At 38.9% G+C, this 72,089-nt stretch overlaps 2 protein-coding genes and 1 pseudogene across 2 annotated transcripts; all 3 read right to left on the minus strand.

The window, feature by feature from the left end:
- Positions 1-2,013: 2,013 nt before the first annotated feature.
- Positions 2,014-57,827, minus strand: UBXN7 (UBX domain protein 7). The gene is made up of 11 exons (XM_021692303.2): positions 57,701-57,827; positions 39,127-39,274; positions 35,954-36,021; positions 26,918-26,983; positions 23,841-23,953; positions 15,829-15,975; positions 14,520-14,610; positions 13,736-13,863; positions 5,630-6,023; positions 5,421-5,500; positions 2,014-3,920 (listed from the first exon to the last, which is right to left on the minus strand). Exons 1-11 carry the CDS (start codon positions 57,771-57,773, stop codon positions 3,759-3,761), a joined length of 1,470 nt encoding a protein of 489 aa, XP_021547978.2. The 5' UTR covers positions 57,774-57,827; the 3' UTR covers positions 2,014-3,758.
- Positions 17,433-17,591, minus strand: LOC123326891 (annotated as a pseudogene).
- LOC110582597 (mitochondrial pyruvate carrier 2-like) lies at positions 26,097-26,486 on the minus strand. The gene has a single exon (XM_044918836.1). The coding sequence runs from the start codon at positions 26,484-26,486 to the stop codon at positions 26,097-26,099; it is 390 nt and encodes a 129-aa protein (XP_044774771.1).
- Positions 57,828-72,089: the final 14,262 nt, after the last annotated feature.

The following is a 72,089-nucleotide window of genomic DNA, read 5'->3' on the forward strand; positions in this document are numbered from 1 at the left end:
TGAGTCAAAAACTGTGAGCTACAGTGTTTGCCACTTTTCGGTTTTATTTATTTATTTATTTTTTTGTGGACTTTCCTAATGAAAGCCTAAGTCTTTCCCCTTTCTAAACTTTTACTGTAATTATTGTTCAGCACCAGAAAGGTAAGCATTTACATGTTCTTCAATTATCTCATGTGTAGTGTATCTTTCCAACTGGATAAAACAGAAGAAACCAGGTATTAGACTTCAAGATATTTCCAACTTTGATTAAGGACTCAGTAAATACTTGTTGACTTTTAGAGTCAAGGAAGTAGAATGTTATAGGAGATTTAAAAACATACACATAGAGAGTTCAATAATCTGGTATGGGTGGGACAAAGAAAAGATAACTCTATCTTTTCCCCAAAATGGTTAAAAAAAGATAAAATTATTTTTTACCCTTTCCATTTATTCTTGGCAAATAATGCCACATATTTTCCTTTCACATTTTCATCAGTGCATCATTTTTTTAAAAAGCAATCATCAGTCCCTCAAAACAGTGATGTAAGTAAGAATTTATAGGCATAGTGCAAATCCCACAAGCTTTAAGGAAACAAAGCCAAATGATAATTTACAGAGCCAAACAACAGGAAGATAACCTTTTGGGTAAACTGATTCCCCTGTTGTAGGAGACAACAGCAAGGGAGTGAAAAAAGCATGGACTCTGGATGCCAATTTTGATTTTGCCAATTACTAGCTCTGACATCCTGAACATATTCTCTAAACTTCAATTGTGTCCTATCTACAAAATGGGGAGAATATACACTTTGTAGAGTTCTTAGGAAGATTAAAGGAGAAAATGCACAGGAAGTACCTAGCACATGCTAGTTACTCAAAATTAGTTTCCCATTCTTCCCTCATTTGGCTGTTCTCTCTCTTCTCTGGTTCCTTTCTAAATTAAAATCAAAAGGTGTTTCCTGTCACTTTCTTCCCCCACTAGTTTTCATTCCATCTCCCTGTATTTGTTTCTTGTCACTCTCAAAGTCTCTCTTGTCCTTTTCCAACCCCCCTGTTCTTTCGAGCTGTTTCCAACACCTACAAGGAACGGCTATTTTTAACTAATCTTACTAGCTTCATTTAATCTATTCAATAAAATCTCTCCTCCACAGAGCAAAGGAATTTGCAGAGGAAATAAGACAAACTGGAGGAAGCTTACTCCTTTAGTGAATTAAGTTCATGAGCGAAGCGATACTCCTTATTTACTCTCCCCATGGGCCTCTGTATCAAACCCGGGATAATTACACTTCTGCCTCACAATAAAAGAAAATCCTCAATATCTTGTACTCTAGACACACCCGCTGTACCTAAGTTGGATCAGTATCTCATGCCCTCAGTCTTTGATATGCTTACTTGAATCATTTTATACATACTCGGGTCATCTCACAGTAAAATCCATGTTGAAAAGTCCCTTTGGTTTCTCATAAATGGATATGCCACGGCTGACCTCATCAAAAAGGCAGAACTACATCCTAGCATTAATGAACATGCCTCAGGTTCTTGAGACGTTTTGTAAAGAGAAGTTAGTAAGCAAAAGGATGAAAGAGTCCCACAGGGAAAATTCTTGACTTCACATTTTTGACAGATTTGGGCTTCAGCTGTGACTGCAGAGAGCGGGGTGCTGCCATCACAGCACCAAAGCTGGGCATGCCCGCAGTTCTCACCCTGTGCCTCCCTGAATTTTTGCATTTCTGACCTTGTCTACTCAACATGTTTTTAACCCTCTACTGCATCTTTGCTACTATAGAGCTCTATTCCTCAGATAGCAAGTACCTTATCCAAGTTGAGAGATACAACTGAGGAACTAACATGAAAACCACGTTTCCTCAGTAAATCAGAAGCTGCTAGTTACTCGAGAGCCTATGAAAAAACACCGAAATGGTATTACTCAGTCACCAATCTAAAGAGAGAACTTTGACTCAAGGTATAAATGAAATTGTAATTATATAAATATATTTATAAATATTTATACAATTATATACTTATACATAAGCACTTACACAGACTTAGAAAAAAATGTAAGAACATTAATTCAAAAGGACTCACTGAAGAATAAACAGAATTTTCCATGATTTCCTTGAGGAGATACATAACTCATTCTTTAGGAAGGATCCCTCTAAATCCAACCATTAGAAACCATATTCTCTAATTGTGTACTAGCAACACATGAGCATCTTTTTTTTTTAATCCCCTAGTTGCCAAGAGAGTGATCTTAAAGTAGATGGGAACCTAAAGGTCTCTGAGCAATAGCAATTTATGTTCCTCAAGTAGAAGAATCGATCGATCCAAATCCCCAATTGACAAAATAGGCCCATTCTATATAACAAGGTTAAAATTCTGATTTTGCCACCAGAATCATTACTACCCCTTCAGAGGACCCTAAAGCTCAAAATAAGAATTGAGCATACAGTGAAGGTGCTAAGTCAAACAGTATTACATAGATTCAAGATGGCCTCTTCTAAGTAATACGGAAAAAAGCTTTCACCAACTACATTTTGAATGTGGCTTTTGTTGGCAGAAAAACCCCACAACATCTGAAGACTGCTGATAATCTTCTCCACCTCCCTTACTAAATGTTGTCTTATAAATTGAATTTAAAGGTCTTCCCCTTACAGAGGCTTTCAGTTTTGATACCTTTTGCAAGAAAACAGTAGAGGAATTTAAGCTCATTCAGTCACCAGAGCCTTTTAGAAACTATTCCAACCGGGGGTAAAAAAAAAATGAATCATTCTAACCACAGGAACATGGTTAGCAACTCTCAGCTGCATCATCTTCTTTTTCCCCCCAGGACATACATAAGTATGCCTTAAAGCCCATAGGACGATCAATAACCATAGTGGTTACAACTACAAGCCACTGGACTGCATGATTATTGAACAGCTGCCTTCCCATTGATCACTTGTGGACCCAAACAATGGAAGGGCCAAGGGAACTAGTATGCTGTACTGGCAAAAACAGCAAGCACCTTCCTATTCTAATCACCACAAGAGCCTCACTAAATGTCCCTTTCAGGACTAGCAGGATCAATACAGTTTATAAAGTAATAATGAAGAAAGCTGTTTCAGGCTAGGATATTGAAAGCCACCCCATGCTACTCACCCTACATTTAACACTCATTCTGCCAATAACACATACCATGGAAATAATTCTAGCTGGGAACATGGGAATCCGTTGAAAAAAATTTTAAATATGATGAGCAATAATTATAAGGGATGCTTTTTCCATGTAAACGGAAGCCTGGATATTTTGTCACGTGATATTTCTTACATGAACAACAAAACAAAACATGTGTTATAGAGTTTCTTTTCCCTACCAAAAATGGGGCTTACAAAAAAAGGAGGTTGTTCTTATTCTGAATCTAGCCATTCCTTTACCAAAGGATCTGAGGAGTAACATTATCATTTGATCCCAAAAAAGTGCCGTGCAAGAGACCACTTATTGGAACACACATTTCCTGCTGCCAGTACTAGGAGGTCTAATCCTTACACTTCCATTTGGTCACCAGATTAGGTAAGAAAGAAAGAATAGTAGGAAAAAGAAGAAAATAGAAGAGGACTGAAAAGGTGGGGGGAGGGGGAAAATAGACTGAATATAGGAGAGAGCGAGAAATAAAAGAGAAGGCAGGTGACTTGCTTGCCCAACTTTGGCTCTATGGTCCTATGAGCCAAAATGCATACTTAGTGACATGGTATCTCACAGGAAAGGGAAAAAAGGGGTAAACTGAGAGAGGTCAGGCCATGATGTTAATTTCTTTCCTGTACAAAGACAGTCTCTTGAGGACAAAGGCCTGCCTCCTGTAATGTAATGTCATAGTCCAGATGAGAGAGTTTCCTTCGAGGGAAGTTGGTGAGAAGTTCAAAACGTTCATTTGGATATCCTTTAGACTGGACGTGCTTCACCAAAGCCTATGAAAAATAAGAGAAAGACAAAGCTGTTAGATGGAAATACAAAGAAAGAATATATTAAAGAATTAAATATCTTAAATTCATTTCTATCATATCAGATAAGATATGAAGTTATTCTTTTTTTTTTAAAGATTTTATTTATTTGAGAGAGAGAGTGAGTGGGAGAGACAGCATCAGCTGGGGGAGGGGCAGAGCAGGGAGCCCGATGTGGGGCTCAATCCCAGGACCCTGGGAACATGACCTGAGCCGAAGGCAGACGCTTAACCGACTGAGCCACCAAGGCACCCCAATTTTAGTTACGCTTTCACACAACCAAAGCTTACCCTGTGGAAGGGCCAATATAACTCTTTGGATGGGACGATAATAAACCTGCACCCAGTAATTTAGGGCCATTAAGTGATACTGAAATATACAGGATTATGTTTGTCTCCCAAATACACAAACTCAATTTCTATCTGTAAAATTATCATCCTCTTTTTAAACATTTTACCATTTTTCCTTTTTATCAACAATCTGTCCTTCAGTCCACCTGCAGACATCCGTGCCACCTGCACACTGAATCCCTTCTTCCTTCTCCAAAACTGCACCACTATGATATCCCCTTTTATAGGTACCTTCAACATCTCACTCTCTACAGATGATTCCCCTCAGACTTAAAGATGCTCACTCTCTCCTTCAGTCATTTTTCTCCTCTGATTATTGCCCATTCGCTCCCTCTAGCTTCACAACCAAACTTCTCAAAGAAGTGATCTATACTTGTTCTATCCACAATCTCATCTCCCATTCCCATCCAAATACTAGACCAGGAAGATAGTTCTGGGTATCAGAACCTTCTTGCACTTCAGTCATCCAGTCTTAAAGAATCAGATTAATTATCTCCAGCCACAGCAAGTGGCTAGGTGTGGACAACTGACCCAAGGGGGATTCACTCATAGGCTAAGCTAAGCTAGTCAGACCCATTCTCTTTTCCAGGAGTCAGAAACAGAGGGAAGCCCATTAGCTGTGGACTTTAGACGAAAAGGCCCTCAGCATCACTATGATGAACCATGTACAAGTTGAGAGGTAAACAAAACCCACCAGTATACAGAGAGAAGAATGGTATGAAGCAGAAAATCACAAAAGGGAAACAAAACAGGCCCCATGAGAAAAACACACAGAAAAATACTTTCGGTTTTCAACCACTTTGCAGGGTCAGCTACTAGGACACCCAGGAGCCCCAAGGATACTATAAATAACTCCACTCCCCTTTTCCAGGTAATAATTTCAGTTGGGTTTCTATACCATGCAGCCATGGAATAGAAAATCTTGACTAGACAAACCCTATGTGACTTGCCTAAGATAATCTGACAAGGAAATAAAGTAATCCAAAGATGCACCACAGGTAAGTTTCCAGTTAGAGGCCAGACTGAATACCATCTATTTCAAAGATTCACAAAGCCAATTATGCCAATTAATTAGTTTCTCTGCTTCTAGTAAACACCTCCAATCAGATATACTTACCAACAGTTTAGCTTGCTCTGGAAGAGTGATCTGTTCCCTTTTTCCATCTGGATACCGCAACATCAGCTGTGCTTTTGGTCCTAAAGGAAGGGTTAAAAAAAAAAGAAAAAAAGATAAGAGCTTAAGACATGAGACTAACTTAAACAAATAAACAAACCCCTTCAGTAACATTCAAGTTTTAAGTAAAGCAGGTCTAGAATGTAACTCACCATTTACATCTATGCCCTCCACTATTCCATCTGATTTTTCAGGTGACATCTCCAATATTTCTGAATCCACGGCTGGCAATCCTTGGTGGTTTGTGGCTGCTCCAGGCTCAGTTCTGGCTGGGGGTTCAGTTAGTGGCCTTCTGTTCTCCTCTTTTCTATGCCCCAAATCTTTGTGGGGAGATTTTCTGGACTTGGCAAGATTCTCTATCTCCTCTTCTTCATCAGAGCCACAAACGGATATGAACTCCTCACTGCCAGAAAAAAGTTCAGATTCAGATTCTTCATCTGAGCGGCTATCCTGTTTTGTCTGTGTTGAATCAAAGTGTGTCTCTTGCAAGGAGGCTCTGATGGCAGCTTCTAGCTGGCTGTCTTCACTTGCATCTATAAGGCTCTCCTGCGAGATGCAGTCATAAAACGTGGGTGGAAAGAAAAAGAAAACAGTTAAACCAAAAAATAGATAAAGTCAAACAGGACATAAGAAATTTAACACTCAAGACGCCTAGGTGGCTCAGTCGGGTAAGCGTCTGCCTTTGGCTCAGGTCATGATCCCAGGGTCCTGGGATCGAGTCCCACACGTCGGGCTCCCTGCTCAGTGGGGAGCCTGCTTCTCTCTCTCCCCACTCATCCTCTCTCTCTCAAATAAATAAATAAAGTCTTAAAAAAAAAAGAAATATAACAGTCAGCTTGCCAATATTACTTCCCGCAGAATGTATCTCTTTACTAAAGTTTAAGCTATTTGAGTGCAACAACTTTGTCTTACACAGCCAAGTTGGAATGTATATTTTAAAAACAAAAACTACCACCTGGCATAATGGTGTTGCAAGCGCAGGTTTCCTTTATAGCAAAATGAATAGAATCAAGAAAACAGTTTATTCCCGGCCCAGAAAAATACAAGAATTAAGGTTTTAAATATAAAGCCAAAACATTAGTTTTTAAAATGACTCAACACAGAAAAGGATGTCTACCTCACTCATCACTATATTCTTCAACTAGCGCTGCTTTGACACAGAGGAGGATATCAATAAACTCAGTAATCATCATTTTGCAAAAAACGTAACAGATCTCTAACATTTGTTTTTTGTTGTTGTTTTGTTTTTTAAAGATTTTATTTATTTGACAGAGAGAGTGAGAGAGTACAGCCGGGGGAAGAGCAGAGGGAGAGCAAGAGAGCAGGCTCCCTGCTCAGCAGGGAGCCCAATGCAGGACTCGATCCCAGGACCCTGGGATCATGACCTGAGCCGAAGGCAGCCACTTAACTGAGCCACCCAGGCGCCCCTAACATTTGAACCAAAACAAAACAGCATATAATGAATAGGAAAAACCAACAACTATGTTTCCCCAAACTTAATTACAATGAAGGGTTTCACTGTGATCATGAGAAATGCAAATTTCAACAGTTTTCCCCCAGGTAAAGTTCTGTCACAAATATTGCTAAACTGATTGAGTTGCAAAATATGGGTTGTCTGAGTGGAACTTATTTCGATCTAACTCAAATTATTAAAAAAAAAAAACTTTGTAAGGTAATCAAAAGTTGAATACTAGACATCTCATGATACTAGGAATTGCTGTTAATTTTTTAAAGGGTGTATCACTGGTATTGTGATTGTGTTTTAAAAAAATAGTCTATCTTTTTTTTAAAAAGGTTTTATTCATTTATTTGACAGAGAGAGAGAGGGAGAGAAAGAACATAAGCAGGGGGGAGCGGCAGGCGGAGGGAAAGGGGGAAGCAGACTCCCCATCAAGCAGGGAGCCCGACGTGGGGCTTGATCCCAGGACCCTGAGACCACTACCTGAGCTGAAGGGAGACGCTTAACCGACTGAGCCACCCAGGTGCCCCAAGAGTCTTTATCTTTTAAAGATACATGCCAAAGTATTAATGAATGAAAAAATGAATTCTGAGATTTGTTTCAAAATAATGTGACTAAGATGAGGTATGAATGAAACAAGACTGGCCACCTGCAATGATTACCGAAACTAGTTAATGGATACATAGAGGCTCAATAAATTCCTTCTACTTTTGAATATGCTGAAAATTTTCCACAATAAAAAGGTAAAAAGTATGGGTCGCTAACAAAAAACTAAAGGAACCTCATTTCAACTTTTACTATGTGCTAATCATAAAACAAAAAATTTAAGAAAAAAATGTTGAATAAACCTAAGGCTAATCTACCACCAAAAAAGGGCAAGTAAAGTGCCCACATGACCTGCAATGGCTTTTAGGTGGACTGTAGGTTTACAATAATGACATTGCACAGTATGTAACTTGATTTTAAAGACTGTCTCTGTGGCAGACACTACTGGCTTCCTATCCAATATCCATTCTCCTCTGATTTCTTACTTACAGAATCCTAATCATGTCTATAAAAGAAAACCTGTCCAGCCAAAAAATTCCATTTATCAGTTTCCCTTGCAGCTAAAAAAAAATGTGCTATGGAGCTAAGGAAGCACTTACAAAGAAATTATAGAACTTAACACATGTAATAGAAAAGTCTGAAATTAATGACTAAATTTCCATCTTAAATAAAAAAGTACCCACACAGAAAAAGAAAATTAAATTAAACCCAAACTACACAGAAGGAAAAAGAGGAAGGACAGAAATCAATGACCTAGAAAACAGAAGAAAAATCATTAAAACCAAAAGCTGGTTGTTTAAAATCAATAAACCTGATATGCTTCTAGCCAAACTGTCAGGGAAAAAAGAAGCTACAAATTACCAATAACAGGATTAATAGGACTATTAAGGATTAATAACAATCACTACAAATACTACAGTCGTTGAAGGACTAACAAAGAAATATAATGAACAACCTTATGTCAATATAGTCAACCCCTAAGGTAAAAGGGACAAATCCCTAGAAAGACAAAACCTACTAAAGCTCATTAAAGAATAAATGGGAGCGCTTGGGTGGTGCAGTCAGCTGAGTGTCTGACTCTTGGTCTTGGCTTGGGTCATGATCTCAGAGTCATGGGATCAAGCCCCTCATCAGGCTCTGCCCTCAATACAGTCTGCTTGAAACTCCCTCTTCCTCTCCCCTCGACGAATCCCCCTGCCCCCACATTCTCGTGCTCTCAAATAAATAAATCTTAAAAAAAAGAAACGGATAATTTAATCTTAAATGGTTCAGACCTGCTTTGTGCCATAATAGCATTTTTCAGTAATTCTGAGACTGTTTTAAAATTTTAAACAATACTTTAATCTGCTAAAGACCTTCAATGTCACAAGAACATCAAAACTAGTGACCATTTCTGAAGAAAATGAAATACTGAAATATATATTATCACTGTTACAAAAATTTATTTCCATGAAATAAAGATGTGATAAATATTTTATAGCAAATTATTGTATCCTACCAACTTCGTGTAGTAATCAAACTTTTTATTATTTAAAAAAAAAAAGAAGAAATAGATACTTGAGTAGTCCTTTATCCATTAATTAAATTGAATCTGTAGTTTAAAACTTCCCACAAAGAAAGCTCTAGGTCCAGGTAGCTTCATTGGTGAATATCATCAAACATTAAGGAAGAAAAATACCAATTTTAGGGCTCCTGGGTGGCTCAGTTGGTTAAGCCTCTGCCTTCAGCTCAGGTCATGATCCCAGGGTCCTGGGATCGAGTCCCACATCAGGCTCCCTGGTCAGCAGGGAGTCTGCTTCTCCCTCTACCCTTCCCCCTTGCTCGTGATCTCTCTCTCTCTCAAATAAATGAAATCTTAAAAAAAAAAAAGTAATACCAATTTTATACAAACTCTTCCTGAGGGGCGCCTGGGTGGCTCAGTCAGTTAAGCAGCTGCCTTCGGCTCAGGTCATGATCCCAGGGTCCTGGGATTGAGTCCCGCATTGGGCTCCTTGCTCAGCAGGGAGCCTGCTTCTCCCTCTCCCTCTGCCTACCACTCCCCCTGCTTGTTCTCTCTTTCTCCCTGTCAAATAAATGAATAAAATCTTAAAAAACAAAACAAAACAACTCTTCCTGAAAACGGAAGCGAAAGAAACACTTCCCAATTCATTGTGAGGCCAGCATTAACCTTATACCAAAACCAGTCAAAGACATTATGAGGAAGACAAAAGACAAACTACAAACCAATATCCCTCATGAACACAGACCCAAGAATTCTTGACAAAATTTTAGCAAATCAAACCCAACAATACATAAAATGCACTGATAATAACCCAAGTAAGTTTTAGCCCAGGAATGCAAGGTTGGTTTAACATTAAAAAGCCAACCAATATAATTCAATAAAAAAGAAAACCAATGTTCATCTGAACAGATGTAGAAAATCTGACAAAATTCCCTCATGATAAAAACTCAGCAAACCAGGAATAGAAGGAAACTTCCCTCAACCTGATAAACTATATCTATAACAAACATAGCTAACATCAAAGTTAATGGTGAAAGAGTGAATACTTTCATCCCACCACCAGAAGCAAGTCAAGGATGTCTAATCTCACTACCTCTATTTAACTTTATAATGGAGGTCCTACCTAAGAAAAAGGTATAGAGACTGGAAAGGAAGAAATAAACTAAGTCTTTATATGCTAACAACACGACCATCTACATAGAAAATTCTGAGGGATCTACAAAAAAACTAATAGAACTAATTAAATTTAACAAGGCTGCAGGCTACAAGGGCAATATACAAAAACTGTAAAACACTGCGGAAAGAAATTTAAGACAAATAGATCGTGGATTTGAATACTCAATACTGTTAGGATGTCAATTTTCTCCAAAATGATCCATAAAGCCAACGCAAATCCAATTAAAATCCCAGCAGCTTTCCTCACGGAAAGTGACAAACTGATTCTAAAACTTATATGGATCTTGGGGCGCTTTGTCAGAAAAGCATGCCACTCAGGGTTGTGAGTTTTAGCCCCACATTGGGTGTAGAGATTACTAAAATAAATAATAAACTCGGGGCGCCTGGGTGGCTCAGTTGGTTAAGCGACTGCCTTCGGCTCAGGTCATGATCCTGGAGTCCCGGGATCGAGTCCCGCATCGGGCTCCCTGCTCGGCAGGGAGTCTGCTTCTCCCTCTGACCCTCCTCCCTCTCATGCTCTCTGTCTCTCATTCTCTCTCTCTCAAATAAATAAATAAAATCTTTAAAATAAATAATAAACTTAAAAATAAGTAAATAAATAAACAAAGCTTATGTGGATCTCTCTGCCATAGATCCTTCCCACGTTAAAAATTAAAAAACAAAAACAAAACAAACGTGTGGAAACACAAAGGACCTGAAATAACCAAGCAACTATAAAGAACAGAGTTTAAGAATTTATACCATGCAATTTCAAGACTTACAAAGCTATAGTAATCATTAAGACAAAATATTAGTGTAAAGAAAGACATATTAATCGAAAAGAGTCCATAAACCCACACATATATCCGATCATTTTTTGACAAAGATGAGAAGGGCAATTCAGTGGGGGAAAGGACAGTGTTTTTTAACAAAAGGTGCTAGAATAAGTGTATAGCCATATGCAGACAAACAAAAAAACCCAACTGAACCCTATATTGATACCGTATACAAAAATTAATTCAAAATGGATCACTGACTTAAGAACTAAAATATTAAAAAAATGGGATAAAATCTTGAGTTAGGCTAAGATTTCTTGGATATGAGACAAAAAGCACAAAGTATAAAAGTTTATAAATTGGACTTCATGAAAATTTTAGAATTTGCTCTTCAAAAGACTATTATGAAATGAGTAAATAAGCAACAGACTAGGAGAAAATATATGCAGACCATATACCTAACAAAGGCTTATTATCTAAGGAACTCTTACAACCCAGTAAGAGACATACAACTCAATAAAAAAATGAGCTGGAGATCTGAGTAAACACTTTAACAAAAGAGATAGTATAAAAGCACGTGAAAAGATGCTCAAATCAAAAACCATAACTTGTAAGTTTTAAACATGCTATTTACTGCACATTAACTATACTTCACAAAGCTATAACTTTTTTTTTTAAGATTTCATTTTATTTCAGACAGAGAGACAGCGCCGGAGAGAGCCCACGGGGGGAGGAGCAGAGGGGGAGGGAAAAAAGAAGGGAGAAAGAATCCCAAGCAAATTCTGTGCTAAGCAGGAAGCCCGATACAGGGCTCGATCTCAGGATCCCAAGATCATGACCTGAGCCGAAACCAAGAGTCAAACGCTTAACCGACTGAGCCACCCAGGTGCCCCTATAACTTTTTTTAAATAAAATAAACTTACGGCTAACTTATCACACACACAAAAGCAAACAGATGTGCCCATACGACATGTAATGGCTTAGACTGACTACAGATAGTAACACTGTGTACCATGAAGGTTGATTTTAAAGAATGACACTATTATGGACACTACTAATTTCCTATATCACATTCAGTCTTCTTTGCCTCCTTAACAGAACCTCAACTGTATTTGTCCAAGGACATGTGTCCAGCTAAAGTAAGCAGAATTCTTATCTGTAGCTGTTTACTTTTGTATAGAGGCACTACCCCCTTCTTCCTTGTCCATGCTTGGATATAATGCCTGGGAGCATAGCATCTATACTGTGAACATGAGAACAAAAAGCCAATACTAAGGATAAAGGAGGGGGTGGGGGCAAGAGGAGGAATCTGGTTCCTTGATGACATCCACAGGAGTCATGTCCTAGACTGCCTATGTCAACTTCTTGTTGAGAAAAGAGATGTCTTCCTTGTTTAAGTCATTATTTGTGGGTGTTTCTCTTGCACACAGTTGATCCATATTTGTAACATTCAGAGAATTTAGTATCAGAAGTGGGGTCTGAGGTACTAGTTACCCCAATCACCTCTATGTATTTGTCCAATGTTATGGTCCCACTCTCCCACTAAAAGCCTTACTTTTGTAAAAGACCTGGTGAAGTTGTAAACTCAGTTTATGTTGTTGTAATTCAGCAACTCAAAAGCCCAGTCTCTGGTTTTTGAGAGTAACAGCCTTATGACTACAAAGGATAAGAAACTCTCTGGGTTTTTTATGCCTTAAAAAAGAATTCTACTTAAGTAAAACTTCTCTGGGTAATGAGAAAAGCAAACCAAAACAAAACAAAATACAAAACAAAAAGCCCCGAAATACTGTGTCTATAGATAAAGATGAAACAATGTTTTTGTTCTGCAGTACTATGTCTACCTAAATAAAACTGCTCTAAGGGGGGGGAAAAAAAGAATTCTATACCACTCCTTGGCAAGCATCCATAGTATTTTGTGCCTGTGGGTACTTTATTCTAGGTGATAACTTAAGGAACTGTGTTTCACAGATGCATGATATGGACTGCTCAAGTCATATCCTCTGAAATGAATTTTTTTTTTTAAATGTTTTATTTATTTATTCATAGAGTCAGAGAGAGAGAGAGAGAGAGGCAGAGGCAGAGGGAGAAGCAGGCTCCCCGCCTAGCAAGGAGCCCGATGCGGGACTCGATCCCAGGGCCCTGGGATCATGACCTGAGCCGAAGGCAGACGCTTAACCATCTGAGCCACCCAGGCGCCCTCTGAAACAAATTTTATTTTCACTGCCATCAAACCCAAATAGCTCCTACAACCAAATGTGAGATTCCCATACCTTTGAAGCTCTCTTACATGCCACTAATCTTGATTCCAATTATCAAACAGGTCTGCCTCATAATAGCATATTATAGAAATTACATATAGAAATAATCTGAGTGGGCCAGAGAGCCAAGCCCCAAAGCTATATAACCAATAATAATGCCCAGCTATACCACCATGAAAGCTGTCTGGGAAAAATACCATTTCCACTGGCAGTGCTGCCCCTGAAGGAGTGGATTCCTCTGTCCCTGGGCTTGCCACAGCAGTCGTCCTGTCCACTGCTACATATTCACATTGTTTACTTCTAAATCCGGGTCTCAGGTCACATGCCTGTACCCTAACTGCAAGGGAGACTGGGGGGAATACGAATCTTGTAATTTCACTGAGAAGACTGAACCCTAATGTGGGAAATTATCCAAATATAAGGAGGGTGTCTAAGGTGCTGTGAAACTGTAACTGTCCAAAACTTATGTTATTATATTTACTCAGAACATTTTACACAAGACATTCATATACAATTATACAATTACACTTAACTGCCCATCACCACTTCTCAGTCATACTTACTGAACGGGCACATTTTTTGGGGGGACTGCTAGAAAGTCCATCCAGTTGGCCATGTTCACCCAGAAATCCTGTCACTTGATCCAAGAAAGAAGATACATCTAATTGGTGCCACTCTACTAGCTTCTGACCTAAAAATTAAAAACGAGGATATATAATAAAATTAATTCTGAATATTCTCATTAAATATTTCTTTGGCACATGCATAATTAAAATTTGTATGGGAACATACACGCCACCCTTCAGCATAAGTTACATACTGTCTTCATAAACTAGAGGATACGTTAATTATAACCAACCTAAGAGACTCCGAGCCGTCATGACAGGGGCAGCTACTTTATCTGCTGGTATCGCTTATTGCCATTTAAGAAAAAGAGATTCAGACAAAGCAGTATCTATATGAAGCTCAATTAAAATAATAAAACTAGCTCTATCCCCTGCTTCTCTGGTGGGATTACAACCAGTAATTGAACAATCAATATTTTAATGATAGAAAACCTAAGGGGATCCCTTACAAAAGGACAAGAAAGATAAACAACTATTCTTTGAAAGGACAGAACTGTACAAAAATATAAAATACTACCATCTCCCAAAGTTACCAGAAACAGACTCCTAAATACATACTTCACAGATATTTAAACATTTCAAGGGCATGAACAAAAACCCTTTATCTAAATTATTACAAATAATTCTAAAACTGGATCCAAGTCCAATAGTAAAGATCAATTATTGAGAAAACTGAAAGATAAATGAGAGGTTAAAGACTGTAAGCTGACATAAATCTTACCTGTCCGTGGATCCAGGATGGAAACATAGGGGAAATCCCCCAGCTTATAAAACTGTATGTATCTCTGACCTTCCTCACTGTCATGATAAACCTGTTAAATCATTGATATTATAAAAAAGGTCAGCTTCTAACCTTTGGTATATATAAGAATCTTATTCCTACATTAAATAGAAAATGAAAGTTATCTGGTGTGAATTTCCTCAACTTCCTGCCCTCAATCCCTCTGGAAACTTACAGAAACATAAAATCTGTTCTTCCTCCCTTCCCAGTCTATTGCCCTTCCTGCTTATCTGTCCATCTGTCATTCCTCTCAAACATATACATCTTAATAAATCACAATATATTAAGATTATATGGCTCGAGTGCCTAGCATAGTGCTAGACAAAGAGATAACCAATCAACAGGTGCTGAATAAAAGAGTACCATTCAGAAAAATCATACTGAATTTAGGGGCCTGCAAAACATGAAAAGGCAAATTAATAACATTAACAGCATAACTTGCATTGGGAAAATAATTAAGTTCATTCAGAAGTTTTTATTTTCAGTTAATTTTTCATAAAATAAAAAATCAGAGCAAGGTCATCTAACTTTAGCTTGATAATTTATATAAAAAGTAATTACAGCCAGCAAGACCCTAAGTGACAAGTCTAAGGACATACAGATGGGAGTATCAAACTCAAGCTAAAATCCAGGCCTTAGGCAAATGTTTTTCCATTACTCCAAAAACTTCTACATCTGCACTGTCAATTACAGTAGCCACCAGAACATGTATCATATTGAAGTACCTGAAATGTGGCTAGTCTGATACTGCTAAGTATAAAATACACACCAAATCTTAAAGACTTAACACCAACAAAAACCCTTGATATTTTAATACTAATTTTATATATATATTTATATTTATAGAGTGAATTTTAAAAATATATTAAAATTAATTCCACTTATTTCTTTTGACCTTTTTAAATGTGGCTACTAGAAAACTCTAAATTACTTATGTGGCTCATGTTATATTTCTCCTGAACAGTGTAGTTGTACATTCTATCAAAACATATAAACTCTTCTGAGATATGAGTATTATATGCTTTACATGGCATGGTTCTTTCTTCCTCCTTCCCCTAAGAGTTCTTCATTGCTGCCCTTATTTTCACTTGTCCTTACTATTTTAGCCATTAGGTGGTTTTATTTTTTCATATGTCACAATTTAACTGTTATTAATTTTTCCCCATTTTATAACCTAATGCTTCCTCACCAACATCCCATACTACAAAAGTAAAATACCACAAAAATTTTGATTAACTCTCCATCTCACCTGCCAGAAAATGAAATGTTCCCGGATAATATTCTTCACAGCTTCATTGCTCCATACATCACGGTTGAGGCACTGGCATGCAAAGTCTTGTACATTTTGAATGTTTATCATTAGCCACTTATTTTGCATCTGGCCGCACTCTTTGGCCTGCAAGAGTAAAGTAACATAACATTTGTCAGAATCACTTTCTACTTGTAACTGATGTTTCAGAATTCAGAAGCTGTCTTCATATAAATACTAAGCTTTTTCCTCAAGTACAACATCTAGAGTTTTCAGTATCTATACAGCATTTACATTAATTTGCATATTTGTATATAATTATACTGTCCATTTTCAAGCGTTCTTCAAATTTAAATTATCTGCTTTTCATTTATACACTGTTACTTATTTAATGGCTAAATTTCTACTGTACAATTAAACATCTTGACCTAAAAAAGACTCCACAAACAAGGTCAACAAGTCATATAATTATATCATATTGTCTCTTCTGATCCCTATCCATAAATATCTCCCCTTTTAAACAGATATAAGCAGTATGTATTACTTTGTTGTTTTCTTCTCAATATTTCCATACATGCATATACATACTTCAAAATGTGTTTCCAATACACAGTTCCAAATACCATTTTCATCCCAATTATCAGGCACGTGCTATTTTACGGAATCACCCTAAACACTTCAGTAAGAGCTGCCGAGGGTGTCTTCTCTTAAGGTTGTTACTCCTAAGGGTGGATTTCGAAACCTGAGATCACAGGATCACAGAATATTTCAGAATGATCTCCAAGACTCCCCAGTGTATGGTACAAATATCAATCATGAGTGTGCACTTTTTGTTTCACAGTTCCTCATCACCACAAAGACCTAAGAAATAATGCCAAATAGGAAAAGAATAGCAGGAAGGCAAATAAGCAAATGCTACCTCAAAGCTCTACATGAGAACTGAAATGAAAGGCATAGTTTTGAATAATTTTGCCCTGGAATAATATTCTTTTCCTATCAGTTTGACATGGGAAAATCTTAACGATCAATTAACTTAGATTAATAACATCTGAAGAACATAAACATTTCAAAAGTATTATAAGATATAAAACTAAGAATATCTTCTCTTTTAAGGCTTACACAATCTTGCAAATACTGTTATCCTATTTTTTTGTATAAATCCCCCAGAGAAAATAATTTTCTAATATTCGCTACTGATTCCACAAGTGAAAACCCAAGTTCTAAAAAGAAGTATCCATGTATTGAGCCAGGAAGCTGTATTTAACTGGTCAAAGCCTTATTTTAAAGTATAGTATAATAAAGAATCTTATTATACAAATATAATAAAATACCTCCTTGCACCTAGAAAGTAAGAGTGCTCCACTTAACTTCCTTACCTATAGCATTCACATAGATTTAATAAATGGGTGGTAAGTAATTATACTGTCTTAACTGAAGAAAAGTATTTGAGGGATACCTGGGTGGGTTAAGCACCCAACTCAGTAGGTTAAGCACCCAACTGTTGATTTCTGGCTCAGGTCATGATCTCAGGGCCGTGAGATTGAGCCCCGCATTGGGCTCCATGCTGAGTGTGAAGCCTGCTTAAGATTCTCTCTCCCTCTTCCCCCCCCATGTGCTCTCTCTCTCCCTCTCTAAAAAGAAAAAAAAGGAAAGAAAAGAGAAGAAAAGTAAAGTATTTAAGAATAAAGGAAAAAATTTTCAATTAGCAATAATTGCACCTCGGATAAACCTCACTGGCTACGATACTGCCACTGCGCAAAGCTTGAGAATAAAGGAAAAAATTAACACACATTCTAGAAAGACAGATTGGAGAGAACATATCCCTTTAATAGGATAAATTTACATGTCTGCCTCAAATACAAAGACTAAGGAAATAGGAACAAGGAAAACAAGGAAAAAAATGTGTAGCACCAAAAATAATAAAAGTTCAGAGCTTAGGGGTGCCTGGGGTCATTCAGTTGGCTAAGCGGCTGACTCTTGATTTTGGCCCAGGTCATGATCTCAAGGTCATGAGGTCAACCCCCCCCCTTCCGCCCGCCAGTGGGCTCCACGCTCAGCAGGGAGTCTGCTAGTCCCTCTCTCTCCCTTCTGCCCCTCCCCCACTCTATCTCTGTAAAATAAATACATAAAATCTTTTAAAAAATAAAGTCCAAAGTTCAAAAATGATGCAGAATCATTTGTTTTCTGTGTTTAAAAAATTCGTTTATTAGCATTCATGCTTTCATTAATTCAGATTCATTTATTCAACAGACACTTACTGAGAACCTACAATGTTTCAGGTACAGCTACAGATGCTGGCTTATAGCAATTAGCAAAACACAAAAATCCCTGCCTTCATGAAGCTTACATTGGGGGGCAAAACCTTATACCAGCAAAAACACCTGAAGATCTGGGACACCTGGGTCACTCAGTTAAGTGTCTGCCTTTGGCTCAGGTCATGATCCCAGGGTCCCGGAATCAAGGTCTTCATCAGGCTCCCCGCTCAGTGGGGAGCCTGCTTCTCCCTCTGCCACTCTCTTGCTTTCTCTCTCCCTCTCTCTCTGACAAATAAATAAATAAAATATTTTTTAAAAACCAAAAAAACCACCTGAAGATCTATTAAGAAATTATTGCTAGAAGGAAGGAGCCAAAGAAGATACAAATTTCATGCAAAGAACAATGTCTGGACAAGAGGTAAGAGTCTTAACACAATCTCACTAAGTATACAAATTATATGAGTCAAGGACTAGAGGTGAGAGTGGACCATGGGACAATAATGAATCTTCCCTCTTGGAATCTATTAGGCTGTTCTGAGTCAATATTCCAAAGCCATTACAGGGAGACCCAAGGGCAAGTGTGGCTACACCAAACAGAGAGGTATGTGATGGGATTTATCATGACAAGCGGTAACAGTAAAGACTAACCGCTCTCTCAGTCCCAGACAGGTCAGGAAAGTACAAAAAGTAAGGACATAGAAGAAAAATAATTTGTTTCAATAACAAATATATAGCCACAAAGCTAAAAGGGAAATATTAAAATATGCACAGTACTTTCTTATGGAAATGTTAATTACTTTCACCCACATTTATAGCAAGTACTTTTGAAATTAATAAAGTACTCTTAGTGATTAGGACTAGGTGCATGTGTAACTGAACAATTTTAACAAATAAATATGAATTTATTAAAATAAAGAATATCAAGAAAATTGTTTGGATTCTTTCTATACAATATACTCCAGATTATGCCATTCATTCAATCATTTAATGAAAATTTAATGAGTGCCAGAAACTCTTCCAGGCACTGTGGAACGGTAAATAAAACAAAGTCCCAGGGTGCCTGAGTGGCTCAGTGGTTAAGCGTCTGCCTTCGGCTCAGGTCATGATCCCAGGGTCCTGGGATTGAGTCCCACATCAGGCTCCCTGCTCAGTGGGAACCCTGCTTCTCCCTCTCCCACTCCCCCTCCTTGTGTTCCCTCTCTCCCTGTGTCTCTTTCTGTCAAATAAATAAATAAAATCTTAAAAAAAAAGAATAAATAAAACAAAGTCCCTGTGTTCACGGAACTTAAGGGCTAAATGGAGAAATAAGAAAACCTAAGGGGCGCCTATGTGGGTGGCTCAGTTGGTTGAGCATCCGACTCTTGATCTCAGCTCAGATCTTGATCTCAGGGTTGTGAGTTCAAGACCTGCAATGGGCTCCACGCTGGATGTGGAGCCTACTTTAAGAAAAAAAAAAAAAAAGAAAAGAAAACCTAAGAAATGTTCCACTGCCCAGGTCAGATCATTCATCCTAAGTGCTTTGCTCACTCAGCTCCAACCACATTGGTTTTCTTGGCTGTATCCGAACTAGGCCTAGGTCTTTCCCGTACCAGTTCCTTTACATTTAACTGTTTTGTCTACTCTTCCCCTGGACCTTTATGATTCACACTCCCTCATTCCATTCAGGTTTCTATCAAATCTCATCCTTTCTTAATCTACCCTCATCTTCCTATCTAAAATAGTTCTGGGGCACCTGGGTGGCTCAGTCGGTTAAGTGTCTGCCTTCAGCTCAGGTCATGATACCAAAGTCCCAGGCTCGAGTCCCACATCAGGCTCCCTGCTCAGTGGGGCATCTGCTTCTCCTTCTGACCCTCCCGCCCCCCCCACCCCCAGCCTCGTGTGTGCTCTCTCAAATAAATAAAATCTTTAAAAATAAAATAAAATAGTTCTGTCCCCTCACAATTATAAACATATGTGATATTTATGAGATCAACCTTGCTTTCAATTTACTGGTAAGAACACTTGTGCTTAATGGCCCCAAACAAACAAAAAATAACCCTCTATCTCCTTCCCTTATTCTATTTTACTCTTTCTCCCAGCAGCTACTGTAACCTGAAATTTCTCCTCTCTCTCCCTCTCCTTCCCACTCTCTCTCTATATACATATCAAACATGCATATAAAATACATGCATGTTATATATTGCTTGTTTCTTATTTGTTTATTGTATGTTTCTCCCTCTAGATTATAAACTCTTTGACAGCAAGAACTTTGTGTAGTTTGTTATCCGCTTATAAGTACCAAATACCCATTTTCCCCTTCTCCCTCTTAGTAACAGAGCCTCCAACTTTTTGCTAAGCATCTGGATTTCCTAGTGTCTCTTGCAGCTAGGTTTGGCCATGTTGTCAAGTTCTGGTTAATGGGATATGAGCAGAAGTGATGATGAACAACTTTTAGGTCATGCCTTTCTTTTTTTTTTAAAGATTTTATTTACTTTTGAGAGAGACAGAGAGAGAGTGAGCATGAGCGGGGGAGAGGGGCAGAGGGAGAAGCAGACTCCCTACTGAGCAGGGAGCCCGATGCCACACTCGATCCCAGAACCCTGGGATCATGACCTAAGCTGAAGGCAGTTTAACTGACTGAGCCACAGGAGGCACCCTAAGTTGTGCCTTTAAAGGGAAAAAGTGTGCCCTTCTCAACCCCTTCCCTCCATGCTGGTTGGAAAGCAACCATAGTGGTAAGCCATCTTGACTCATATGAAGAGAAGCAAGCAAGACCTAGGGAACAGCAGTGCAAGACAGAAAAAACCACACTTCTAATAACTTTATGTAGCAGAACCACTCTAACAGTCTGGACTTCTACCTTATTTAAGCTACTGTCTGCTTTATTCCTAGTGTCTCTCTCATATGCAGTCAAATCTTTAGCCCAACAAATATAATCCCCATTACCTAGCATAAGGCCTTGTAATTCAAGGCTTCAATAGTTACTGAGTAAACAAGTGAATTAATCAGTCTCTCATGTGGTTAGCATGAACCACAACACTTGAACATACTCTACTTCTAGTTACACTTGTCCAGTTTCTAAACCTGTCAAACTGTGGCTCAAATCTATATCTAAGATGGTGCCCAAACCTATGGGCCCTGCCTGAGCACCAGAGTGTTCCTCTAATTTTCAATATTCACTTTCCTAATCTTCAATGACTTAATTCTGCATATTACCTCCCTAATTTTTTTTTTTTTTTTTTTTTTTTAAAGATTTTATTTATTTATTTGAGAGAGAGAGAATGAGATACAGAGAGCATGAGAGGGAGGAGAGTCAGAGGGAGAAGCAGACTCCCTGCCGAGCAGGGAGCCCGATGCGGGACTCGATCCCGGGACTCCAGGATCATGACCTGAGCCGAAGGCAGTTGCTTAACCAACTGAGCCACCCAGGCGCCCAACCTCCCTAATTTTTATAAAACTAATATACATCCTTAGTCATAATTAAATGCCTACCTTTTAAGTATTTGTCATTTGTAGATTTATAAACAATGAAGTTTGAAGTTTAGTATTATCAGTGAATAAATGGATTGCTGTGAATAATACAGGTCATGAAATACAAAGAATATAACTTAACAAAATAAATCAAAAAAGATTCACATTTTCCCTCAAAGAACAAGCAGCAGAGTAACTGCTTTTATGAACCCAAAGTGATCAAATTAAATCAAGGTCAGTTACTTCATTAAGCCCTAGAGCAACTCAGAAGCTACTAAAAAATGGAAAACCTGGCAAAACAAACACAGAACCTTTTTGTCTTTCATACTGCTGCTATTCTCTCTCAATGGCTAAAGTATCACCAAAACAGCAGAAAGGATAGGCAACTGCCATATTTAGATCACCAGGCCAAGAAAAAGAAAACATCTTTGAGCTGACTAATGAATATCAAAGACTCTCAACTCTAGTCTCGTTTACATGACAAAAAGAAATGCTTGGGGCTTCTGGGTGGCTCAGTGGGTTAAGTGTCTGCCTTAGGCTCAGGTCGTGGTCTGGGGTCCTAGGGTGGAGCCTTGCCCTGCCAGGGGCTCCTCGCTCAGTGAGGAGCCTGCTTCTCCCTCTGCCTGCCCTTCCCCCTGCTTGTGCTGTCTCTACCTCAAATAGGTGAATAAAATCTTAAAAATAAAAAAAAAAAGGAAGAAAGAAAAGAGAAGAGAAGCTAAGCTAAGCTAAGTTTGTTTGGTCAAATCATTATCATCTGGATTTTCTGTTACATGTTGCCAAACACTTTCAGGTTTTACAATTCAGAAAATTAAAACTGAAGAACAGACTTAGTTAAATTTTTAATCCTCAGTATTTCATTTAGGCTACTCTAAGAGTATGTCAAAGTACAAAATCTTTTAAAAAACAATCATAATTCACTTCCAAATATGCAGCTACAAACATCATTTTTCTGAGTATTGTTTGGCCTACTTTATGCTAACAGGTAAGACCTGAAATTTAAGTAATTTACATCTATGGAAATGCTATTCTGACTCAAAAGAGCATTAACATGCTAGTTAACACACAAAAGCAACTGTTTTAACACTTCAACAGAATATTTAAAATCCTAACCAAACTCATTCATTTAACAGATACTATGCTTCTGTAAAATACTAGAAACTGGGGGCACCTGGGTGGGTCAGTCGGTTAGGTGTCTGCCTTCGGCTCAAGGGGCAGGGAGTGTCCCTGTTCAGCCAGAGTCTGCTTTTGCTCTCCCTCTGCCCCTCCCCCCCAGCTCCTACTTTCTTTCTAATAAATAAAATCTTTAAAAAAAAAATCCCAGAAACTGGGTCCCAAGGATTACCAAAATAAAGAAACATGTTACCCCTGCCCTCATTACACTTAAAATTTAGCAATCAAGTAAACCTGCTCTGGAAAGCTTTTCTTTGGCTTTAGCCAAATTAAAACCAAAAAACTGAAGGAGAATATCTTCTGCAACTACATAGATACTCTTTTTTTTTTTTTTTAAAGATTTTATTTATTTATTCATGAGAGACACAGAGAGAGAGAGAGAGAGAGAGAGAGAGGCAGAGGGAGAAGCAGGCTCCCAAGGAGCAGGAAGCCCGATGCGGGACTCAATCCCAGGACCCTGAGATCATGACCTGAGCTGAAGGCAGATGCTTAACCATCTGAGCCACCCAGGCGCCCCATAGATATTCTTTTAAAATACAACAGGATCCCCATAAAAATATGGGCAAAAGATACCTACAATTCACAAATCGCCAATAAACACAGGCACACTCTTCTCAGTAGTAATCAAAGAAACACAAACTGAAAAAATTAAGATTTTTTTTTCAAAAACTACCAAATGGCAAAGATTCTTTTTTTTTTTTTTTTTAAAGATTTATTTATTTGACAGAGAGAGACACAGCAAGAGAGGGAACACAAGCAGGGGGAGTGGGAGAGGGAGAAGCAGGCTTCCCGCTGAGCAGGGAGCCCGATGCGGGGCTCGATCCCAGGACTCTGGGATCACGACCCGAGCCGAAGGCAGATGCCCAACGACTGAGCCACCAGGCGCCCCCCAAATGGCAAAGATTCTAAAGTGATACCACACAAGGATAATGAAAGGATTTTATGAAACAATCTCATATACTGCTGGTAGAAATATAAATCAATGCAACCTTTTAGGTATTTCATACTTGTGTCATACTTACTAAGATGCCAATTCTCTATATTCTGGAAACTTTTTTGTTCTTAGAAAGAAAAAAATGGCATTGAAAATGCAAAAGGATTCATAGCTAAGGCTTACAATTTCCAGCAACTTACTGTTTCAAAGCTGCCTTTATGCATCAAATCAATGGGTGGCCGGAAGAGATCTGCAAGGGTAGTTAGTTTCTTATCTATTGCTCCTCCATTTCTTAATTCCTGTTCTTGCCGAACTGCAACACAGGAGGATAGGAAAGTTTCAGTTAGCCAGAAAATAAAAGCCATGAATCTCAAAATATAAACATGCATCAAATGCAAGAATTACTGAACAATGTGCCTGACCTCATGCAAATGCAAATATCTAATGCTGATTCTGAAAAACATACAAAGCATGGTGGGGAGGGAGTCTTAAGACTTAGTGGTGCTCTCAATCCAAATGTTAGGACAAAAGCTGAAAATTACAGTAGAGTCACCTAATCAAAATATTTCCTTCTCATATTCCAAGCGAACCTGAGCACAGGAGAAAAGTTCCATCTCCATTTACCCAGTTCTGAAAGTAAGCCTAATATATCTGTTGTTTCTACCTACACTGCCAATCTTTAAAGATTCTGGCAGTGAAAGAGAAGGACCACTTGTTGTCACCTTCTCCTGGAAGGGTACAGACTTCCCTGGATGACCTGAATCAGTTTGGGTTCCCCTCTTCAACTCTCTCCAAAGTTACAAGACCTACCTGTGCTGCAATGAGCTCATTATAAATCAACCACAAAATCAAGCATGGTCCAACAGTTTTCCATATATTCTCTAAACAACTTTCCTTTTTTTAAAGATTCCATTGCTAAATCACTACTAAAGCCTCTAAAAGTATAAGGCCAAGAATCTCATTCTAGCTTATTCCACAGAAAGATATATATCTATTCCAAACAACTATAGCCAAAATGTTAAGAGTGGCTGCTTTGGGTGGTGTGGCTTTTTCCTCTTCTATTTTTCAATCCCCTACAATAACCATTTTCATTGCGGTCATTCCTTTAAACTGACAGATACCAAGATTTCCTTTTTTCCACCAATTATTCATTTATTGTTTTAAAGTACAGTTGACATACAATATTCTTTTAGTTTCAGGTGTACAACATAGTGATTCAATAATTATATGCATTACAAAATGCTCACCATTAAATGTAGTTACCCTTTGTCACCATACAAGTTATTACAGTATTAAGTGACTATATTCCCAATGTTGTAGCTTTCATCACTGTGACTTATTTTATAACTGGAAGTTTATACCTCTTAATCCCCTTCATCTATTTCCCTTATCCTCCCACTCCCCTCTGGCAACGACCAATTTATTCTCTGTATTTAGGAATCTCTTTTTCACTTGTTTGTTCATTTGTTTTGTTTTTTAGATTCCACATATACATGCAATCATATGGTATTTTATTTGTCTTTGTCTTTGATTTATTTCACTTAGCATAATAACCTCAAGGACCATAATGTTGCTATGAATGGCAAGGTTTCATTCTTTTTTGTGACTGAGTTAATATTCCACTGTGTACATAATACCACATCTTCTCTATCCATTCATCTATTGCTGGGCACTTAGGCTGCTTCCATAACTTGGCTACTGAAAATAATGTTGCAATAAACAAAGGGGTGCATATTTGTTTTCTTAGGATAAATACCCAAAATTATAATTATTGGGTCATATGGTATTGCTAGTTTTAATTTTAGAGGGAACCTCCATATTGTTTTCCATAGTGGTTGCAATCCCATCAACAGTGCACAAGAGTTCCCTATTCTCTACATCTTTGCCAACACTTCTTATTTCTTGTCTATTTCATACTAGCCATTCTGACTGATGTGAGGTGAGATGTCAGGATCTTGAGGGAAACCATCTTTTTCTTTTATTATAGTCAGCATTTAAGTGCTCATTCAAAAGCTAATTAACTTTGTAAATTACCAGATTTCTTACATTTCTCCATCACCCATTTTTTTTTTTTTTTAATTAAAAGTTTGCTTTGGGGGCACCTGGGTGGCTCAGTCATTGAGCGTCTGCCTCTGGCTCGGGTTGTGATCCCAGGGTCCTGGGATCGAGCCCCGCACAGGTCTCCCTGCTCAGCAGGAAGCCTGCTTCTCCCTCTCCCACTCCCCCTGCTTGTGTTCCCTCTCTCACTGTGTCTCTCTCGGTCAAAATAAATAAATAAAATCTTTAAAAAAAAAAAAAGTTTGCTTTATTTTTCTGTTGAATCAAGTATTAGCCCCCAGTTTACAGTTTTTTTATGCCTTCCAAACAGTAGCACAGTTAATATCACCTTATCAACAGCCAAATAATAAATCAAATTAGTCCCAGTGGGTATATCCACATCTAGATTGTTCGGGTGGTCAGGAACTCTTGTTTGCTTTAGCTTTTAGTTCTTGGTTATATCTCCAAATACGAAAGAGCTGAGAAGCTTCTGCTACCCCCACAAAGAAATTAACAGCAAAGAGACTCCAGTTTTTTGGGATAATTACAAGTGAGTATCTAGACCAAATAAACCCTGTGGCCATCAAAACAGCAGACTGAGCTGTGCGGAGTTTCTCTGCAGGTCTGGCCAGGTCAGTCAATCCAGCAAACACCAACCCCCATTTCATAACTGGAGCCCCCCAAAAAACTGTTTTGGGACCTGCCGGGTGGTTGTACAACAGCCTCAATTTCTCCAGCAGCAGGAGCTCCACTTTACTGAGGACCCAGTGGTAGGTGGCCCGAAGGCCCCGGGCACCAGCGGCTGACATCTCTGCGGACGAGTTTGTTGTGGGCGGTCGAGTGGGAGAGTGCCTGCGTGCTCCTCCCACCAGGTAAGCGGGAGCCCAGAAAAGATTGAGGGGGCGGAGGCTCTGTGACCTCCATCACTCTTAATATTCTTCTATCACCAGTTAGGTTAGCATTTGGAACAATTTAGCATAAGGGGAAGTTAGTAACACTCACAGACTGAATTCATAATTTCCTTTTACAATAAGGTGACTCCTCAAAGTAATGAGGCCTGATATTAATCATCTTTTTCTTTTAAGAAAAACTATATAAAACAAACCAGGATCCTGATCTCTAGGGGAGCGGTTGGGTGCTTTTCCATTTTGTGGTTTTCTATGTGGGAGGAAGAGAGGGGAGGAGAAAATGGAGAAGGAAGAAGCGAGAGAGATAAAATAAACTGGTACAAGATACTTACTAGTTTCAGTCTGGAAATCTCGGAAACCATCAAATATTGAACGTGCAGGCCGTCGTCTTTTAGGAGCTTTAGGGGAAAAAAATAGAAATGATACAAAAATTTAAACCTTAATTTTGAAATGGTTCTAAAAACTTACCTATCTGTAAGTATTTCTTGTTTTAAAACAAGAAACAAGGGAACACTCATAGATTTATAAAGGTGTCCTTCAAAAAATAAAATATTTAAACCATGAGAGACGATGGACTCTGAAAAACAAACAGGGTTCTAGAGGGGAGGGGGGTGGGAGGATGGGTTAGCCTGGTGGTGGGTATTGAGGAGGGCACATTCTGCATGGAGCACTGGGTGTTATGCACAAACAATGAATCATGGAACACTTCATCTAAAACTAATGATGTAATGTATGGGGATTAACATAATAAAAAAATGAAAAAAAAATATTTAAAAACCTTCAAGTCATTCATATAAAATTAAAGTCAACCATCTTCAGCCCAACCATTCTGTTTTACAAATAAGAAAATTAAGGCCCAGTTAAGAGACTTAACCAAACTTGTGTAAAAGATAAGAACAAAGAAGATTTTAAGGATGACTCCCCATGGTGATGCATGCTGCAAATATCTAATTCAGGTTAGCCTAACGGATCTGACTATCTTTTGGTGTAACACCTGAGTGAGTACCTACCTTCTAAACCATATTTACGAAAACTTCTTAGTCAATGGATACACATGTAGAATTATAAACACCAAAAACATTTTTAATTTTGCAAGAAAAATTTTTCCACAGTTACACAATGGGTTAGTGAGAGAAAAGTACACAGAACCAAGATCTTCTGATACCCAGTATAGTATCTATTACACAATCCTTAAGTATTTTATAAAGTCTAGAAAGCAATAATAAAAATGTTATCTTCCTATATGTATATGTTCAGATCATTTGCCAGATCATTTATATACATTACAATAAACAAGGACATTTAACAATTCCCTCAATATGGGTAACAGTTATTAAATTGGCTTATGGCATGCCTGGCCAGCATGTAAACAGAAGAATGCTTCATGTTAATAAATGATGAATAGCAGTAAGATTAGGAAGTATCAAGTCCCCACCCCATGTCAAAGCATCTTTCCCAAAAGTCTGTGTATGCCATTATATAAGATAATTCTTTCTATCCAAGAACAATTAAGTAAAAAGCAAAACAAAATGCAGAACCATATATTTAAAAAATCTCATTTTTGTTTGAAGTATTATCTGTATATAATTTATGCACATTTGTGTATTTATATTAAAGAATCACAATATTATCTCAAGGAAAAGAGATTTGATTTAAAAGGAAAAAGAAACTTCCATGTTTTAGTTCTATATTGAATTTTATTTATATTTATTTAAACTGAAAAATTTTAAATTTAAATATTTCATTATTTTCTCCTCCCTTCCTCTTTCTCTCCTTTCTTTTATAAAGCAGCAGCAAGGAATGTTATTCTTTCCAGTCTTGTAACTATTTTTAATCAAGAGTTCCTATTTCAAATGTATAGGTTTCTAGTAGGAACAATATGGCCTCTCAAATAATGCCTTCTTAAAACTCTTTAGCAGATACTTTTAACCATAACAATTAAGAAAGTAAGGATATCTGATGATAAGGCACAGAATGGCTGCCTAAACAGAGTATATGATTATTGGGGAGGTAGTACACAAAAGGTAACTTTCTTCTACTCTGAAATTGCCAAAGGCAGGCCACTCAATATTCTACATTATTTCACACACACCACCCACTTTGTTCCCACTTTAGCCCTTCTATATCAGGCATCTGATCTCCTGGGAGCCTCCTACTTCCTCTTTTGCTAGCTTTGGATTCAACCCCTTTTACTTCTTGGGCTCATAACCTGCTCCCATTTATTTCCTCCTTATTTATGCTAAGTCTAACCAAGAACCTCTCCTCAGGCCACACACAACATCTCTAGTCCTAGGACCATTATTATAGGCATACCCTCAGAGATAATGTATTGTTTGGTTCCAGACTACCACAATAAAGCAAATATCATATTAAGACGAGTCAAATGAATTTCTGAGTTTCCCAGTGCATATAAAAGTTATGTTTACACAAAGTTTACCACTGAATAATACAGATTTGAACTGCACGGGTCTACTTATATGTGGGAATTTTTCAATAAATACAGTACAGTACTGCAAATGTGTTTTCTCTTCCTTATGATTTTAATAACAGTTTTTTCCAACTTACTTTATTGTTAAGAATACAGAATATGAATTAAGAATATGTTATATTATACATATAATATACAAAATATGCGTTCATCGACTGTTTACATTATGGTAAGGCTTCCAGTCAACTGCAGATTACTAGTTAAGTTTTGGAGCAGGCGGGGGGGGGACGGGGGGGGGGGGTCAAAAATTATATGCAGATTTCAACGGCTTGGGGGTCAGCTCCCCTAACCCCTGAGTTGTTCAAGGGACAACTGTATACTGTAGTCCATTATGTGTGCAATAGTACTATGTCTAAAAAAATGTACACATTTGGGGCACCTGGGTGGCTCAGTCGTTAAGTGTCTGCCTTCAGGTCAGGTCATGATCCCAGAGTCCTGGGAGCGAGCCCCGCATCGGGCTCCCTCCTTGGCGGGAAGCCTGCTTCTCCCTCTCCCACTCCCTCTTTGTGTTCCCTCTCTCGCTGTATCTCTCTCTGTCAAATAAATAAATAAAATCTTAAAAAAAAAAGTACACATTAATTAAAAATATTTTATTGCTAAAAAATGCTAACCATCACTGGAGTTTTCAGCAAGTTGTAATCTTTTTGCTGGTGGAGGGCCTTGCCTCTATGTTGATGGCTGCTGACTGATCGTGGTGGTAGTTGCTGAAGTTGGAGTGGCTGTGGCAACTTCTTAAGATAATGAAGTTGGCTGCATTAATTGACTCTTCTTTTCACAAATGATTTCTCTGTAGCATACAATGTTGTTTAATAGCATTCTACCCACAGTAGAACTTCTTTCAAAATTGGAGTCAACCAAGTGGCACCTGGGCTGGCTCAGTTGGTGGAGCATGTGACTCTTAATCTTGGGGTTTTGAGTTAGAGCCCCACAGTGGGTGCAGAAATTATTTTAAAAATAAATAAATATTAAAAAAAAAACTGGAGTCAATCCTCTCAAACCTTGCTGCTGCTTTATCAACTAAGTTTATGTAATATTGTAAATCCTTTGTTGTCATTTCAACAATCTTCACAGCATTTTTACCAAGAGTAGATTCCATCTCAAGAAACCATTTTCTTTGCTCATCCATAAGAAGCGACTCCGCATCCATTTAAATTTTATCAAGAGACTGCAGTAATTCAGTTACATCTTCAGGCTCTACTTATAATTCTAGTTCTCTTGCTATTTCTACCCACATCTGCACTCACTTCCTCCACTGAAGTCTTGAACCCTCAAAGTCATCCATGAGGGTTGGAATCAACTTCTTCCACACTCCTGTTAATGATGTTATTTTGAGGGGCGCCTGGGTGCCTCAGTCAGTTAAGCAGCTGCCTTCGGCTCAGGTCATGATCCCAGCGTCCTGGGATCGAGCCCCGCATTGGGCTCCTTGCTCAGCGGGGAGCCTGCTTCTCCCTCTCCCTCTGCCTGCCTGCCATTCCCCCTGTTTGTGCTCTCTCTCTCTCTCTGTCAAATAAATAAATAAAAAGTCTTAAAAAAAAAAAAAAAAAAAGGGCGCCTGGGTGGCTCAGTTGGTTAAGCGACTGCCTTCGGCTCAGGTCATGATCCTGGAGTCCCTGGATCGAGTCCCGCATCGGGCTCCCTGCTCTGCGGGGGGTCTGCTTCTCCCTCCGACCCTCCCCCCTCTCATGTGTTCTCTCTCATTCTCTCTCTCTCAAATAAATAAATAAAATCTTAAAAAAAAAAAAAAAGATTTTAACCCCTTCCCATGAATTGTGAATGTTCTTAATGGCATCTAGAATGGTGAATCCTTTCTAGGAGGTTTTCAATTTACACTGCCCAGATCCATCAAAAGAATCACTATCTATGGTAACTATTGCTTAACAAGATGTATTTCTTTAATAATAAGACTTGAAAATAAAAATTTCTCTTTAATCCATGGGCTACAGAATGGATGCTGTGTTAGCAGACATGAAAACAACATTAATCTTGTTGGACAATAACATCAGAGCTCTTAGATAACCAGGTATGTTGTCACTGAACAGTCCTATTTTGAAAAGAATCTTTTTTTCTAAGCAGTAGGCTTCCACAGTTGGCTTAAAATATTCAGTAAACCATGTTGTAAACAGATGTGCTGCCATCCAGGTTTTGTTGTTTCATTTATAGGACTCAGGCAGGGCAGATTTAGCATAATGCTTAAGGGCTCTAGGATTTTCAGAATGGTAAATGAGCATCAGCTTCAACTTCAAGTCACCAGCTGCATTAGCCCCTAACAAGAGAGCCAGCCTGTCCTTTGAAGATTTGAAGCATTGACTTCTCCTCTCTAGCTTTGGAAGTCCAAGACAGCATCTTCTTCCAATAGAAGGTTGTTTTGTCTACATTGAAAAATCTGAGCTAGATCTTCCGGATAACTTGCTGCAGTTTCTATATCATCAGCACTTGCTATTTCACTTTGCACTTTTATGTTATAGAGACAGCTTCTTTCCTTAAACTTCATGAACGAACCAACCTCTGCTGGCTTCAAATTTTTCTTCTATAGCTTCCTCATCTCTCTCAGCCTTCAAAGAATTGAAGAGAGTTAGAGTCTTGCTCTGGATTAGATTTTGGCTTAAGGGAATGTTGTGGTTGGTTTGATCCTCGATCCTGACACTAGAACTTTCTTCTTATCAGCAAGCAACAGGTTGTTTCACTTTCTCATCATTCATGTGTTCAATGGAGTAGCACTTCTCATTTGTTTCAAAAATTTTTCCTTTGCATTCATAACTTGGCTAACTGGCACAGGAGGCTTAGCTTTTGGCCTATCTCAGCTTTCAATATGCCTTCCTCACTAAGCTTAATCATTTCTAGTTTTTTATTTAAAGTGAGACACGTGCAACTCTTCCTTTCACTTGGACACTTAAAGGACACTGTAGGGTTACTGACTGGCCTAATTTCAATATTGCTGTGTTTCAGGGAATAGAGAGGCCCAAGAAGGAGGTGAGAGAGGGAATGGCTGGCTGGTAAACCAGTCATATCAATTAAGTACACCATCTTATACGAGTGTGGTTTGTGATGCCCAGAAACAATTATAATAGTACAATCAAAGATCATGGATTATAGATCACCGTAACAAATACAGTAATAATGAAAACATTTGAAATATTGCAAGAATTACCAATATGTAACAAAGAGACATGAAGTGAGCAAATGCTGCTGGTAAAATGGCGCTGAAAGACTTGTTCAACACAGGGTAGCCACAGCCATTCATTTGTAAAAAGCACAATATTTGTGAAGCACAATAAAACAAGGAATGCCTGTACTCCAACCTGCCTCTTCAATATGTGTTTCCTGACTCTTCAAGCAATCTGCTATACAGCAAACATCAGTCCTTTGTATTCTCACTCTATTGCCATGTAACAGAAATGCTGGTCACTGAGGTCTAAGAGGCTAAGCTACAAAATGCTAATAAAAGATTCAAAATGAGATTCATAGAATAGGGGAGTGGGACAGGTGGAGAATAAAAATTTAGTTAGAAGAGTGGCACTGATCACATTTTCACAACTCCCTGTTAATAATTGGCTTAAGAGAAGACATCTGGATTTTCAGATCTGCTTCTGCAATCCGTTGTTATTCCCATAGCTCAAGTAAATGAAGGAAATTAAAAGTCAACCTAACACAGATACATAGTTGTAAAGGGGAGCAGTATTTTAATAGTGTTTTGAGATCACTGTGAATATTCTCCTTTGATACTGTACCAAAACTCAACCAGTAGTAGTTTCTTAAAGGTTAACTGCAGCATGGAATCTAAAATCTTATCAATGAACTTTTCATTATCTGTTCCATTAAAATCCATTGGTCTATGTGGTAGGCAGTCTGCAGGATGGCCTCCAATTATCCCAATTTCTCAATATTCATAACCTGTGTGTGAATATCTTGAATATGGGCAGGATCAAATGGAATGTGGCAGAGGTGAGGTGATGGGTTGTCACTTCTAATAAAGATGGTGGCTTCTAAAATGGGCTGCCTTCTCTTGCTCTCTCATTTGCTCTTTGGTAAGGAACTCATGTCTTTAGTCAACCAACAGCCACATGAGTAAGCTTAGGAGATCCTCCTCTACTCAAGCTTTGAGATGATTATAGCTCTGGCTGACATCTTGATTATACCCTTGTGAGAGACCCTAACCAAAGATACCCAGCCAAGCCACACCTGGATTCCTGAACCACAGGAACTGTGAGATAACAAATGTTTGTTGTTTCAGGAAGCTAAATTTTGGAACAATCTGTTACACAGCAATAGATAACTAATCTATCCATCTATACAATTTACCTCATTGTCTGTCCTTTCACCTATGCACAACTTTGTAATATGGTGCACTGGTCAGGGGCGCCTGGGTGGCTCAGTTGGTTAAGCGACTGCCTTCAGCTCAGGTCATGATCCTGGAATCCCAGGATCGAGTCCCGCGGCGGGCTCCCTGCTCAGCAGGGAGTCTGCTTCTCCCTCTGACCCTCCCCCCCTTCATGGTCTCTCTATCTCATTCTCTCAAATAAATGAATAAAATCTTTAAAATATATATATATATGGTGCACTGGTCATCTGAAAATATTAGTTCAGGGGCACCTGGGTGGATCTGTTGGTTAAGCATCTAATCTTGATTTCGGCTCAGGTCACAATCTCAGGGTTGTGAGATCAGCCCTGCGTCGGGCTCCGCTCTGGGCATGGAGCCTGCTTAAAGATTCTCTCTCTGTCCCACCCCCGGCCCCCACGAAAGAAAAAGAAAGAAAGAAAAGGAAAGAAAAGAAAAGAAAAGAAAGAAAGAAAAAGAAAATATTTCTTCACTGAGTTATGCAAACATTCCAAACACCGACCATTTCATTATACAGTAATAATAAAAAATCAACATCTGTTAATGACACCACTAATCTCATCAGAAAGCCTTTAAGTAATGGGAAGCTATCAAGCTCCTAATCGTGGATATAAACTTTCTAAAATTCTAATTTTTGCCTGAAAGCTCTTTTTTTTAAAAAAAAATAACTGGTAACAAACAATGTCAGTTGTTTGTCTTAAAGCAGTAACAGACCTTTGTTCAGATCCAAGAAAATGTCTGCCAAATGCCTAAGTCTACATAACCATAGTTTGTCAGGAATCTTTCAAGTAAAAATAATGTTCCATAAAAAAAAACCAGCTAGTTTAGTTCACAACTCAAACAACCATAAAATTGCTTTTCCTTAAAGTAACCACACTACTTCAGTATGCAGAAGTGCTTTATGTACACATCCTATTTCATAAAACAGAATAGTTTTAAAATGTGTACTTAGGAGTCAAGATTTAATGAAGTTAATTTTTTATTGCTTCATCAAGAACATTATTAGTAAAATAGGTTTATTTAAAAAAAAAAATTGTGAGTGTATGGCAGTGAAGAATTTACAGTTTAGTGCCACTGCCCTGACTCAATTCAGATGCAGCAGTCTGATCCATCATTGCCTCTGAACCATCAGGCCAAATATCAACAATGTAAAAAAAGGCAACTTCTTATGAAAATTATTATGAAAATAGTTTTCACCTTACAGACCCCAGACCACACTTTGAGAATCACACTTTAAATCAATACTGTCCTAAGAAGAAAATAGTTCTCCAAAGACCTTTATCAAGTTATAATAAGATCTAATAATGAGTGTTAGGACTGACTTCCTAACTCTACAGTCATTCCCATTCCCCTCTTCAATGTCTATTAAACCAGATGTAAAAGGAGGAAAGAGGTTTCAAACGGGAACTCTTTTGCCTCTTTACAACAGTAAAAGAGCACAGAATTTATTTCCTGTAGTCTACCCCACTCAGAAATCCTGCCTTATTCCTTGCAATAAAGAAAAGATAAAGCGTCCAAGGGCATCACCCCTCAATTTTAAAATCCATTCATAACATTTATATGAAAAAAATTATGAACAATGTTTTATTACTTCTGGTATATTAACAGCACAATGACTGGCTGAATCAAAGTCCAGAAAGCCCATATTATACTTCAATATTCAGTTCTTACAGTTTTTTTCCTCTCATCTTTATTTCTAATCTAGACAGTATATTCTGTTATTTCTCACTACAGTAAGCTCTAAAGCTGCCAAGTCAAAGACTGATCTTAAAAAAAACTCCCAATTACAGTGCTTTTTCAAATTAAAACATACCATTTATATAATTTTCTTCATCCTTTTCTTATAATTTATTTCTTCTCCTTTATTCAAGTTTACCTACAGAACTTTTTATTTCTCTGCATTACTGGTATCAATATGTACAAATACATTTCTATGACTTTGCCTACCCACGTTATAACTTTATTTTCTATTTTTTTAATATACCTATTAATACCTAAAATATTTAGCTTGCAAAAGGTAAATAAGTGCTTATTAAACTAAAAGTTTTCTTTAAATCTAATTAAATGTTCCATTTTCTACTGTCTCTCTATGCACCCAGACTGACATCACAATTTTTTGCATGGATTAGGTATTACTTTCTCCTTTGTTCAAAACAGGAATAGCGCTTCTGGAAATTTAGAAAGAGTAAAGACAAGGCATATCAAGACAGTAAGGATATGGTAGTCAAGTAAGTGCCCCCCAAAACAAAAAGTAATCGGATCTTTTATCTAATGATAGATTTGCTTCCATTACAAGGCAGTATTTCTTTTTGCTAATTTTCCTTCTTTTGGCCTTCTACAACAAATATTTTAATCTGGTTCTCTCCTTGTAAAGAAGCAACTGTGCAATTTTCCTGAAGGGAGTACAGAATTATGAGATTAAGAACTGACTCTACACTTAAAAGTAATAATCTCTGAGGAAGCCTTCACATCTTTTGATAACTTCATTAAAACCCTAAGGTAACAACAGAGTCCAATAAAACTAAGGAAAAAAGATGAACTTACCACCAAACAAAGGTTCTGGTTCCACCAATATTTCCTGTTTCTGAGGAATTGGGGCACGAACTTCTTCTCTATTAAAAGAAGTAGGAAAATATCAAAAGGAAAACTGTTTTTTGCTACATGTTCTCTCCAGAACTATTGTGAATGCATCCAAATTAACAAGTTATATGAACACCAAACTTAGTGACTTTTAGGAACCATGGTGTTAAATAATTGTTAGGTTTCCATACAGAGGTCACCTGGAATAAAAGTACCTGGCACAGATGGCTCAAATGATTTATAAAGAAAGAGAACAAACAGAAAAGAAAAAATATTTCCCCTTTGCTCTCAAGTTCCCTACTCTAGATTCTTTACAGGGAAAAGGCGGGGGGGGGTGGCTTACAAAAAAAAAACAAAAACAAAAAATCAGACAAAAAATGGAAAATATAGGCATAATAAAAGCAGTATTACATTACTACTATATCAAACAATAGATCATTAAATCACATGTATTAAAATAAGTTTAGGGGCGCCTGGGTGGTTCAGTCTTTGTTAAGCGTCTGCCTTCGGCTCAGGTCATGATCCCAGGGTCCTGGGATCGAGCCCCGCATTGGGCTCCCTGCTCGGCAGGAAGCCTGTTCTCCCTCTTCCACTCCCCCTGCTTGTGTTCTCTCTCTCGCTGTGTCTCTATCAAATAAATAAATAAAATCTTAAAAAAATAAAATAAGTTTAAATAAACAAGCAGTAAATTTTATGCTAGTTATGAAGACAGTTAACATAGGTATTACCTTGGATTATTTATTAAATAAACTCCAATATATCCAGAGCAGAAGTAATTACTCATCTTTTAAAAGCCTATAAACTCTTCAAAGTTTACCTCCAGAGGATTTATTAATAACCCATCTCCTCCAGTAGAAAATACTCATTTAGAAATACTGTAAAAATGGCTATGTTCTTTTAAGTATCAGTTTATTTTATAGTTTTAACTAAAATATTAATCTCTGCTGATTAATGTTCATAGCAAGGAAGAGTATGCTCCAAATTTATTGTGTCCTACTCACATGTTAATTTAAGTAAGGCGTAATGTTTTCCATTCAGGTGTTTCTAATAGTAATAACTGAGCTTAAGGCCTTCTTTTTTATATCTAATAGGTAGAACTCCAAAACATACTTTATAAAATAAAGTATGAATACTCATTTGTCAACAAAAACATCCTATAATCAAAGAACAACTAGTTTGACAGAGAAATCTACAATAAGCCAAAAGATGAAGGATAAAATGTAATTCAAAATTAAGTACATCAGTCACTGCTCACAAACAAAATTCAATAATCTGAAGGAATAGACAATGCATCTAAAAGAGGAAACTCTATTAATCCTCTTTCATCAAAGAGAAATAGTCCATTTTCTTAAGAAAATTAAGAATTTAGAAGACATCTTTTACCTAAATAAGTCTTTCCATGATTTCCATGATTTTCCTGATTTTATAGTATATATATAATTATCTAAATCTAAAACAATTTAATTACTCAGAAAACAAACCTTAATCTGATGAAATACATCAATTAGGGGTTTAGATTAAGTAGTAGTCCCTATACAGAAAAAGTTGATTACTCCATGTTTGAGGGTATCTGTTCCAAGATTGCTAGCTACCCAACAAAATGAAAGAATGGATCAGAAAAAAGAACCGTAAAGAGTGAAAATTATAGTTTAGGACAATCAATTAGCAATACAAATAACCTAAGTCAAATTATAATGTAATTCAATAGGATAAGACATTCATCTATCAAAATTATTATTTTTTAAAAGTAGGTTCCACATCCAATGTGGGGCTTGAACTCACGACCCTGAGATCAAGAGTTGCATGCTCTACTGACTGAGCCAGCCAGGCACCCCATATCAAAACTATTTTTAAACACAATTAAAAAAACATGTTTTATACAGTGAGAACAGTTATGTTCCCCCAAATCAGCCATGAATACCTGTTATTCAAGTTTCTGTAAACTAAATCATGTTTTTATATTGATTTCCATGAAAAATTTGAGCTGTGTTGGGGGAAATGGGATACCAACATCTTAAATACGTAGCCAATACTGGTAAGAAAAAACTTTATGAAGTATTAATAATGATCTCTAAAGTTCACTCTTCATGTGGAAACAATGAGTACTCTAGAACCTGGAACTAGATCAATGAAGTAACTATGTCTTAAATATTATTTGGCTTTTTAAATCTATCTCTAATTTAAAAATAGTATCTATGTCTTTATCCATTCCCTTAAACAGGGAATTCCTCTTGTTTAGTATCTCATGTTGTAAACACTGAGTGTTACAAAGGGCTGTAAGCATTAAAGTCTTATTTAAGGATCTGCTTAATTGTTTCAAAAATCAATGGTTTTCCTTTGAGTAGCATTCATCTCTAATATTTTCCAAAGATGTGGAATTTTGCCCATAAGGTATTCATTTCAAATTCTCATTGGTATCAAATGTAAAGGGCAAAACACACAAATTTGTTCACCATTTATTATCATTCTCTACAGAATACAGTTCCATATGCTAAAGGTGCTTCCAATGATTAACCACATGTAACTATCATTAAGGTATAAAGGACTAGAACTATTTTTCAAAAGATTTTCCTGGCAACTCAAAACTCTCCTGGGACAATGTAAGAAAATTTAGAATTGGGAAATCGGAGCTTTATTGGGCTTTATTGCCGTATCTGCTATGTAATTACTGTGTAGCCTGGGAAAATGGCTAGCCTTTGCTTCCTCATCTGTAAAATGTAGATAATAATGTCATCCCGTAGGGTTCTTTTGAAGATTAAATAATAGACATGACAGTGCTCTAGAGAATTTAAAGCATATAAGTATAAAAATGTACACGAGACACTTTTTCAGATGCTTTCAGCTTTTAAGTTTTTCAAAACCAGAGAATTAACCTAACTGATAAAAATGCAACTGCTGTAGGGCGCCTGGGTGGCTCAGGTGGTTAAGCGTCTGCCTTCAGCTCAGGTCATGATCCCAGGGTCCTGGGATCGAGCCCCACATCAGGCGGGAGCCCGCTTCTCCCTCTCCCTCTACTGTTCCCCCTGCTTGTGCTCTCTCGCTCTGTCAAATAAATAAAATCTTAAAAAAAAAAAAAAAAAAAAGCAACTGCTCAATTTAGGCGGGGTTGCTCCTAACAATAAATAACAAATTCATACTCTGTGTGTGGTCTGACTGTGGAGACACTTGCTGAACTGGTACTGGGCTCTTCAGCAATTCCTCCACCATCCAAAAACATAGTGACTGCCATCTCCAGATTATTGTTGCAGGCTTCGAGCATATGTTTCCCTACACTTTCGCTTGCACCTGAAAAAGCAAAAAGACAGGGAAAAAGTTAAAAAAAAGACACCTTCTTACTAAAGGTTCATATTAAAATACAGAATTCCCAAGCAAATTAATAATACCTTTTCCCTTTTAGGATGAATGACTTCTTATTTACATTTACAATGTTAGCTGATTAGTAAATTACACAAAGCTAGAAAAGAAACTACCAGCATTAAAATAGTGGTCTTCCTTCATAATAACACCAAACTAAACAAAGCATGTCTTTAAATGGACCAACTAGGGGTGCCTGGGTGGCTCAGTCGTTAAGCGTCTGCCTTCGGCTCAGGTCATGATCCCAGGGTCCTGGGATCGAGCCCCGCATCAGGCTCCCTATTTGGCGGGAAGCATGCTTCTCCCTCTCCCACTCCCCCTGCTTGCGTTCCCTCTCTTGCTGTATCTGTCAAATAAATAAATAAAATAAAATAAAAATAAATGGACCAACTATATATTTGTTAGAAACTGAAAAAATGATAAAGAAAAATGAAAGACTACATTCTAGAAAGTTAGAAAATATTTTGTTAAAAAGAATGCATTTCAGTTAGCATTTGTTTCCATTAAAAAGAAAGCATTTTTTAATAACAAAGGGAGAGCAGTGAGATGGGACATTTTGTCAAAACTATAACCAAGTCAAAATCTGGTAAGAATGTCAATCTTCAGGGCACCTGGGTGGCTCAGTCAGTTAAGTGTCCGACTTTTGATTTTGGCTCAGGGCATCATCTCAGGTTTGTGAGATCGAACCCTTCATCCAGCTCAGCGCTGGGCATAGGAGCCTGTTTAAGATTCTCTCTCACTCTCCCTCTGCCTCCCCAACCCCCACCCCCAATCTCTCGTTTTCTCTAAAAAAAAAAAAAAAAAAAGTCAATCTTCATCATTTAGAACTGACCCCACACACATTTATTTATTTGTAAAACCAGCATAGTCTGTTAGATGCAATGTATATTGGTAAAGCCCTTTACAAAACCAATTTTAAAACATGTATCAAAAAGTACTCCTTCCTTTGTTGACCCAGTAATTTGGGTTTCTAGCCAAAAAAAACACTTTTTTTTTTTTTTAAGATTTATTTGAGCGGAGTGCACATGCGCACGCTCGGGAGTGGGGCGAGGGGCAGAGAAGAGAATCTTCAAGCAGATTATTCCATGCTGAACGCAGAACCCTACGCAATGCTTGGTACCACGACCCACGAGATCATGACCTGAGCCAAAAACCAAGAGTCAGACGCCTAAACTTAGCCACCTAGGCACCCCAAAAGATTTATTCTTTTATCTATTCCATATCAAATACTACAAGCATAAATACGTCCATATACATGTCCAATATAGTTTCAGTTAATATTGAAAAACTGGAAACATAAATGTCCAATAATACTAGAATCTAAATTGTAGAATTTATTTGATGGAACATTTTGTGACCATTAAAACACATTGCAGATTTTCCATCTGGGATGACTTTCCTTCTACCAGAATCATGTACCTTATAATTTCCTTCTAAAGGGGGTGTGTGCGTGTGCGTGTGTGTTTGGTCTGAAAATGTCTTCATTTTGCTGTCATTCCTGAAAGATAATTTTACTGGATATTCTATTTTCAGGCTGATAGCTATTTTCTCTCAGTAAAGACCACATTCCAATGTCCTCTGGCTTCTGTTGTTGCTGCTGGGAAATCAGTTGCTAGACCAGAGAAAACCTTTTTTTATAGCAATCTGTTGTTTTTCTCTAGTTGCTTTTAAGATTTTCTGTCTTTGGTCTTCTGCAGTTTCACACTAATCTGTCCTGGCTGATTTTACTTATCTCCTTGGGATTCACTGCACTTCCACCATGTAAGGATTGTTATCTTTTATCATTCCAAAAAATTCTCAGCTATTTCTATTTAACAATTACCATGCTCCTCCATTCACACTTATTTCTTTCTGGAACTCCAATCAGATCACTCTATGCTGTGCCAGTCTGTTCTTTTTGTAGTTGTTGTTTTTTAATCTCTTCACTGGGTTTTTCATTTCAGTTAATTTTTTTTAAAAATTTTATTTATTTGAGAGAGAGAATAAGAGAGAGCGAGAGCGGGCGCGCTCAGTTGGTTAAGCGACTGCCTTCGGCTCAGGTCATGATCCTGGAGTCCCGGGATCGAGTCCCGCATTAGGCTCCCTGCTTAGCAGGGAGCCTGATCCCGGGACTCCAGGATCATGACCTGAGGCGAAGGCAGTCGCTTAACCAACTGAGCCACCCAGGCACCCTCATTTCAGTTAATTTTTTTTTTTAACATACTTTTTTTTTTTAAGATTTTATTTATTTGACACAGAGAGAGTGAGAGAGAGAGAGCATAAGCAGGGGGAGTGGCAGGCTGGCAGAGGGAGAAGCAGGCTCTCTGCTGAGCAAGGAGCCCGATGTGGGACTCGATCCTAGGACTCTGGGATCATGACCTGAGCTGAAGGCAGCCGCTTAACCGACTGAGCCACCCAGGTGCCCGATTTCAATTAATTTTTTAGAACTACAAGTTCCATTTTTGTTTTTTTCCTAATATGCCTAGCCATGTTTCAGAGACCCTTCCTTTATACTCATATTTCAAACTTCTCACTCCTTCAAACATATTCAACAAATTTATTCAAATTACTAAGACAAAACAAACTTTCTGTAGTCTGTGGGAGTCATCCTCTCTTGTTTCTGCTGGCTCTTGTTCATGTGACATGGTTTTTGCGCATTTTGTGATTTTTTTCCCTGTGATCTCATGTGCCTTGGATTTTTAATTCTGTCGATTTTTGAAGTGAGGGCTGAAGATACATTCCTCCTAAGAGGGTTTGAATTGGTAAATTTTGTAAGGCACCTGTGGGCACTACCAAACAAAGACCATTTTATTTTTTTTTAAGATGTTATTTATTTATTTATCTGAAAGAGAGAGAACGAGCAGTGGGGAGGAGCAGAGGCAGAGAGAGAAAGAGAGAAGCTGACTCTCTGCTAAGCAGGAAGCCTGATGCAGGGCTTGACTCCAGACCCGGAGATCATGACCTGAGCTGAAAGGCAGATGCTTAACGGACGAAGCCACGCAGGAGCCCCAACAAAGACCATTTTATATACATTCTTGACTTAGGGTATTTAAGCCCTCATGGAAAATGTGACCCTATAAAGACCCTTGTTATAAATTCTCAGTGACTATCTCCTGCTACTCTCCAACTGCCAAGGTTGAAACAAAGTCTCAGCTTCATGAAGGGGAAGGGTCTCCTATCAGACTCTTCTCCTTAGGAAGACTACAGGCATTGTTTCCCGTTTCCTGGGTCCTATGAGGCTATCAAAGGAGAAGTTTAAAACCATTCAATTTGGGCAGATTCCACCAGGGTGAAGGCTTCCTTTAAATCTAGCTAACATCTGCATTCCCATTTCATTTCATTCTTAGCCTCAAAGTATTCCTTACTTTCTCACCAGCCCAATGATGTGTTTTCAAAAAAAAAATTTTAATACACATTTCACTTAGGATTTTTCTCAGCAAGAGGGTTATTCATGATCTCTCTCTAGTTTACCCCTAATGCCAGAAATGGAAGTGCTGATTCTCCTCTTAATTTCTTTCATTTGTTTTCTCTTTTCTATTAGTTGGGTTTTTTTTTTAAGAGTTTATTTATTTGTCAGAGAGAGAGAGAGAGAGAGCGCACGCACAAGCCTGGGGTAGCAGAAGTCTGCCTGCTGAGAAAGGAGCCTGATGCAGGGCTCGATCCCAGGACCCTGGGATCATGACCTGAGCCAAAGGCAGACGCTTAACTGACTGAGCCACCCAGGCGTCCCTCTACTATTAGTTCTAAGGCTTTAAATGAAGCCCACAATACTTCTTACCTAGATTACTACAACAGACTCCTAATTGATCATCATTCTATCTTCTATCTTGTTGCTGCAGCTATGCTCCAAAATACAAGTCTGATTCTCATTCTCTCTCTCACACACACACATCCACTTAAAACTCTTTAATGGCTTAAAAAAAAAAGTCTTTTTAATGGCTCTCTGACACCACAGTATACAGTATAAATTCCAAAATCCTTATGATCTGGAAAGTCCTTTGTGACCAGGCCTCAGCTCATCCCTCTGGTTTTCCCTCTCCTCTTCCCCATCCTACACAATTCAGTATAGTTATACTGAATTACATGCTTGGAATGTCCTTATATCCTCCTCATCTCCCCTTCATCCAGTTCATGCATGCTCAAGAACCACCCTAAGTGTTACTTTGTGAATTTGTGTGCTAAGCATTCTCTACAGTACCTCCCCACTCCCATCTCTATGATACACTTCTATTATATACATCAGTACACTACTAAGTAGTAAATGTTGGTTTACTTTCTGGCTCCAAGGAAAGAGCAGAAGCTTCTTAAACACAGGCTTTTGTCTTGGTATCCCCAGCACCTAGCATTGTGTTTGCTTGCACATGATCAATGTCTAATAAACTGACTTAGAGCTATCTCACAGTACTTCAGTTCACCAGTTGATATACCAGGAAAGAAAGGTCGGGCTTCAGTCAAAACAATACTTCCGTATCCTTTGAATTTTATACCGTGTGCATATCTTTATTCTTTAACTTTCATTTATAAAGTAATATGGTTACACTGTGGAAATCACAAACAACAAATGGGTACTTAAGATCTATCCATGTTCTTAAGATCAAATTTCCAGTGAGAGCATCACATACAAATTTTTTTTTTTAAACCATAAGAGACTTTTTTTTTTTTAAGACTTTTTATTTATTTATTTGACACAGAGAGAGAGAGTGAGAGAGAGAGCACAAGCAGGGGGAGCGGCAGGCAGGCAGAGGGAGAGGGAGAAGCAGGCTCCCTGCTAAGCAAGGAGCCCGATGCGGGGCTCGATCCCAGGACCCTGGGATCATGACCTGAGCCAAAGGCAGCCGCTCAACTGACTGAGACACCCAGGCGCCCTGTCATCACATACAAATTTTAAAAGCGCTCTATCTCAAACAATGTAAAGTGAAAATCACATACTCAAAAAACAAAAACAAAAACCTGTCAGATGACAAAGTAGATCCTGCTTTGTCTGATAGCTGACAAAGACATATCTAAGATGCCAGTGAAAAAAACTGAACAAAATTATTTCCTGAGGGGTGCTTGGCCTACTCAGCAGGTAGAGCATGTGACTCTTCATCTCAGGGTCGTGAGTTCGAGCCCCATGTTGTGGGCAGAGTTTACGTAAAGAAAAAGATTTGAAAAAAATTATTTCATGAAACATAAGTGGAAAAACCATGAATACATAATATTAGGATTTAATGTTAAATCAATTTAAAAAATTACAGAAAAGCATCTGATCATTTGACTTAAGTCCCTAGAAATTTGCATATTTATGTTGGTGAGAAATCTTTTTTGGGAATTGGACACAGAATTACCTTTCATTTGGGGTTGGCCGTATATCTGGGTATATATATGGTCATTTTAGTTACATAGGCCCAGGGAGGCTTTTTCCTTTAAAAAGGCTTCATATATTACTCAAATTTAAGAAACTTCCAACCCTTCTTCTCTCCTTCAACTGCAAATATCCCATCAGTCAAACAACAATTCCTACAGTTTCCATATAGATGAAACCACTCCGACCCATCCTTTTCGCTCTGCATTTATCGCTGTAGTCTTCGTTCAAGCCTTTACCTCTTACATGAACTACTGCATCTCTCTGCTCTTGGTCATGTTCCCTTTGATAGACCTTCTACACTGCTAAATAATGTAAATTTGATTGTCTTCTCTGTATCAATCTGCATTGCTGACTGGAAGTTTTCATCTTTCTTAAGCTGCCAATAAGATTTGGCCCTTATTTACTGCTTCCAAATGATACCCCTCTGCTCTCATTTCATCCCTATACCATTCCCTCCAGCCACACAGGTCTATATAACCTAGGCAGATCCCTTGGTGTTACTTTAGAATGCCATGCCTTTGCATAATATAGTTATATCAAATCAGTCCCCTCATTCACTAAATACCCACTTCCCTGTTAAGTTTTAGACCTTCCTCCTCCCCTCCTCACCCTGAAGTAGATAGATAGAGGAACAGATGTATACTTTTCCATGAAGTCTCAATCTCTATCCTTGTCTGTGCTAGCTTTTCCTTCTTGCAAACTTTAAAAACTCACTGAACTTGCCCAGGTCTCACTCTTCTCATACCAGTTCTCTCTCCCTAAGGTCTCAATCAAGCTGAACTAAAAGTTCTCAAGTTCTAGTATGTACAAATTTACATTCTCACCATTAGTAAATGCACTTTTATTTTTTATTTTTTTTAAAGATTTATTTATTTGACAGAGAGAGACACAGCGAGAGAGGGAACACAAGCAGGGGGAGTGGGAGAGGGAGAAGCAGGCTTCCCGCTGAGCAGGGAGCCCAATGCGGAGCTCGATCCCAGGACCCTGGGATCACAACCCGAGCCAAAGGCAGATGCTTAAGACTGAGCCACCCAGGCGCCCCAGTAAACACACTTTTAAAAAATGAAATTTCAGGGTGCCTGAGTGGCTCAGTCAGTTGGGCATCTGACTCTTGATTTCAGCTCAGATCATGATCTCAGGGTCGCGAGACTGAGACCCGGGTTGCATTGGGCTCCACACTCAAGCCTGCTTGAGATTCTCTCTCCCTCTCCCCCACATACTCTCTCTCTAAAATAAATAAATAAATCTTAAAAAAAAAAAAATTTCAAAATGCAACTTTTTGAGGGGAAGGAGTTCAAATATCCCAATAGCCAATCTTAGGTAATCTTGGGGCAAAACCAGCACAAATTTGATGAACAATTTTGAGACTTACGTGTTTCCATATTATTTGTCATAAAACCTGAGGCTTTGTTTTAGTGCCTTCCTAATACTTTTCCATTATACTTCTTAAATGCTAGTCTAAAAATTCATTTTTAGACTATTGTACTCCATTTTAATTTACTTATCTACACAGCAATTCTGAAAGTTAAAAGGTTCCTATAGGCAGACCGCTCTGGCTGCTTGTTCTAGCAGAGAGATGCATGAACTGTTATATTTGCCTCATAATGAACCCTAAAATACCACCGTCACAAGGCATCCACTAATCTTTTCCTTTTCAGAGAATTAAATCACTGAGTTCATATCATTTTTGGCTCTTGTCTTTCTAGGTGCTCACACTGCACTAAAGCACCATAAAAAGCACAAAGAATATGTTGGTGGGGGAGTGAAACTCCCTCTGCCATAATAGCAACTAATGCTGGCTGCTTTCACTCCTCTGAAATGTGTTCACAAGGAAATTCAACTTAAAAATGACCACGTCATACAAATAGTTGTTGTCAACCTCTCTACTACCCTCCAACTATCAGAACTCCAATACAACTGACTGGAAACCCTTCAGAGAATTTACAGGCTCTGAAGTAAAATAAAAGATGGTATGAAAATCAGGAACTTGTAAAGTCAATCCTCAGGCAAGCTCGCCTGTCAACAATATGGTCTGTCTATCCTAAAAGGTCTAACTGCCTACATTTTTTTTTCACTTTATTATGCTGCCTAAAATGCAACCACTGAAGAGATTAATTTAGGTTAACAAACATGCTTTTTATTTTATTTATTTATTTTTTTAGAGGTGGGGGGCAAAGGGAGAAGGGGAGACTCCGCACTGAGTGCAGAGCCGGAGGCAGGGCTTGATCTCACAACCCTGAATCACGACCTGACCTGAAATCAGAGTTGGACACCAAACCAACTGAGCCACCCAGGTGCCCCATCATTTATTAACTTCTTCATTAGATGTTGAGCTACTCCCTAAAACCCTGTAAATTGAGAGCAAAAATAAGAGATTAAGGGAGTTGGGTTAGGAAAAAAGATATAAGTAGCTTTAGCACCCAGGTGCCTTTTGGAGGAGAGCTAAGGAAGGCCTACCAGAAGTGCTGCATTAGGGTGGGAGGTACCTTAGAGCATGAAAAAGATACTGGGTACCTGAGCATAGAGACACCAAACAGTTGGAATGAAGGTATCAAATTTTTCCTCTGGCCAGTCCTAAACACTGTAAGGAAGAAAAAACATTCTTCATGTTCCCTTCAGTTCTCAGTATAGATATTAAGAGCATGAATACCACTCAAATAAACCTGAGTCTGACTCCTAGTCAAGTTGTGACTTTGATCTAGTTACTAATTTCTGTATAGCTCTCAGTTTCTTAGTTATAAAATGGGGATATTACCAACTTCATGAAGTGCTTGTGTAGATTAAGAAAATTCGTATTAAAGAACTTGGCACAGCTCCTTATTGGCAAATAGGCAAGCAGAGTAAGACATCTCAGTTTTCTTTCGCTCACTCATCTGATGCTATGAACATGTGCTTCACTCATGTTAAACACTCATTTTGTTTTTGTTTTTTTAAAGCAGGAATATAACAAGAAATAATCACTCTAGAAAAAAAAAATGAACATTCTAAAGAATAAAACAATACCAAAAGATATCTGCTTTAAAGAAACCTGGAAGTAAGCAGCATTCCAGTATGACTGAGAAGCATCAGGAGTGTTGTAGTGGCAGTAGAAAATTTAATAAAAGTATAGGTAAGTATTCCAAAGTTTCCTAGGTCCACAGGTTTATTGAACTACAGATTAAAATATAATTTATTAAAAGGGATTCTACAGGGAATGACTTTAAGACACAAAAATAAAGCTATAATAAAGGAAATAATAACTGTGATATTTTGGGGGCAGATAGTGTCAACACTCGAGGCCCAGAACTGCCATCCTATTTACAATCCTTACTTAACTATTTAATGCTAGAATCTAAGCTGTAGGCAGCATATCCCAGAGACAGCCCTATCATATCTCTGTTGACAATGTGCAGGATAACTTGCATCACTGGCGTTTGTCAGTGACCTGTAAGAAACATTCAAGAAGAAAGAGGAACCTCTACCTATGAATATTTTTTTAAAAGGAAGCACATGCTAAATCCTGGCAAGACTGAAGAAGGTAGTATTTGAGAGGGGCCCAAGAAACAAAGTACACCATTCACTTTCTTAAATAAAGCCAAATTATCTGAGTCATCTTGCTTGTATAATCATTCTTAAAGTATCGCTTGTATCACTTAGTGCATCATTTTATTTATTTATTTTAAGATTGTATTTATTTATTTGACAGAGAGAGACACAGCGAGAGAGGGAACACAAGCAGGGGGAGTGGGAGAGGGAGAGGCAGGTCTCCCGCAGAGTGGGAGCCCGATGCGGGGCTCAATCCCAGAACCCTGGGATCATGACCTGAGCCAAAGGCAGACGCTTAACGACTGAGCCACCCAAGCGCCCCAGTGCATCATTTTAGAAACAGAAGACAACAGAGAGATAATTAAAGGTCCCAGTGGTTCTTAATGTCGTGAAGTAGTAGAGCATTTAGTAATGTGAGAGACCATTTTTGGTATTTCATGACTGGGGGCTAGGAGAGCACTACTGGCATTTAGTGGAGAGAAGACAGGAATGCTATAGGACGTTGAAAAATGCCTCCCCTCCCACAAAGACTGCTCACACCTTCATTTCAGACTTATGACCTCCAGAACTGTGAGAGAATAAATGTGTGTAAAGCCTTGCAGTTTGTGGTAATTTGTTACAGCAGCCACAGGAAATAAATACAAGTGCTACATCTTCTGAAGCGGATAGAACAGTCCTACACAACAAAAAACTGTCCCAGCCAAAATGCCAATAACACTCCCACTGAACTAAATAGGAATATGAAGAAGTGAAGGTTAACTGAGGAGGCAGAGAAAAAGTATGGAGAGCTAAATGATATAGGGGAAAGGAACAGTGATCAACAAGTTTAATCAAGTTGCAAGTTCTACCTATACATTCAGAGGTAATAACTATTTTTGATGGGTCAGCTGTAAAAAATTTGAACTTCTACCTTATTATATTCAGAATAAAACACCTATCTTTTTTAAAGGGGCGGGACTAATAACACAAGTTTGCAGATTTAAACTATCTGTACACTTGTTTATATAGGCTTATTTTTTTCCCCAAAGATTTTATTGACTTATTTGAGAGAGAGAGAGAAACAGCATGAGAGGAGAGGGTCACAGGGAGAAGCAGGCTCCCCGCCGAGCCAGGAGCGGGACTCGATCCCAGGACTCCGGGACCATGACCTGAGCCGAAGGCAGTCGCTTAACCAACTGAGCCACCCAAGCACCCCAAATAGGCTTATTTTTGAAGTCTCAATATTACAGGCAGCAACAGGATGGCTTAATCTAACCCTGCATCTTAGTGTGTTCAGGCTGCTCTAACAAAAATACCTTTGACTGTGTGGCTTAAACAACAAACATTTATTTCTCACAGCTCTGGAAGCTGGGAAGTCCAAGATCAAGGGTCCAGAAGATTTAGTATGTGGTACAGGCCTGCTTCCTGGTTCAAAGACAGCTGTCTTAAGGGCACCTTGCTGGCTCAGTCAGTAGAGCATGCGACTCTTGATTTTGGGGTTGTCAGTTTGAGCCCTACACTAGGTGTAAAGATTACTTAAGAAAATTTAAAAAAAAATTTTAAGTATATTAAAAAAAAAAAAAAAGAACAAAGACAGCTGTCTTCTTACTGTGTCCTCACAGAAGGGGCAAGAGTTCCCTGGGGTCTCTTTTTTAAGGATACTAGTCCCACTCATGAGAGCTCCATCCTCATTACCTAATCACCTCCCAAAGGCCCCCACCTCCTCATACCACCACACAGAGGGTTTAGGATCTCAACATATGAAATTTGGGAGGGGCACACAAAAATTAATCTATAATTTATGGCAGGAGCTCCACTTTACTATTTCTCACTACATGAACCCTTTTCATTTACTCCTTCTCTTCCTTGCATCTGTTTTAAGCCTGCTAATGGCACCAAAGTGTATTATTCAACCCAGCCTGTGGTATACAATTCACCAGTGGCCATTTCTTTGCTGCTGCCTCTTAGTTCACACTCTCTCCATTAATGACTTGATATAGGAAATAACCCAAAACCTGTAATGCAGTTATCTCCACCACAGCTGAAGAAAGAATCAAGAGATTTTCCAAACTATAGTAGTCCCTTATGCCTATCCTCTATATCACTTTCAAGTGCCAAAAAAATTAGTCTCTCCTCCACTACTTTCAAGGAACCAAAGTAGAGCAGTCAGAGAGAGAGACAGAGACAGAGAGAGAAGAAAAGAAAAAGAGAAGAATCCCTCTGTAAAGCCCTTATTATCCCAGGACAGAGAACGGAAAAAATTAGTCTCTCCGCTACTTTCAAGGAACCAAAGTAGAGCAGTCAGAGAGAGAGAGAGAGAGAGAGAGAGAGAAGGAAAGGAAAGGAAAGGAAAGAATCCCTCTACAGAGCCCTTATTATCCCAGAAGGATAGAGAACAGAAATGATAAAGACACAAAGAGATTGCTTTTTAGTTCTACCTATCCCCCAGAAATGATAACAAAGTAAGCTAGACTGTCCACCTAGGAAACAGGAGTGAGTGACAGTTGCAAGAAGTAAGGTGAGAGCTAACCTCATCAGTCTCCCAACCTCAAGTTTTTAAGCATTCAGGAATTGAAAACATTAAAAAACAAAAACAAACAAACAAAAACACCAAAAATTTATACCCAGAAAACTAAATTTATTAAGTATAAGAGAAACGAAATGACTGAGTTAGCGGACAGATAAACAAAGCTAATTTTTGTTGGATCAACAAAGGAAACTATTGTGAGGGTAGTAGTAATATGGTGAAAAATGCATAGGCTAGGAGTAAAGACACCAGAATTCTAGTCCCTATTCTGCCATTACCTAAGACCATGCTACCCAAAGTGTGGTCCTGAGACCAGCTATCTCTAGTCCATGACAAGATTAAAAGAGAAATTCTAAAAATAAATAAGTAAATAAATAAAAGAGAAATTCTAGTGTAAGCATTTAGAAACTTTTCTAACAATTTGATAGAGTAATTTTATGTCTGTGGAATCTAATAATTAAAAGTTCAGGCTTAAAAGATTTATGGACGGCAAATTATCATATGAAAAATGCCCAATATCATTAGTCACTAGGGAAATGCAAATTAAAACCACAATACTATACCATTATACACCTATTAAAATGACTACAAAATATTAAAAATACCAAATGAACAAAAAATAAAATAAAAATAAAAATAGAATAATAATAATAAAAAAATACCATATGGGCAACTGAACTCTCATACATTGCTGATGGGAATGGTAATCATGACCTTGGAAAACAGTTTAGCAATTTCTTAAAGTTATATACCTATCATATAATCCAATTATCCCACTTTAGGTATTTATCCAAGGGAAATGAAAACTTACATTCACACACTTGTATGCTAATGTTTTTAGCAGCTTTATTTATAATCTCCCAAACTGGAAACAGCACAATTATCCATTCACTTAATGAATGGATAAACAAATTGTAGTATATCCGTTCAATGGTATACTATTCACCAATAAAAACGAACAACGATATGAATGAATCTCAAATGCAGTATGCTAATTGAAAGAAGCCAGACTCAAAAGGCTACATACTGTGATTCCATTTATATGACATTCTGGAAAAGAAAAACAATAGACAAAAAGATTAGGCTATAGGTGGGGGGGAGGGATTGACTACAAAGGGGCAGGAGGAATTTTCTGAGGATGATAGAACTGTTTTGCAACTTCACTGTAGTTACAGAATTGTACACAGTTATTAAAATTCATAACTACACATTTAAAAAGGGCAGATTTTACTGCATGCAAATTATACCTTAATTTTAAAAAGAATTTGGGCTTATATTTTGTTATTTTTATCTCATTTTTCAAGCAATTAATTTTTATTGTATTTTATAAAAGTACTGGTCCATGAAGACTGAAAATTAAAAAAAAAAAGGGGGGGTCCTTTCCTCCAAAAAAGTTTGAAGAACACTGACCTAGTCATATAAACCTAAGTCACTTTACTGCTCATTTGATTAACTCAGAAATGAGTCAAGATGGTTTTTAAGATATCTTCCAGCCCAGGGGGCACTGGGTCACTCAGTCAGTTGAGCGTTGGGCCGACTCTTGATTTCAGCTCAGGTCATGATCTCAGGGTTGTGAGATCCAGCCCAACATCCAGCTCTGCGCATGCCATGGAGCCTGCTTAAGATTCTCTCTCACCCTCTCCCACTGCCCCTCCCACCCTCTTAAAAAAATCTATGAATATTCAATGATTTCTGGTTTCCTCAAGTGCCTACATAATATCTGAGTTACTACCATACTCCTGATGTTGGAAGTACCATTACATCCTCCTGGTTTTCCTCCTAAATCTTTGGTTTCTCTGTACTTTCTTCTTTGCACTGTGTCAGATGTTAGTGTTCCTTCAGCTTTGGGTCTTGGAGCCTACTGTATTCTCAGAGTACACTCTCCCCTGCAAGATGCTATTCACATTTACATTTCAACCGCCATCGCTACAACTCCTCAGATGACACTCCTCTTTCTAGACCCAAATAGTCATTTGTTTATTGAACAGTCCACTTGGAAGTCTCAGAGGCAGCAACTTATCTGAAACTGAACAAATCATCTTCTCCTCCAAACCTCTTCCACTATCCCATATCCTTCACAAATAGCACCATTATATACCTAGATGTCCAAAACAGAATCCTAAGCTTCATTCTGACTCCTCTGACTTCTTCCCATATCTTTCTTCCCTTATCTTCCACTTCTCTGCCACAAACTTATTTCAATAAGGACACCAGTGTCTTTCTTGGATTAAAGCAACAGTTTTCTACTTATCTCGATGCCTACCTCTTCTCCACTATAGCCAAGTAACTCTTTCTAAAAAATCTAAATCTGGTTATGTCATTCCCCCAATTAAATTTTTCATTGACTCCCCACTACACTAGAATACAGCCAAGATTTAACATGGGTTACAAAGCCCTTCCTAATCTGGCACCCCCCCCCACTATCTCTTCAGTTCAATTTACTGCATCTCCCACTAACTATGCCCTATTCATTTGGAATTATCATCAACTCCCTAAATCTACTGTCTCTTCTTTCTTGTGTCTGTATGTGTGTTTATCTGTCCCTCTCTCCTCCAGGCCTTTGTACATGTTCCTCCTGTAGGAAACATCTCTCCTGCAAGTTTTTTTTTTTCTTTCTTTTTTTTTTAAATTAAGTTTTAGCTAAGAAATTATTTCTTCTGGGAAACCTTTCTTTACCTCCATCTTTTGTGCTCCCATAATAGCTACCTACCATTCTCCCATTGTATTATAATACCTATGTATGTGTCTGTATTCCCATTAACCTTTATGCTTTTTGAGCACAGACACCTTGTCTTGCTCATAGTAGTATTTCCAGGATCTGAACCATGCCAGGCACATAGTAGTCCATCAATACTGAATTTATTAGTAAGATTCCATTCACAACTCAAAATTTATTACCTCTCTAAATTCTGCTCAAACATCATCACCTCCTGAAATAGTTCTTACAACTCCAAGAGTTTCCTCTTGGTATCTAGAACGCTTACAACCATCTTTCCTGACAGAGAACTTAAACACAGTTTAATACTAACCCAAGAGAAATGTATTGTAGAAAAGAATATGAATTGAAATTGGCCACAAAGCCAAAAACTCCACATACCACAGTTTCTAATTTCTGTAACAAATATGCATTCATTTAACAGTTTTAGACAAAGTTAAACTAAGGTCTCTTCTATAATTTCATTAAGTACATGAGTGCCTACTATGCATGAAGTTTTATGGAATTCTATACTAACTCCTGTTTTCTTCTCAGCCTCCACTTTCTGTTCCCTCACATTTTGTCCTTACCTTCTATTGCCTGTGTATTTTTACCAATTCTATAGAGCATCTATATATCCCTCATCTCATGAAATTATTCTGATTACATCTGTGCATTTTGTCTATGTGTGGCTGGATGTCAGCCCAAGCTGGTGTTAATGGAATACTGCCATGGTTCAAAACATTAAAAATTGTTCTTTTGGGGGGTACCTGGCTGGCTCAGTTGGAGAAGCATGCAACTCTTGATCTTGGGGTCGTGAGTTCAAGCCCCACACTGGGTGTAGAGATTACTTAAATAAATTTTTTAATTGTCCTTTTGGAATTACATTCAGATCCAGCAGCACATTCCTTCCTCATGTTTTAAGAACTGATACGACTTTTGAAAGCAGTTAACAGTCATTCAAACCCAAGTACGATGAATATTAAGGGAGATCAAACTGATAATACTGTAAAATGTAGTGGACTATAAAGTAACAGGACTGGTTTTCTATGCAACTTCAAATGACTCTAACATCAACGGTAAAGGTATACAGTTTCTCAATGTGAGTATTTCAAGGACTGTCACTTCCCTTGGCTTATCAGAGTTTGATCACAGAAAAAATATTTATGATGTAATATTAATTGAAAAGCTATTCTAGGGGCACCTGGGTGGCTCAGTCGTTAAGCATCTGCCTTCCACTCAGGTCATGATCCCAGGGTCCCGGGATCAAGCCCCATATCAGGCTCCCTGCTTGGCGGGGAGTCTGCTTCACCCTCTCCCTCTGCCTGCCGCTCCTCCTGCTTGTGCTCTCTGTCAAATAAATAAATAAAATCTTAAAAAAAAAAAATTGCTGTTGTGAGAGATTAGTTTTTACTTTTTTCAAAATGATTTCATGTTATGATTTGTATGTGTGTGTGATTTTTTAAGTATTTTTTTTTTAAAATCAAGGGTCAGGGTGCCTGGCTGGCTCAGTCAGGAGAACACATGACTCTTAATCTCAGAGTCGCAAGTTCAAGCCCCACATTAGGCATGGAGCCTACTTAAAAATAAATAAATAAAAATAAGGGCGCCTGGGTGGCTCAGTCTGTTAAGTGTCTGCCTTTTGGCTCCGGTCATGATCTCAGGGTCCTGGGATGGAGCCCCGCCTTGGGGACTCTGATTTTCCCTCTCCCTCTGACCCTCTTCCCTGCTCACATTTATGTGTGTGTGCTCGCTTTCAAATAAATTAAAATCTTTAAATAAATAAAAATCAGTCAATACACCTGAAGCTAATATAATATCATGTTGAACTATATTCAAATAAAAATAAGAAAAAAATCGAGTCATTACTTCATACTCATAAATCATATAGAGAGATTTGTTCTACTTAGTGAGAAATAAGACTTAAAATTCTGTTTTCTGTTCTATTTTTAAAGCCACAGAAAAGGTAAGGCTCACATTTTTGAAAATGCATTGCTTTCACCAGAATGTTGAGCTTCCAGAAAGTAAAATCTTTTTGAAATCACAGCATAAGCTCTTAAGGTCAATTTAATTCATCCAGCAATGAGTAAGTATCAAATACCTTTTTATCATAAAAACTACAATTTTAAAATATATGTGGAAAGAACCCCAAACTTTCCTTTTTAATATATGTGAAAAAGACCAAAGGGGTTAATCATGTGTTTCTAACAGTTAATCACTGTCTTGTAAAAAAAAAAAAAAAATCCCCAAAGTTATTATTTTTTAAAGTTTTTTTAATTTATTCAAGTAATCTCTACACCCAATGTGGGGCTCGAACTCACGACCCTGAAATCAAGAGTCGCATGCTCTTCTGACTGAGCCTGCCAAGAGCCCCAGAATCCCCAAAATTATTAATAGAAATTCATAATACATTAAGAACAATCTAAGGTATTTTCCCTTTTGCAGACTTCCAGATACCATTGTCTACTAAGGGTCTCCAACCTGATTCAGGAATAGAAAGGCCTGTGGCCAGGAAACAAGCCATGTAAGCTAGCATAGAATTAAACCAAGTAAGTGAGCCATTTTATCTCACCACACTTTGGGTTTTGTCCATATTTAACAAAAACGCTGAATTAGAAAAAATAATGTGAGGTTCTGAGTTCCTGAAGGGGTGGTAATTAACATAAAAAACTGAAATTAAGTAGGTGGCATCTTAAACCAACTCTAGAAAAATCTAAAAATTAATAATAACCACTTCTATATCTGATTCACTACAAAGATTTTTCTATAGAAAAATAATGCTGCAATATTAACTTATATACACATTAATTTTCTAATTTTCCCAATAACAGCAATCTGCTTAGACACTGGGAAATGCATTAGATCTTTAATAGTCCAATCACAAAAGTTTTAAAATATTAAGAAAAGTTGATCATTCCATTCCTCATCCCAATTTTACTTCAAATTTTACTCTACCAATTTTGACGTGATGTTTCATGCCCACCAGCTAGAAAATGCATCAAACGTCTAGTTGTCATTGCAGAGCAAAAGAAAAAACTAGCTTTAAATTATAAAACAGCAACGTGCATACAACCTGTCTGGTTAGAACAATATAAAATTTTACTTAACCAGATCTTATATGTCAAACTCTAGGTACATTAACAGTAGAAACATTCTCTGCACCTAACAAATAACCAGATAAAGTACAGATCTGCTCAGAAAGGGAACTAACATTCTAACCTCCTTCCAAAATGACAAACTAGAACGGCAAAATTACACTCAGGCACATGGAGTACTCTTCTCTCAAATCACTCCACAGAGAACTTCATCATTTGCTCCGCCCTCTAATAACTCATGCAAAAAAAGTTCAGCACCATCAGAGAGAAACAAGGCATAGAGAATTCATAGAATGGCTTAGGGCCTTTCCTCCAGGCGGCAAGAGGATCTGCGTGTGCCCTTCGCAGGGGTCCAAAGGAAAATAACCGAGGATTTGGGGGATGCTGACACCCAAAAACTGACTTTCTCTCAAAGAAGTTTCTGCCGCCATCCCTATTTTATCAGCAGGAGGCTCCGGCGCCATCGTCCCAGTCTTTATTATTTTATTATGGGGAGGTGGGAAACGCCACCCAGGATTCCTCCAGGCCTTCCCTATTAAGGTTGGGGGGGGGTTCCCCCTCATTCTTCTCTTAAAACCTCTGTCTTGAAGGTACTTCTCAGCACCCCCCTTTCTAGCGGCCTATCCCCCAGGATCGGTAAAGGCACTGCCAAACCCACCAGCCTCGTCGTTAAGGCGGGAGGGCCCGAGCACGCCCGGGCCACGGCGATGGCTCTGAGGGGCCCAGAAAGGGGAAGGGCAGGCCAGGGACTGGGGGAGAATGACCTGGCCGAGGAAGAATGGAAAAAGGAGGTGAGAGATGCACTGCACCCCACGGCTGCACAGAGAAGAGAAGGTAATGAAGGAGGAGGAGGGCGGTGGCCCGGGTGCGGCCCCCCACCTCTCCCGCCCCCAGGTCCCCGGGCCGGCGGGGGCGGATGAGATCGGCCCATTCCCCGGGTCTTGGATGACAATGGGGGCATTGGGGGTGAGTGGGGGTGTCTCCCTCCACACTGCGAGAAGACCGAGAACGAGGTATGGGGTGCGCGGGGGGGCTGTCTCCCGCCTGAACCCGGAGACCCGACGCCGTCGTCGCCTCTTCCTCAGAAGGGAGGACGGGAGCTGTGGGGAAAGCCCGAGGGAGAAATGCATGAAGGTAAGGGGAAGCCCGGGGCGGAACGGCCGTCCGCTCCAGACCCCACTCTCCACCTTCCGGTAACCGCGTCTCTTACCGGTGATGGCGGTGAACTGCTGAATTAACCCCTTCAGCGCCGAGGACGCCGCGGAGCCCCCGTGGGCAGCCATCTTACCGCCGCCGCCGCTGCCGCCGAACAACAACACAGACACACACGGACCGCCCTCCCCCACTTCGCCGCGCCGTTTGCGCAGGCTCATTGACCGCCCCCAAGCTCCGCCCCTCCCGCCCCCCTCCCCCCCCCCGCGGAGATCGGCGCAGGCGCACTTCCAGGCCGGTCCGGGAACGCTATCTGCTCTCCCGGTTGGTTGGCTGCCCGGTAGCTGCCTCCCGGCAGCATCCTTTACAACCTCTGGTGCCTTCCTCTTCAAGCTCCAAGGCCAGTCTCATAGATGCGATATCTGTTCCTGGTTTCCGAGATAAGCTTCAGCGAGCTCGGCAGATAGTAGGCTCTTTGCGTTTCAACTTCACAAGTTTTATTGACAGACCCAACTGCCGATGACAGTTTTTCCTTCTTTTTTTGCAGCTCCATAGCCCTCTGCTAGGTTTCCTACAGCTCCTGTCAAAATACAAATCCTACATCATCGCACTGAAGCGTCTCTCGCACCTGCTCCCCAGCCTCTAAACTAATTGCCTAGCTTTCCTTCAATAAATTTGTCAACCCATGTCTCCCCTCAAGGTCTCAGTTTCCTCACCTATAAAACGAGAAGGTGTCATTTAGGTAAAAATAAAACGTGTATTTGTATATATAGTATATGTATATATGTATAGAATGAGCACTGGAAAGTTGTACTCAAAAGGATACTGGTGACGCCTAGAGAGGGGAGCAATAAAGGGGATGGCAAAAGAAGACCTTTATCCTTTTTTTTTTTTTTTTTAAGATTTTTAAAATTTGGAGTGCCTGGGTGGCTCAATCCTTAAGCGTCTGCCTTCGGCTCAGGTCATGATCCCAGCCAGGGTGGAGCCCCACATCCAGCTCCCTGCTCCGCGGGAAGCCTGCTTCTCCCTCTCCCACTCCCTCTGTTTGTGTTCCCTCTCTCGCTGTGTCTCTCTCTGTCAAATAAATAAATAAAAGCTTAAAAAAATTTTTTTTAAATTTATTTTAGAAAGAGCGAGCGTGTGGGTGAGTTGGGGAAGGGCAGAGGGAGAGGGGCAAGCAGACTCACTGAGAGCTGAAAGTGTTGGGCTGGATCTCATGACCCTGAGATCATGACCTGAGCAGAAATCAAGAGTCAGAGGCTCAACCCACAAAGCCACCCAGGTGTCCCTATCTTTTATTTTTAAACAAAGATAATATTAGTATATTACTTATATTTTTAAAACAATTATAGGGGTGCACTCAAATCTGATGATCTCTCCTTTTATTTATGAGAACAAAATTAAGGAGACTCAATTTAGAGTCTAACCTCCCACCCACATATTTTGCATCTACATAGGAAAATGGCCCAGTGAAAGATGAGAGGAGTCATGTGGAGAACTGACCCATCCTAAGAGTGTGTAAATGTGCTATTGGGGTGAATTAAGAAATAACTAAGTCAGGGGTGCCTGGGTGGCTCAGTCGTTAAGCGTCTGCCTTCGGCTTGGGTCATGATCCCAGGGTCCTGGAATCGAACCCCGCATCCGCATCCGGCTCCCTGCTCAGCGGGAAGCCTGCTTCTCCCTCTCTCACTCCCCCTGCTTGTGTTCCCTCTCTCGCTGTCAAAATAAATAAATAAAATCTTAAAAAAAAAAAAAGAACCAAAATAACTATAGGGTTATAGCTTCAGGAAGATATGACTGATATCTTACGATTGAAGATATGATTGATACGATATCAGAAAACAGACTCCTGATCAAGAGTATTGTCAATTAAATGACAAAGAATTGGTCCTAGCACCACCTCCAGATTGCTGCAATTCTCTGGGTGTGTTGAGGAATCCTAAGGACCAGTCATGGATTTGGGAAGCTGTTTGGCTCACATTGACACAGAAATGCAAAAAAGGAGAGGAAAACAAGGGCAAGAAACAGTGTGACCTCTTCCTTATTTTTTTTTATTTTACTTTTTTGAGAGTGAGTGATAGAGTTTTATTAAGTGAGGATACAGGAAAAGCTCTCAGGAGTGAGAGGGGTCCTGACAGGGTCCTTTCCTTACTATTTTTTAAAAAATCTTTTTTTTTTTTAAGTAATTTCTACAACCAATGTGGGACTTGAACTCACCACTCTGGGATCAAGAGTTGCACACTCCATGGGGCACCCGGGTGGCTAAGTCGGTTAAACATCTGACTCTTGATTTCAGCTCAGGTCATGATCCCAGGATCCTGGGATTGAGCCCCGTGTGTCCGGCTCCCTGCTCAGCATGGAGTCTGCTTAAGACTCTCTCCCTCTCCCTCTGCCCCTTCTCCCTGCACTTTCTTTCTCCACCCCCCTAAAATAAATAAATAAACCTTCATTTTTTTTCTTTAATTTTTTTCTTTTTTTTAAAAGGTTTTATTAATTTGAGAGAGAAAGAGAGTGAGAGAGAGAATGGGGGGGTGGGGATGGGGAGGGGGCAGAGGCAGGGAGAGGGAGAAGCAGGCTCCCTGCTGAGCAGGGAGCCCGACACACAGGGCTCAATCCAGGACCCTGGGATCATGACCTGAGCTGAAGGCAGACGCCTCACCGACTGAGCCACCCAAGTGCCCCATCCTCTCCCTTCCTAAAGGCTGTGTCACCATAGCCAACCATGCAAAATCAAGCTCCAAATAAAATGGTAGAACACCATTGACTACAAAAACTAGATGTAGTTATTACTGCAACTAGGACTGAGACCTGTAGATTTATTTCCAAGGTATTAAAATTCAGATATAGCAGTGTGATTTTTCAATTAATCTTGTGAAAAAGTGGTCAGGGTTATGCTATCCACAACTCTAGGAAAGATTCTGTGGAGACTAAAAAATAATCTAAAAGAAAAGGAGGCGGAAATTAATAATACAACTTTGAAAAGCCTTTTGAATTATTAACAAATATGAAAGATCTTTAGAATCATAAGAAAATATATTTATTTATTTTTAGAGATTTTATTTATTTGACAGAGACACAGCAAGAGAGGGAACACATGTAGGGGGAGTGGGAGAGGGAGAAACAGGGAGCCTGAAGCAGGGCTCGATCCCGGGATTTCGGGATCACGACCTGAGCAGAAGGCAGACGCTTAACGGCTGAGCCACCCAGGCCCCCAAGGAAATGTATTTAAATACCTTCTTCAAATCATGGAAAATATGTTAAAAAAAAAAAAAAAACAAGGACTATTCTCAAAAAAACTGCAAAAATATTACTATTGAATAATGAAAAATTAAAAATTTTTTATTAAAAATTTTATTTATTTGAGAGAAAGAGATAGAGATAGAGATAGAGCATGAGCAGGTATGAGAGGGAGAAGCAGGCTCCCTGTTGAGCAGGGAACCCCATGTGGAGCTCGATCCCAGGACCCCAGGACTATGACCCAAGGCAGACAATCAACCGGCTGAGCCACCCAGGCACCCCGAAAAATTAAAATTTTTAATAACAAAGAGCAAATATCCCAAAGCTAAATATCAGTTACTATTTGAATTATTTCACCAAATTACACTAGGATTTTGTTTTTAATTTTAGCTCTGGTTTGAAGACTCTGTCTCAAAACAATCTGTAGCATGTTACTGTAATTTAATGGAATGACAGAGTAAATGAGCTAGAAGGGATAGTCAAGATAATCTGATTGGGGCGCCTGTGTGGCTCAGTTGGTTAAGTGACAGCTTCCGCTCAGGTCATGATCCTGGGATCCCAGGATCAAGTCCCACATCGGGCTCCCTGCTCAGCGGGGAGTCTGCTTCTCCCTCTGACCCTCCCCCCTCTTAAGCTCTCTCTCTCATTCTCTCTCTCTCAAATAAATAAATAAAATCTTTTTTAAAAAAGATAATCTGATTCAACACTAACATTTTATCATGACTCTCCTGAGACTCAGAGTTTGAGAGAGTTGTTCAAGGTTACAAAATGGTAGGGTAGAGCCTAGAATCCAAATCCCTTAAATCCTAGACAAATGTAGTATACTTTGATTGTAAATGACAATATTTCTTTTGTCTAAAAAATGGATAACTATATTAGATAGCTTTTAAAAACCCAACTGTTGACACAAGACATAGCTAAAACATAAGGATAAAGGTTGGAGGGAAAAGTAAAAAAGATATACAGAGGTAGTATTAAGGAAACGAAAGCTGGAGTAGCTGTATTAATTTCAGACAAGATAGATTTTTTTCCTTTTTTTATTTTTTATTTCAGACAAGATAGATTTTAAAGCAAAATGTATCATTAGAGATAAAAAGGGTCACTAGATAATGACAAAAAAGAACAAATAACCAGAAAGATAAAACAATTCTAAACCTGTATGCACCCAGTAACTCGAGTATATAAAGAAAAATTAATGTTTAAAGAAGAAATTTGACATATGCAATTATATAACACCCTTCTCTCAGGCAAAAGTAGTAAAGATACAGAAAATACTTACTCTATTCAAGCATATGTGGAACAAAATAAAAATTGACCGCAAGCAAGTCTCAACAAATGTCAAAGAATCATTATAATATAGAACATGTTCTCGTAATACATATCGGTAAATTAGGACTTACTTTAAAAGAATAACTTAAGGGCGCCTGGGTGGCTCAGTTGTTAAGCGTCTGCCTTCAGCTCAGGTCATGGTCCCAGGGTTCTGGGATCGAGCCCCGCATCGGGCTCCCTGCTCAGCGGGAAGCCTGCTTCTCCCTCTCCCACTCCCCCTGCTTGTGTTCCTGCTGTCGCTGTGTCTCTCTCTGTCAAATAAATAAATAGAATCTTAAAAAAAAAAAAAAAGAATAACTTAAAAAGAAACTCATATACCTGGAAAGTTAAAAACAAACTTCTAAATAGCTCTTGGACCAAAGACAAAATAAAAATGATGTATTGTCCAGAGTACCAACAGATAACAGATGTCATTCAAATGATTTATAAAGGAACACATTTTAAAGGTGTAGGTGGTATGTGTGGGAATCAAGGGACAGTGGAGGATCTGGGACCTGCACCAGCAGAATAGTCACAATTTGTAGGTCCAAAGGGATGAGAGAGGTCTTACCAGAATCCCAAAGGACAGAGAATCGTATTTGTAGAGCAGGCCACCTTTTATCAAGCATGACCTCTCAAGGGATATAATCAGCCTGAGGCAATCTCAGAGAAGAGACCAAAGAAATAAAAATTCTGACCTTGCTCTCCTCCTCTTTCATCTCCTGCCAGGAATCCCCACTGGCAGAACCCAACCAGAAGACAGAGGGCACAGCAGCCCACTGATGTCTATATAGGCAGTCTGTGGGCCAGAGAGCAGGGTAAAGAAGGGAGGAAGTGAGGAGATGTGGAGGGGCAGAGGGAAGTTGATAGGCATTAATGGAAAATGGAAAATATTTAAAACTGAATGATCATGGCAATATAGATCAAAATTTGTGAGATATAGTTTTCACAGTACCTGAAGGAAAAATATGTAAGCATAAATGTTTATATTAGAGAAGATTAGAAAATGAGTAGTACGGGCGCCTGGGTGGCTCAGATGGTTAAGCATCTGCCTTCGGCTCAGGTCATGATCCCAGGGTCCTGGGATCGAGCCCCACATCGGGCTCCCGGCTCAGCGGGGAGCCTGCTTCTCCCTCTGACCCTCTCCCCTCTCATGCTGTTTCTCTCTCGCTCGCTCCCTAAAAAAAAAATAAATAAAATCTTAAAAAAAAAAAAAAAAGAAAATGAGTAGTTCAACATCCAGTGAAGTAGTTAATAAAGGATGGGGCACCTGGGTAGCTCTAGCTGGTTAAGGGTCCAACTCTTGATTCTGGCTCAGGTCCCGTTCTCAGCGTTGAGGGATTGAGCCCCGCCTCCGGCTCTGCACTCAGGGAGGAGTCTGCGTGTCCCCCCTTGCTTCTCCCCCCACTCACAGTCCCGCTCTCTCTCAAATAAATAAATCAATAAAATCTTAAAAAAAAAAAAAAAACAAAAAAGGAAACAACAGAGTAAACCTAGGGAAATTTGAAGGGAAAACTGCAGGAATCAGTAAAGAAAAGAAAAAACAGAGGAGCCACACACCAAAATCTGGCTCTCTGAAGTTACAAGTAAAATTTAAATCCTTTGGCAAATTATATTATGAAAAAAAGAAGAAGACAAACAATATTAGGAATGACAAAAAGGAACATAGCAGATACAGCAGTAATTTTAAAAATAAAGGAATATTACGAACAATTTTATGCCAATGAATTAGGAAATGAATAAATGGCGGCTTCCTGGAAAAATATAATTTATCAAAACTGACTCAACTATGAGTAGACTTATGACAATGAATGAAGTTGAATCTACCATACAAATAAACAGCCAGACCCAGATGATTTTACAGGCGATTTCTATCAAAAAAATTAAGAGACCGATAATCCCAATATGCAATTATTATGCATAAATAATATGCAAATTATTTCAAAGGGGACAAATAGTTCCTTCTATGAGGCTAAGATAACTGTAATATCAAAACCAAACAAAGCAGCAAATGAAAGCCTCACTTAAGGTTACCAAAACAAAAATATTAAACAAAAATTTAGAAAGCCAGTTACACACACACACGCACACACACACATACATGTATGCACGTATATATTTATTTTTTAATTTGATTTATCTTAGGAATGCAAGCATAACTTTATAGTAAAAAGATCTTTCAATGTAATTCATGGTGGTAGAAAAATAAAAGAAGCCATTTGATCCATTTGATCAGATACAGAAAAATCAATGATATAAATCAACATACCTTCACAAAACAACAACAAAAAATACTTAATAATCTAGGTAGAGAAGAAACTTCTTCAACCTAATAAAGTATATTTACCAGAAGCACAGAGTAAATAAAATTATACTTAATAATAAAACATTTAAAGTATGCACTCTATCACTATTTCTAGTCAACCAATATACTGGAAATTCTAGCCTTAGCAGTAAGACAAGAAAGAATATGGGATGCCTGGGTGGCCCAGTCGGTTAAGTGTCTGTCCTCGGTTCAGGTCATCATCCCACTTTGGGCTCCCTGCTCAGCAGGAAGTCTGCTTCTTCCTCTCCATCTGCTCCTCCCCCCTGCTTGTGCTCTCTCTCACCCCCCCCCAAATAAATAAATAAGATCTTTAAAAAGAGAAAAAGAGGGTGCCTGGGTGGCTCAGATAGTTGAGCGTCTGCCTTTGGCTCAGGTCATGATCCCAGGGTCCTGGGATCAAGTCCTACATCAGGCTCCCTGCTCCTTGGGGAGCCTGCTTTTCTCTCTGCCTCTCTCGCTCTCTGTCTCTCATGAATAAATAAACAAAATCTTCTAAAAAAAAGAGAGAGAAAGAATATGTAAAACAATTTTAAAAGAAATTAAAAGTATTATTATAGATTATATGATTACATAGAAAATCTAAGCGAACCAATAGACAAGTTTTAGGACCAATAAAAGAGTTCAGGTATATTTCTGGATATATAACCAATATACATATTTTATTTTATCTTATCTTATTTTATTTTATTTTTAAGTAGGCTCCATGACCAATGTGGGGCTTGAAATCATGACCCTGAAATCAAGAGTCACATGCTCCACTGACTGAGCCTGCCAGGCGCTTTCCTCCCCAGTATAAATATTTTAAAACCGTATTCCTAAACATGAGCAGCAAATAGTTTGAAGCTATAATTTCTTTAAAAAAACCCATCCATAATAGCAACTAAGAATGTTTACATGAAGCATGTACCTAAGCATAGATTTAACAAAAATATACTAAGTTTTTTTGTTTTTGTTTTTGTTTTTAAAGATTTTATTTATTTATCTGACAGATAGACAGTGAGAGAGGGAACACAAGCAGGGGAAGTGGGAGAGGGAGAAGCAGGCTTCCCGCTGGGCAGGGAGACCGATGCGGGGCTCAATCCCAGGACCCTGGGATCATGACCTGAGCCAAAGGCAGATGTTTAACGACTGAGCCACCCAGGCGCCCAAAAATATACTAAGTTTTATGAAGAAAATTATAAAATTTTATTGATAAACATTAAATGAAGAAATCTATATTCATGTACGGGAAGACTCAATATTATAAAGATGTCAATTTTGTATATGTCAATCAATAAATTCAATGTAATTCCAATTAAAATACCACAGAGTTTCTCAAGTATTTTAATAAGGTGATTTTAAAAGTCAAGAACAAAAGATCAACAATAGTCAACACACTTTTGAAGTAGAAGAACAAGAGGGAGATTTACCCTACTAGATCCCAAGAATTATTATAAAGGTATAGTAACTGAGTGTGTGAGGGATTGGTGGGAGATAGACAAATAGAATACAGAGAGGCTGGACATAGACACAAACATCTGTGACAGAAGTGACCACAGATCAGTGAAGGAAAGGATAGACTAACAGATCCATGACCCCGGGACCAAATAAAATTGGATCACAACTCCATATAAGATACAAAAATAAAAAGATTTAAGAAGAGTGAAACTCTACAACCTGCAGAAGAGAATATAGGGGCCTATGGGAAAGACTTGAAGTCTAATAGAACTGCTTCGCACAACTTAAGGAGGTGATGCCATGCACAATTGGTGCTCCAGGGGGCGCCATTCTCGTGGAACAGAAAGTGATTTCAGGAAAGCCTTCAAGTGGATCACAAAAGTACCGATTAAGGAAGGGAAAGATTTCTTCAAGAAGATATAAAATCACAAATCATAAAGGGAAAAAGTGATCAATTTGACGACATTAAAATTATAAATGTCTGTAATGTAAGCGGTGAGGCTGGAATTTAAACCTAAACAAAAAGGAGCTGACGAAAATGCTGAGAAGTGGTGTGCACAGTAACTATAAAAAGAAAATCCAAAGAATAAAAATATTTTGGTTATTTTTTTCAGTCTCTTTCAGGCGGACCCAGTATTACTGCTATCAAAAAGGTGTATTATCGTGAGACAGGCATTAAGTCATGTAGGGTACTATGTATTCTATCAGGAATCCCCAACTCAGCTGGCTTAAATAATAAGAAAAGTTAGGGCAGGGTCTCTGTCCAGTACCACAGGGCACCAGCTCTGCTTCTGTCTTGACTTTCCCTCATCTGGCTGATCTTTGTCCTATGCTGGAAGCAAGATAGCAACAGCAGTTCCAAGGATCACATTCAGAGGCAATAACATCCAGAGAAGGAACTACTTACTTACTTTATCTCTTTTAACAGGTCTTTTTTTTTTTTTAATTGAGAAACATTTTCTAGAAGTCCCTTGGGAGACTTTCCTTCAAAATTTATCACTCTGAATTGAGTCACAATTTTGTTCCTAAAGCCATCCCTGCCAAGGGATGTGAGAGAAACATAACTGGTTTAGTAAAGCATATGGCGTTGTGGAGGAAGGTGGATGCCTCCTTAAAGTCTGGTGCTTTTAGGAAGGAAGAAGGAGGGGAATGGATGTTAATTAGGCAATCAGAATCTGTCCCATTCATAAAGCTTCACTCTGAGCATGATGAAATATTCCTCTACTTCCGCTTTGTTCTGATTCTACCTTTACCCAGAACCATCTGAATGATAATTAACCTGTCTCCAGGCTTCTTGATACCAAGAAAGTGGTGTCAGAGTATGTTGGTCACTGGAAACTTCTACTTCTAGTATGAAACTTAAAAATTGGTATTTTGGTGTAGGGTTGGGAGTTTTCTGTTCCTGTGATTTTTACTATTTCCAGAATGTTCTATAAATGAAATTATACAGGATATACCCTTTTGAGTCTGGCTCCTTGCACTTAGCATAATGCATTTAAGAGTCAAGCATGTTGCTGCTGTGTCAGTATTTCATTCCTTTTTATTGCTGAGTAAAATTTCATAGTAAGGATGTATCCACAGTCTGTTTATCCATTCATCAGTTGAAGGTCTTTTGGGTTGTTTCCAGTTCGGGGCAATTATGAATAAAGCTGCTAAAAACTCATGTGTAAGTTGTGTGAACATAAATTTTCACTTCTCTTGGGAAAATACCTAAGTGTAGAATTGCTGGGTCATATGGTGAATGTATGTTTGACGTTATAAGAATCTGATAAATTGTCCAGGGATTTTTAAATTCCAATTTGAGGATGGTCCAGGAATCATCACCTTAACCAAGTGATCATACTTAATAGGAACTAAGAATGAGACAACTTCATATTTTGTATTCCTATTGTAATGTGTTAGGAAATACACAGCATCACCTATGACATATTCTTGGCAAAATTATTACCCTGAATCTAATCAAGTTTCTAGACCTAATTTTCAGACTACAAGAAATACAGGAAAATCAAGAAAAAAGTTACAACTGAGCCAACCAAGCACCTGAAATAGCTGAAAAAATTTAATAAAAAAAATTTAATTACTGTATTTTTTTCATTTCTGTAAGTTCTATTTATATTTCAAATCTGGTTAATCATTTTTTTTTAAAGATTTTATTTATTTGTCAGAGAGAGAGCACAAGCAGGGGGAGCGGCAGGCAGAGGGAGAAGCAGGCTCCCCGCCGAGCAAGGAGCCCAATGCAGGACTCGATCCCAGGACCCTGGGATCATGACCTGAGCCAAAGGCAGACACTTAACCGAATGAGCCACCTAGGCGTCCCTGGTTAATCATTTTTTTTAAAACAATTTCTTGGGGCGCCTGGGTGGCTCAGTTGTTAAGCGTCTGCCTTCGGCTCAGGTCATGATCCCAGGGTCCTGGGATCGAGCCCCACATCGGGCTCCTTGCTCAGTGGGGGTCTGCTTCTTCCTCTCCCTCTGCCTGCCGCTCTGCCTACCTGTGCTCTCTCTCTCTCTGTCAAATAAATAAATAAAATCTTTAAAAAAAAATAAATTAAAAAATAAATTAAAAAATAAAAACAATTTCTTGTTTCTTGAAGATGCTTTCAAGCTAGTATCTTATTTCTTTAAACATGATAATCATAGCTATTTTTTAATCCATGTCTGATAATTCCAGTATCTATTCATTCTCTCTGGTTTATACTGCTTTTCATACATGGCGCCTGGGTTTCTGTGTGTGTGCTTAGTTTTTTTTGTTTTGTTTTGTTTTTTACTGTGACGTGCTTAGTTTTTGCAAAAGTATTTATGGGAATTCTTTGAGGTCTAAGGTGAAGGCACGTTTCTGTCAAGGAGATTTACCTTTGTTCCTGCCAACCATTTAGGGGTACTACCATCCTGGGACCAATTTAAGTTAAACATTATTTTCAGGCTTTCTTTTTTTTTAAAGATTTTATTTATTTATTTATTTGAGGGAGAGAGAGCACGAGTGGGGTGAGGGGCAGAGGGAGAGAGAGAAGCAGACTCCCTGTTGAGCAAGGAGTCCAATGTGGGATCATGATCTGAGCTGAAGGCAGACGCCTAACTGACTGAGCCCCCCAGGTACCCCAATTTTGAGGCTTTCTGAATCACACAAGTGATATGAATTTGGGCCGCAAATCAACATATGAGAGCTGGTCTGGGGCTGCATGTTCTCACAGACAGCCCCACTCTCCATTACCCATCTCCAAGACAAGTTTCCCTGGAGCCCCATGGTGACGGGAGGCAGAAAGGGTATTTATTTCTGGTTCTCTCTCTCTTACCAGAGGTGGCCTAGTGTTATGGGGAATGTTTCATATTACGCTCCTTTTATGGGCCAAATTATGTCCACCTCCCTGCCCAATTCATATGTTGAAGTTCTGACTCTTAGTACCTCAGAATGTGACTGCATTTGGAGACAGGGACTTTAAAGAGGTGATTAAATTAAATGAGACTGTTAGAGTGGGTCATAATCCAATCTGACTTGTTTTCTATATAATGAAGAAATGTGGACACAAAAGGAGATACCAGGGATGCCCATGCACAGAGGAAAGACCACGTGAGGGCACAGGGAAAAGGCAGCCCCATCTGCAAGCCAAGGAAAGAAGCCTCAGAATTAAACCAAACCTGCCAACATCTTGACCTTTGATTTCCAGTCTCCAGGACTGTAAGACAATAAATTTCTGTTGTTTAAGCTCCCCAGTCCGGGGTACTATGTTATGGTAGTCCTAGCAAACGAATGCAACTCCCCACCTTGCATGGCCCTGGCCTTTGACTTCTTTATTCCACACCCCGGGGGAATGTGAAAATTGTAGCTCACATGGGCCAGATTTGGCATATGCCCTCAAAGAAAGGAGACTTCAGTGTTCCTTTTCCTTTCTGAGATTCTACATTCTCTTTGGCTTTAGCCCAACAATTCCTTACTATCTTTTGTCAGCTCTTCAGTGGTTTTAAGAAGTTTTGTTTTAAAATAGTATCCAGGATTTTTAGTTGTTTTCTGTAAGACAGTCTATCCAAATACCTCTCTCCACAGACCAGCTTTGTGGGAACTGCAACTCCTTCGTGGTGAGGAGTTAATGTAAAGACATCCACAGTCCCAGTACTGGGAAGACTTCAAGAAGGAAAGAGGAAGGGAAGAGGAGGGAGAAGAGAGAAAGGAAGAGAAGGAGATAAGTGGAGAAAGAAGGAGGGAAGAGAGTGGAAAAGAGGGAGAAGGAGAGAGAGGGAGACAGAGTTGGGGGGGGGTGGAGAGAAAAGAGAAAAGTCAAGAAATAGCAGATCAAACATGAGATATGAATAAGAGAGAAAAGCAAAGGACAACTTCAAAACTTCAAGCCTAGGAGAAGAAAGAACGGTGGTTTCCATCAAGAAGTCTAGAAGAGGGGCGCCTGGGTGGCTCAGTCGTTAAGCGTCTGCCTTCGGCTCAGGTCATGATTCCAGGGTCCTGGGATCGAGCCCCACATCGGGCTCCCTGCTCGGCGGGAAGCCTGCTTCTCCCTCTCCCGCTCCCCCTGCTTGTGTTCCCTCTCTCGCTGTCTCTCTCTCTGTCAAATAAATAAATAAAATCTTTAAAAAAAATAAAAAAAAAAAGAAGTCTAGAAGAAAAGTGAATTTTCAGAGAAAATGACCACGAGTACTGTTTAGAATGATAGTAAGACATCAAAGGGTAAGACAGGAATAACATTTTTAGTTAAATGAGAGCTACTGTATAGTAAGTATAAATCTTAGTGCACAAACTTATAGAACAAAATATATAATTTTATTTTTCCGTAACTCCATTTAATTTTTATTATTTCCAGACCAGGGGATCTTCCTGTAGTCCAGAGGTAGAGAAGCCTGGTAATTAATCATCAGTTGATCTCCCAGATCTATAGTCCATCCCCTGGGGGTTTTCTTATTTTTTTTTTAAAGATTTTATTTATTTATTTATTTGAGAGAGAGAACACAAGCAGGGGGAGTGGCAGGCAGAGCGAGAAGCAGATTCCCCACTGAGCAGTGAACCCCATGTGGGGCTCCATCTCAGACCCTGAGATCGTGACCTGAGCCGAAGGCAGCCACTTAGCCGACTGAGCCACCCAAGCGCCCCTTATTTTTGCTTTTATTTACCACCCTGAGGCCTAGGTTTTAAAATTCAGAAGCCAAGCATTGATTCCTTTCTTTTTCCTGCTTCCTACTTTGTCTCGGCATTAATTAGGAATGGTTTTGGCTGTCTATAGCAAAAAACTTGAATACCAGTGGCTTGAGTACTAGGGAGTTGTAGGCTGGTACTGGTTTGGTGGAGACAGGGCTGATAACCCTTGGCCTTTTCCTCATACTCGCAAGATAGCTTTTGCTGCTCCAGACATCACATCTATGTTTGAGGCAGGAGGAAAGGCAAAGGCAAAGCAAAAACTTTCCCAGAAACCCCGAGCAGATGTTGTTGTTTTTCTCATTGGCCATGATTATTTTATAGGGCATAACTGCAGAAAATGACTTCTCATCCAAAAGTCCCTGACCTTCATGATGATGGGACCTGAGTATTTGTCCCAAATTAGATTCCACAACGTAAGAACTCCCTCTTATAGGGACGCCTGGGTGGCTCAGTTGGTTAAGCGTCTGCCTTCGGCTCAGGTCATGATTCCAGGGCCCTGGGATCGAGCCCCGCATCGGGCTCCCTGCTCGGCGGGAAGCCTGCTTCTCCCTCTGCCCCTCCCCCCTGCTCATGTGTGTGTGCTCTCTCTCTCTCTCTCAAATAAATAAAATCTTAAAAAAAATAGAATGCCTTTAAAAAAAAAAAAGGAACTCCCTCTTATAAAGCAGCTCCGTGCTGTGTTCATGATACTACTTGTGGTGGTTTAAAAAAATATCTAAAAATTCTTCAACATGCCTCCCTTCAAAAAATGGCGACTAATTACTCTCCTCTTTAGTGTGGGCCAGATTTAACGACTTGCTTCTAATGAAAAGAACATGACAGAAGCGGCAGCATGAGACTTCTGAGCCAAAGTCATGAAAGGCACTGTACCTTGCTCCACCTTGCTCCCTCTTGGATCACTTGCTTGGTGGAAACCAGCTGCCATGTCATGAGAACACCCAAGCAGCTCTGTGGAGAGACTTACTCGGCAAAGAACTGAGGCCTCCTGCCAATAGCCAGC

The sequence above is a fragment of the Neomonachus schauinslandi genome, chromosome 1, assembly GCF_002201575.2.
Source record: "Neomonachus schauinslandi chromosome 1, ASM220157v2, whole genome shotgun sequence".
Lineage (NCBI taxonomy): Eukaryota > Metazoa > Chordata > Mammalia > Carnivora > Phocidae > Neomonachus > Neomonachus schauinslandi.

Excerpts from the sequence above, each read along its gene's own strand:
- LOC110582597 (XM_044918836.1), bottom strand. The coding sequence starts at position 26,486 with ATGTCAGCCGCTGGTGCCCGGGGCCTTCGGGCCACCTACCACTGGGTC.
- UBXN7 (XM_021692303.2), bottom strand. The coding sequence starts at position 57,773 with ATGGCTGCCCACGGGGGCTCCGCGGCGTCCTCGGCGCTGAAGGGGTTA. Across the intron at positions 36,022-39,126 it reads ACAGTCAGACCACACACAGA|AGAAGAAGTTCGTGCCCCAA; the intron begins GTATGAATTTGT and ends TTCTTTTAATAG. Across the intron at positions 13,864-14,519 it reads CATCCTGGATCCACGGACAG|GTCAGAAGCTAGTAGAGTGG; the intron begins GTAAGATTTATG and ends TTTAATTTTTAG.